This window comes from Nicotiana tomentosiformis, chromosome 10 (assembly GCF_000390325.3).
Source record: "Nicotiana tomentosiformis chromosome 10, ASM39032v3, whole genome shotgun sequence".
In the NCBI taxonomy this organism is placed as follows: domain Eukaryota; kingdom Viridiplantae; phylum Streptophyta; class Magnoliopsida; order Solanales; family Solanaceae; genus Nicotiana; species Nicotiana tomentosiformis.
The window spans coordinates 48,629,244-48,701,332 of record NC_090821.1 but is presented as its reverse complement, the minus strand read 5'-3'; positions in this window follow the sequence as shown (position 1 = coordinate 48,701,332).

Here is a 72,089-nt window from a genome sequence, read left to right as displayed (position 1 = left end):
AATAAGTTAATTGGGGATATAGAGTATGGCTAACATACCAAGAATTTATGTTATGATTGTGTCTAGTAGTGCAAATGATTTGAGAAGATGCGATAAAGAATATGAAATGAGCCTCGACTTAATTTTTTAAAAATGACTTCGAAGATAGAATTACCTAAAAGCTTTTGTACTCAATTCATGCCCATTAGTGGTTGCTTTAACTAATGCTTTACTTTATAAATATATCTAGTGTGATTCCAGTTCTATATACTCATGTGTTGAACTGGTACATTGTCATTGCTACGGAAGACCATTGTAAGAATAAATGGTGTATTGATTGTTTATGATTTTCATGTGTGTTTCTATTGTTGAATGGTTTGCCTCATTCTTTGGGAAGAAACCATTTGTGTTTGAAGTTTTCATTTCAAATGGATTTGAAGTATATGATTTCTAAAATATCCTATATGTTGATACTTGATGGTGATCTTTGAAATTGAAAGAGGTGAAAGTGTGAAATATGAAATACGACCATCATTCCAGGAATAAAGAATCTTGTGAATGGCCTAATGAGTCAAGGAAATATTGTCGTTGTGAATGACTGGGAATACTAATGAGAATTTATACAATGTGAAAGATGTCGAGGTGAGTACAATTGTATTTATGATATTTCTATTTACAAATCAAATCAAAAATATTTTTGGGAGCATCATTAGCGAAACCGAGGAAGGGTGGGTCATAAGGCCCACCGCTGAAACTACACGTGCCGGTGTAAGGGTGGATTGTGATTATTCCCTTTATTTGGGATAAAATTGGAACCTTTGGGAAATTTTGATATTATTCCCCATAATTGGGATGAAACTGGAACCTTTGTGGATTGGAAAAGTCCACCCGCACGGCATATGTGGGAAGGTGGCCTAGTTGATCGGGTGGAGATTAGATGCCATATTGCGCATATGGTGGCACTACTCTTGGTAACAACTTTCTTTCGCATCACATGTCAAACCACATTGTTCGTGGGGAGATGGCCTAGCCGATCAGGAGTGATCGGACTCCGTGCTAAAAAAGACGTTGGTATATTGGTGCCAATGATTTCCCAACCAAAATTGTATATGAAGTTCGTATTTTAAAAATTATTATGTTTTAACGGAATGTTTGGATATTGTTGATTATGACTTGCTCTTTCTATGTGTTACCTTTTCTTATATGTGCATTTTATTTTGAAAGAGGACTTTTAGCTATGCATACGATAGTACTAACGTCCCTTTTTCCGGGGGCGCTGCATCTTTAATGGATGCAGGTGGTTCTACAGCAGGCGACATTGATCAGTGATAGCAGCGCGCTCTTTTCAGCTGATTTGGTGAGCCCCACTTCATTTCGGGGTTATGTATCTTTTGTTTCTCATGTACTGTGTTTTGAGGTATAGCCGGGGCCTTGTTGCCGGCATCTCTATATTACTCTTCTATTATATTTAGAGGCTCCATAGACAGGTTGTAGGTTGTGGTTGAAGTTGGGAATTGAACTAGAAATGTTGGTATTTGGAAATCATGTTTTTTATTAATTCTATAAACTCGTAATGTTTTTTTTTTGGAAATTATGAATGAAGGTGCTAATGGGAATGAAAAGGAAGTTGTTAATAAAATATTTTCAGTGATTGATTACTGGAGTACGTCTCCTCTTTATTCATGGATGAGTTTGGGTAGAAGGAAATCTAACAGGCTTACTCGGCTAGGTTCCCTCAGTTGAACGCCGGTCGCTCTCCCCGATTTTGGGGCGTGACAATATGGTCGATGTGAAGGCGATGCATTATTTGCCTCTTATACCTAGGTTAAAGAGGTTATAGGTGTCGATGAGTTCTGCTCCTCATATGAGATGGCACTTTGGAAATAGAAGACCACTTGGTGTTACGTGTCATCCTTCAGATGGAGAAGCTTGGAAGCACTTTGATAGGACATAACCAGATTATGCTAGTAAACCAATGAACATTCAGTTAGGTTTGTGTGTGGATGGCTTCACTCTTTTTCTATATCTGCGACACCATATTCATGCTGGCCTATCTTTCTTACACCTTATAATCTACTACCTGAGTTGCATATGACTAGTCCATATATATTTTTAAATTGTATTATCCTCGGTCCGTAATTCGAAAAGTTTGATTGATATATATTTGCAACCTTTGATTGATGAGCTAAAACAGTTGTGGTATGATGGTGTTGAAACATATGACATATCAACCAAGCAGAATTTCAAATTGCGTGCTAATTTAATGTGGACTATTACCGATTTTCCTGCGTATGGAATGTTGTCTGGGTGGATGACTGTTGGGAAGCTAGCTTGTCCTTACTCCATGGAAAATGGTAAAGCGTTCACTTTGAAACATGGACGAAAATAATCATGGTTTAATTGTCACCGTCAGTTCTTGCCTGATGATCATGAGTTTAGAAGGATGAAACTTGCGGACCTGGGCTTCAGGTCACAACAATGTCTAAGTACGTAGTGAATGGTTATAAGTTTCATACATAGGATTGCTCTAAAAATAAAAATAGCAACAATAGCGGGGTGTGGGTTCAAGGTGGTGATGGCAACCAAGTTGGAGATATTGATTATTATGGTGTGGTCAAAGAAATATTACAACTAGAATATACAGGTTGGCCATATAGGAAATTGATACTCTTTAGATGCAAGTGGTTTGACCCAAATCCAACAAGAGGTACAAGAGTACACCACCAATACAACATAATTGAGGTTAATCATACGAGGGAGTATTATCATTATGATCTTTTCATAAGTGCACATAATGTTAGGCAAGTGTATTATGATCCTTATCCATTGCGGCGGAATAAGTCCGATTGGTGGGTTTTAATCAAAACTAAGCCTGTAGGTAGGATGGAAGTCGAGAGTGTGTTAGATGTTACATATCAAAACGATATCTCCTGTGTTCACCAAATAGTGGACGATCAGTTAGAAAATAATTTGGAACATCCTGAACGCATATTGGAAGAAGTTGATATAAATGAAGTAACAATTATAGAAAATGAGGATGAAGAATCAACTGATGAAATTCAAACAAGTGAGGATGAGGAATTCTCGGACGAGGAACAATACGTCGACGATGATTAAAAAATTGATTTTTTAAAGCACTCTCGTGTTATAACTAGTCTCTTATATGTTTCAATCTAAATATGTATTATATTATGCAGATGGCAGGAAAGTGTCAAGGTAACAATGACCCTAGTTCTCAGGGTCGAGAAAAGGCTAGGAAGCGAAAGAGGAGGGTAGATCCTGGGGATAATACTACTCCCTCATTTCCACCCTCTCCAGAGATGCCTATATCTTATCCTCCACCACACAGCTATACTAAGCTGCCACAACATCACGAGGCCTACACCTTCATCCAGACACCGGGTCTTCCATCACAGGGCCATAGGACTATATGTCCGACATATAGGACATATAGTCCAGCTGCCTCACAGCCGCGCGGATCGCAGCTGTCACGACCTAAAATCCTAACCTGTTGTGATGGCGCCTATCGTGGTACTAGGCAAACCAACATTTAAAAATATTTCCATCACTTTTAACAGAAACCGAATTAAAGTAGTTTAAACAATAAAAATTTTCATAACCGGGAGAGAAACCCAAAATACAATGTAGAAATTCCCAACATCGGGGTGTCATTGAGTACATGAGCATCTATACATCACAAGTCCAAAAAATACTGTCTATGATAATCTGAAACTAAATACAATAAGTGGAAAGATAGGGAAGGAGTAACAAGGTCTGGGAAACTCCAAGCAGTTACCTCGATAGTCTCCGAGAATCCGAACTCCACAACTCAGCAACCGCCGTGACCGGATGCACCTAGGTCTGCATACAAGGTGCAGGGTATAGCGTGAGTACAACCAACTCAATAAGTAACAATACTAAATAAAGAACTAAAAGTAGTGAAAAGCTTCACAGTTATAGTTCAATTACAGTGATTTCAACATAGGAAAGTAGGCATGCTCTCAAGCTCGATAAATTAGGTCAAACAGTTATTCCATTACAAGTTTAAGTGAAACAAAGTGTAATATCTTTCAAATATTTAAAGAAAGTGATTCATGGCAGTTATGTGCAACAATAATGAAATCAAATGCATCCTCTCAGGGCCATAGTCACTCAACCCTCCCATTCACTTAGCACTCGGCAATTGGCACTCGCACTCAGTAGGTATCTGCGCTCACTGGGTGTGTGTGCAGACTCCGGAGGGGCTCTTTCAGTCCAAGCGTTATAATCTGCACAAACAACTCATGTGCTGCACGGACAACTCACGTGCTATAGTATAATATTGGGATCCGCATGGATAACTCACGTGCTGCACGGACAACTCATGTGCTATAGTATAATATTTAGATCCGCACGGATAACTCACGTGCTATAGTATCAATATCTCACAATAAGGCCCTCGACCTCACTCAGTCATCAATCTCTCCAGTCTCTCGAGCTCTCAGTAATCATGAAAATGAGCCCAAATATAAATGATGCGATGTCTCAGCAAGGAACAATAGAGACTGAGATATAATAAATAAGTAAAACTGTGACTGAGTAAAAAATAATAATTTAGCAGATAATTTAACATGTACATGACCTCTATGGGTCCCTACAGTGCCAACACATAGTCTAAAAATGATTTCTAACATGATTTGTGATTCAATTTCTCTACTACATAGAGAATGTACAGATAACAACAAATTATTCAACTACACGGTTCCATGAAATTCGACCAAGTCACAATTCCTACGGTGCACGCCCACACGTCCGTCACCTAGCATGTGTGTTACCTCAAACCAAATACATGATACATAATACGGGGTTTCGTACCCTCATAACCAAATTTAGAACTGTTACTTACCTCAATCCGAGAAAATCTGTACTCCAACACGCTCTTGCCTCGCAAAACGGCCTCCGAATGCCTCGAATCTAACCATAAACAATGCGATATAATCAATACGGGCTAAAGGAATCAACTCCATAAGAAATTGCTAAGCTATTAATCAAAATAAAAAATCGGCTAAAAAGCCGGCCCCCGGGACCAAGTCTTGAAATTCGATAAAAGTCATAAAACCAGAAAGCCCACTCAACCACGAGTTTAACCATACCAAAATTTTCAAAATCCGACACCAAATCGTCACCCAAATCCCCAAATCAAACTCTCCAAATCCCTAGCCTCAAACTCCCTATTTACACCTTAAATACACACCAACTAGGTGGGAAAATCAATGGGGAAGCAATAGTATTGATAAAAAATGAGCACAATGGACTTACCTCAAGAATCCCCTCAAAAACCTTCTCACAAATCGCCTAAACCATGCTTGAAATGTTTGAAATGAAGCCAAAATCGCGAACCCTTGAATTTAACTTTTTGTCCAGCCTTTCTGCTTTTGCGGACACTTAACCGCATCTGCGGTGTAGCAGAAGCTACCAAAATTCTGCTTTTGCGGCGAACCACTGGATCTGGGCCTCCGCTTCTGCGGTCCTCGCCTCACATCTGCGCAATCGTAGGTGCGAAATTCCCCGTTGCACCTGCGAGAACGGGGAAATAACCTCGCACCCGCGACCTTTTCTCACTTCTTCCCTGGCTTCTTCTGCGTCTCCCTTCTCACTTCTACGAGAACGCACCTGCGATCCCCACTACGCAGTTGCGATTACACTAGAAGCTGGTGAGCTTCAACATTCCCTCTAACTTCAAATCGATCCGATAACCATCCGAAATTAATCCGAGGCCCCGAGACCTCAACCAAACATACTATCATGTCCCAAAACATCATACGAACTTAGTCGAGCCTTCAAATCACCTCGAACAATATCAAAAACACGAATCACACATAGATTCAAGCCTAATGAACTTTGAACTTCCAATTTCTATAAACGATGCCGAAACCTATCAAATCACATCTGATTGACCCCAAATATTTGCACACAAGTCACAAATGACACCACAGACCTACTCCAACTTCTGGAATTGGAATCTGACCCCGATATCAAAAAGTCCACTCCCGATCGAACTTTCCAAAAATTTTAACTTTCACCATCTCAAGCCTAATTCCACTACGGACCTCCAAATCACAATTCGAACACGCTTCTAAGTCCAAAATCACCTAACGGAGTTAAAAGAACCATCAAAACTCTGTTTCGGAGTCGTTTACTCAAAGATCAACATCCGATCAATCATTTCAACTTAAGCTTTCAACCTCGAGACTAAGTGTCTCATTTCATTCTGAAATCGTATCGGACCCAAACCGACTACCCTGTCAAGTCACACAACAACTATAAAGTACAAAATGAGCAGTAAATGGGGGAACGGGGCTGCAACTCTCAAAACGATCGGCCGGGTCGTTGCATCCTCCCTCTCTTAAGCAAACGTTCATCCTCGAACGGGTCTAGAAACGTACCTGGAGTCTCAAATAGGCGTGGATATCTGCTCCGCATCTCCCGCTCGGTCTCCCAAGTAGCCTCCTCAACTGGCAGACCTCTCTACTGCACCTTCACTGAAGCTATGTCCTTTGACCTCAACTTTCGAACCTGCCGATCTAAAATAGCGACCGGCTCCACATCATAAGTCAAATCACCGTCCAACTAAACCGTTCTTAAATCCAACACATGAGACGGATCACAAACATACCTCCTGAGCATAGAAATATGAAACACTAGATGCATACTCGACAAACTAGGTGGCAAGGTAAGTTTGTAAGCCACCTCCCCAATCCTTTGAAGTACCTCAAATGGCCTAATATACCGAGGGCTCAACTTGCCCTTATTTCCGAACCTTATAACACCCTTCATGGGTGAAACCTTAAGTAGTAACTTCTCCCCAACTATGTAAACAACATCACGGACCTTCCTGTCGGCATAACTCTTCTATTTAGACTGCGCCGTGCGAAGCCGCTCCTGAATCATCTTAACCTTTTCCAAAGCATCCTGGACCAAGTTAGTACCCAAAAGCCTAGCCTCACCAGGCTCAAACCAACCCACCAGAGATCTACACCGTCTCCCATACAAAGCCTCATACAGAGCCATCTGAATGCTCGACTGGTAGCTGTTATTGTAGGCAAACTCCGCGAGTGGCAGAAACGGATCCCAAGAACCCCCAAAATCAATGACACAAGCGCGTAGCATATCCTCTAATATTTGAATAGTGCGCTCAGACTGTCCGTCCGTCTGAGGGTGAAACGCTGTGCTCAACTCTCACTGCATGGCTCTCCAAAGCTGTGATGTGAGATGTGTGCCCCGATATGAAATAATGGACATTGGCACGCCGTGGAGGTGAACAATCTCTCGGATGTAAATCTCAGCCAACCGCTCCGAAGTATAAGTAGTCCCAACTGGAATAAAGTGCGCAGACTTGGTCAGTCAATCCACAATCACCTAAATAGCATCGAACTTCCTCGAAGTTTGTGGGAGCCGAACTACAAAATCCATGGTGATTCGCTCCCATTTCCACTCTGGAATCTCTAGTCTCTGAAGCAATCCACTCAGTCTCTGATGCTCATACTTCACCTGCTGACAGTTGAGGCACTGAGCTACAAACCCCACTATATCCTTCTTCATTCTTCTCCACCAATAATGCTGCCTCAAGTCCTGATACATCTTCGCGGCACCCAGATGAATGGAATACCGCGAACTGTGGGCCTCCTCAAGAATCAACTCACGTAGCCCATCTACATTAGGCAAACAAATTCGACCCTGCATCCTCAATACTCCATCATCCAAAATAGTAACATCTCTGGCATCACCGTGCTGAACCGTGTCCTTAAGGACAAGAAAATGAGGGTCATCACACTGGCACTCTCTGATGCGATCATATAAAGAATACCGAGAAACCACACAAGCTAAAACTCGACTAGGCTACGAGACATCTAATCTCACAAACTGGTTGGCCAAGGCATGGACATCAACTGCAAGCGGTCTCTCACCAACAGGAATGAATGCAAGGCTACCCATACTCACTACCTTTCTACTCAAGGCATCGGCCACCATATTGGCCTTCCCGGGATGATACAGAATAGTGATATCATAGTCCTTTAGCAGCTCCAACCTTCTCTGCTGCCTCAAATTCAGATACTTCTGTTTGAACAAATGCTGGAGACTCCAATGATCTATAAACACCTCACAAGACACACCGTAGAGATAATGCCTCCAAATCTTCAATGCATGAACGATGGCAGCTAACTCCAAATCATGGATAAGGTAATTCTTCTCATGAGTCTTCAACTGACGCGAAGCATAAGCAATCACCCTACCTTCCTGTATCAAGACATACCCAATACCGATCCGAGAAGCATCACAATATACTATATATGAACCAGAATCTGAAGGTAGAACTAGAACTGGAGCTGTGGTCAAGGCAGTCTTGAGCTTATGAAAGCTCTCCTCACACTCATCCGACCATCTGAAAATAGCACCCTTCTGGGTCAATTTGGTCAAAGGCGATGCAATAGACGAGAAACCCTCCACGAAGCGAAGATAGTAACCGGCCAAGCCGAGGAAGCTCCGAATCTAGGTAGTTGAGGACGGTCTGGGCCAACTCTGAACCGCCTCTATCTTCCTCAGATCCACCTGAATCCCATCACTGGACACCACGTGCCCTAAGAATTAAACTATACTAAGCCAAAAATCATATTTGGAGAACTTAGCATAAAGCTTCTCCTCCCTCAACCGCTGCAACACAATCCTCAAATGTTGGGCATGCTCCTCCTACGAGAGTACACCAGGATATCATCAACGAACACTATGACAAACGAGTCAAGATGAGGATGAAATACACTGTTCATCAGGTGCATGAATATTGCTGGGGCGTTGGTCAGCCCAAAAGACATCACAAGGAACTCATAATGACTATAACGGGCCCTGAATGCTGTCTTTAAAATATCTGAGTCCCGAATCTTCAGCTGGTGATACCCAAACCTCAAATCAATCTTAGAGAACACCTTCGCTCCCTGAAGCTGGTCGAATAGATCATCAATGCGCGACAAATGATACTTGTTCTTGATTGTAACTTTGTTCAACTACCTATAATCAATGCACATCCGCATGGTACCATCCTTTTTCTTCACAAACAGGACCGGTGCACCCCAAGGCAAAACACTAGGCCTAATAAACCCCTTATCAAGGAGCTCATGAAGTTGCTCCTTCAATTCCTTGAACTCAGCTGGTGCCATACGATACGGTGGAATAGAAATGGGCTGGGTGCCCGGCACCAAGTTAATACCAAAGTCAATATCCCTGTCGGGCGTCATGCCTGGCAGGTCTGTAGGAAATACATCTGAAAAATCTCATACCACCGAAACAAAATCAATAGTAGGAGAATCAACACCAACATCCCTTACAAAGGCCAAATAAGATAAACAACCTTTCCCAACCATCCACCGAGCCTTCAAATATGAAATCACTCTGCTGGGAACATAGTCTAGAGAACCTCTCCACTCGATCCTTGGCAAGCCCGACATCACCAACATCGCGGTCTTAGCGTGACAATCCAGAATAGCATGACATGGAGACAACCAATGCATATCCAAGATCACATCGAAGTCCACCATACTAAGAAATAAGAGATCAGCTCTAGTCTCCAATCCCCCAATAATCACTACACATGACCGATATACACGATCCACAACAATAGTATCGCCCACTGGCATAGATACACGAACATATAAAACTAAGGACTCACGGGGCATATCTAGATAATGAGCAAAATACGATGATACATACGAATAAGTGGAACCACGGTCAAATAACGCAGAGGCATCCCTGTGGCATACTGAGACAATACATGTTATCAATGCATCGGAGGCAACAATATCTGGTCTGGCAGGGATAGCATAGAATCGGGCATGACCACCATCGATCGGCCTCCCCCTCTAGGGTGACCTCTAGCTGCCTAGGCCCCACCCCGAGCTGGCTGAGTGGGTGGTGCAACTACTGGTGCCATCGGCCGAGAACTCTGCTGTGGAGCCCCACTCAACAACCTAGGGCAATCTCTCTTGATATGACCAAAGTCTCCGCACTCAAAACAACCCCTCTTCTGACGGAACTACTGCTCCTGATAACCCGAGGAACTACTTATAGAAACCTGAGTAGACTAGTCATGGTGAGAACTCTGCGCTGGTAGCGCACTAAATGAAGACTGGCCACAGTGAGCTCTGTAAGAACCATGGCTAGCTGATGCACCACGATGAGCTGGACGAGTCGTCTGAGCCGAGCTATAAGGACGACCCCTGCTATGGTAGGACTGCCCCCAGAAGGCACACCATCGAAACCGCCCGAACCTTGAGGCCTCTTGGCCTCCCTCTCACCATGCTCCTAGCTATGGACCATCTCTATATGCCGAGCAATGTCAACCACCTCGTCAAAAGTGGAACCAAATACCCTCTCCCTAGTCATAAGAAACCGCAACTGATACGTGAGGACATTAATGAACCTCATGATCCTCTCTCTATCAGTGGGAACCAACCAAACTCTGTGGAGAGCTAACTTAAAAAACCTTATCTCGTACTGGGTCACATATATGCCATCCTGCCGAAGCTGCTCAAACTGTCTGTGCAGCTCCTCCCTGCTAGACTGCGGCACAAATTTCTCCAAGAAGAGAACAGAGAACTCCTGCCATGTAAGTGGTGATGCACCGACCGGCCTGCGCCTCTCATAAGCCTCCCACTATCTGAAGGAAGCCCTAGAAAATTAAAAAGTAGTGAACGAGACCCCACTAGTCTCCAGAATACCTGCTGTACGAAGCATCCGCTGGCACTTGTCCAAGAAGACATGGGCATCCTACGACTCAGTACCGCTAAATGATGGAGACCGAAGCCTCCTAAATCTCTCAAGTCTCCTCTGCTCATCATCAGCCATAACTTGGACCACCAGGGCCTGAGTAGTTGCAACCGTCTGGGCGGGTAGTACCTTCGGTGTCTGAAGTCCCTACATCGCCTACTCTGGAGTACGGGCAGCAGGGGGTATGAGTACCTCCCCGGGCCTGAGAAGTGGCTGGTGCGGCCTGAGTCGAAACCACCTAAGCAAGACTAGTGCAAACTGTCAATATCTAGGCCAATTCCTCCTGAAGTCCTGGAATCACAATAGGCACAGCTGGTGCCTGAGCTGGCCCCACTGGCTCAACTACATCTGGAACCTGCTCCTGAGCTGGAGTAACTGGTGGATCTACAGGTGCTGATCTAGCTGCTATACGAGCTACACCTCTACCCCTACCGTAGCCCCTACCACGACCTCAGCCTCTCGTGGCCCTAGCTGGTGGTACTGGTGGCTGTCCATCCAGTCCGGTAGCACGTGTCCTCACCATCTGTGAGAGAATAGAATACATAAGTTTAGTTACCGGAAACAACAAATCCGCACGACAAGAATACAAGAATGTGAAATTTCCTAAGGGTTCGGCAACCTCTCGAAGATAAGTACAGACGTCTCCGTACTGATCTGCAAGACTCTACTAAACCTGCTTATGACTCGTGAGACCTATGTAACCTAGGTTCCGATACCAACTTGTCACGACCCAAAATCCCAACCTGTCGTGATGGCGTCTATCGTGGTACTAGTCAAACCTAGGTGACCGGATGCACCTGGGTCTGCACACAAGGTGCAAGGTGTAGCGTGAGTACAACTAACTCAGTAAGTAACAAGACTAAAAAAAGACATGAAAGTAATGATGAGCTTCACAGTTATAGTTCAATTACAGTGATTTTAACATAGGAAAGTAGGCATGCTCTCAAGTTCGATAAATTAAGTCAAACAGTTATACCATGACAAGTTTAAGTGAAACAGAGTGTAATATCTTTCAGAAATTTCAAGAAAGTGATTCATAGAAGTTAAGTTCAACAATAATGAAATCAAATGCATCCTCTCAGGGCAACAGTCACTAAGCCCTCCCATTCACTCAACACACGGCACTCGACGCTCGCACTCAGTAGGTATCTGCACTCACTGGGGTATGTGCAGACTCCGGAGGGGCTCCTTCAGCCCAAGCACTATAATCCGCACGGACAACTCATGTGCTGCACTGACAACTCACATGCTATAATATAATATCGGGATCCGCACTGACAACTCACATGCTGCACGGACAACTCACGTCCTATAGTATAATATCTGGATCCGCACGGACAACTCACGTGCTATAGTGTCAATATCTCACAATCAGGCCCTCGGCCTCACTCAGTCATCAAACTCTCTAGTCTCTCGGGCTCTCAATAATCATGAAAATTAACCCAAATAGAAATGATGCGATGTATCAGCAAGGAACAATAGAGACTGAGATATAATAAACAAGTAAAACCGTGACTGAGTCCAAAACAACAATTTAGTAGATAATGCAACATGTACACGAACTCTGTGGGTTCCTACAGTGCCAACACATAGTCTAAACATGATATCTAACATGATTTGTGGTTTAATTTCTCTACTACATGGAGAATGTACATATAACAACAGATTATTCAACTACACGATTTCACAAAATTTGACCAAATCATTTTTCCTACGGTGCACGCCCACACACCCGTCACCTAGCATGTACGTCACCTTAAACCAAATATATGACACGTAATACGGGGTTTTGTACCCTCAAAACCAAATTTAGAACTGTTACTTACCTTAATTCGAGCAAATCTCTACTCCAACATGCCCTTGCCTCGCGAAACGACCTCCAAATGCCTCGAATCTAGACATAAACAATGCGATATAATCAATACGGGCTAAAGGAATCAACTCCATAAGAAAATGCTAAGCTATTAATCAAAATAAAAAATCGGCTCAAAAGCCGGCCCTCGGGCCCAAGTCTTGAAATTTGATAAAAGTCACAAAACCAGAAAGCCCACTCAACCACGAGTCTAACAATACCAAATTTATCAAAATCCGACACTAAATCGTCACCCAAATCCCAAATCAAACTCTCCAAATCCCTAGCCTCAAACTCCCAATTTACACCTTAAATACACACCAACTAGGTAGAAAAATCAATGGGGAAGCAATATTATTGATAAAAAATGAGCACAAGGGACTTACCTTAAGAATCCCCTCGAAAACCTTCTCAAAAATTGCCTAAACTATGCTTGAAATGTTTGAAATAAAGCCAAAATTGCGAACCCTTGTATTTAACTTTCTGTCTAGCCTTTCCGCTTCTGCGGACACTTAACCGCATCCGCGGTGTCACAGAAGTGACCAAAATTCCGCTTTTATGGTGAACCACTGGAGCTGGGCCTCTGCTTTTGCAGTCCTCGCCTCGCATATGCACAACCGCAGGTGCGGAATTACCCGTCGCACCTGCGAGCCCTCCGCTTCTGCGCCCTTAACGCCGCATCTGCGACCACGCAGGTGCGGAAATAACCTCGCACCTGCGACCTCTGTGACCTCTCCTCACATCCACCCTAGTCACTTCTGCGGCTCCCTTCTTGCTTCTGCGAGAATGCACCTGCGATCCCCACTCCGGAAGTGTGATTACACCAGAATCTGGTGAGCTTCAACATTCCCTCTAACTTCAAATCGATCCGATAACTATCCGAAATCAACTCGAGGTCCCCGGGACCTCAACCAAACATACCATCAAGGCCCAAAACATCATACGAACTTAGTCGAGCCTTCAAATCACCTCGAACAACATCAAAAACACGAATCGCACACAGATTTAAGCCTAATGAACTTGAACTTCCAATTTCTATAAACAATGCCGAAACCTATCAAATCACATCCGATTGACCCCAAATATTTGTACATGACTCACAAATGACACCACGTACCTACTCCAACTTCTGTAATCAGAATCCGAGCCCGATATCAAAAAGTTCACTCCGGTCGAACTTTTCAAAAATTCTAACTTTCGCCATTTCAAGCCTAATTCCACTACGGACCTCCAAATCACAATCCGGACACGCTCCTAAGTCCAAAATCACCTAATGGAACCATCAAGACTCCTTTCCAGAGTCGTTTACTCAAAGATCAACATCTGGTCAATCATTTCAACTTAAGCTTTCAACCTTGAGACTAAGTGTCTCATTTTATTCTGAAATCTTATCGGATCTGAACCGACTACCCCGGCAAGTCACACAATAGCTATAAGGTACAAAATGAGCAGTAAATGGGGGAACGAGGCTACAACTCTCAAAATGACCGGCCGTGTCGTTACATAAGCCATCTGCATCACAACCACATGGATCGCATCCCTATATATCACAACCACATGGATCACAGCCATCCATATCACAGCCTTTCGGGTCACAGCCATCATTATCACAATCACATGTTTCGCATCTAGCTATATCGCAGTCATAGGGATCACAGCAATCTTCATTATCGACTCCATCCATTTCAGGACTTCGCCTGTGAGGCCGTAGCTCTGAGCCCCCATCTACACCGACTATACATGCCTATGATACACATGCTGAGGATAATGATATAGAGGTAGTGCATTATGATCGCTATGGCAGGATCATCATAGTCCCTGAGGGTAACAAGTAAGAGTTATTTGTTCTTTTTGCATTTATTATTTTATAATATTTTTACTAAGATTTTCATATGTTTTATTGTTAAATTGCACGTTTAGACTGGGTAAGTAGACTACGAATATAATCACCAATGCGATCAAAAAGTTTATGATGGCCCTTATGCGACTTGGAGTGATTTCCCATACTCGCTGAAGGAGCAAATTTTCAATCAGTTTAAGGTTTTAATGTTCTTTTAAGCAGTTTAATAATTTATATTTATGATGTTTCCATCTAATATTTAACTTTTGAAATGTAGAGCAAGTGTGTATGGGAAGACCTCTATAGCGAGGAAGTGGCTGCAAAATTTCATCATAAAGCCCGCAAAACTTTGACAGATCATTTCTCGGATGGTAGAAAGAAGAACAAGAGGCCTGACTGGTGTCTGCAACATTTATGGGATGATTTGTTAAGGCAATGGTAGACCGGAGATTTCTTAAACAGGAGCGAACAAGGAAAGAAAGCTCGCTCATCCGAGAAGGGGGACTCCTTGCACACTAGGGGTGCTATCAGCATCAGGACAATAAGAATAAGATTGGTAATTGCTTAAATTATTTTACTTTTCTAAGTATATCAATTATATTTATTAACTAAATTAATTTATTTTTAGGAAAAGAAGTATGGGCGTCCAATGAGCCATGATGAGCTATTCAAGGAGACACATATTTTAAAGAACAAGAAAGAGGGGGATGCAGATAGGTGGGTCGAGGACCGGGCAGAGACTGCATATGTAAGCTTTTAATTTTCTTTAAGTGTTATAATTTATTTTTATAAGAATTTTTAAATACTAATTTAATTTAAAATAATGTAGGGTCGCTACCAAAGTAACGTGGAGGAATTCATTCGTAGTCAGCCAGCTGGTGCATCGGGCGAGCCAACCCAACTTTCGGACGAGGATGCTGAAAGAATATGGTTGGAGGCTGTTGGTGGTCCAAAAAGGGGGAAGGTATATGGGCTTCCTGAGAAAATATTCTGTCGGTATAGGTGTGGAATGTAAGGAATATAGACTTCCTCACAGGGTGAGACACTTAATAGGGAGGGCCTCTCGGCTATGCAGGAGACAATGACAAGGCTTACATCCGAGCTAGAAGTGGCCAAGGAAAGAGAAAGGCTTAGAGATGCTCAATTCCTTGGTATGCAAGCTCATATCAAAACTCTCCTTCTATTGGAGCTTTTCCGTTGACCCGATCTTGTGAGTCATCGCCATGGGCTCGACCTCCACGTGATTGTTCCTCCCGTCCTCCTCGTGATCGTTCCTCCCGTCCTCCCCGTGATCGTTCTTCCCGTCCTCCATAAGACCGTCTCTATACCGTCTTGTAGATGAAAGTTCATCAAATGGTGATAATGTCGTAGAAAACACCCCTTGACCAATACTTTGATATACTTTGAACTAGACTAATAAAACTAGTTTTTAATTAGATTGAACAATTTTGAACTTGTTGTAATTACTTAGTTTTTGCTTGGTTTTGGATTGTGATGTTTAATTGAACTTTGTTAGTTTTAAAGTATTAATTGGATGTTTGGTTAGATTTGTGGTGAATTAGGGGTTGTATGTGGTGAATTGGCGGTATTGGTATACTGTTTTTATTTAGCAGGTGGTGTAGCTCCCAAAACAGGCATTTTCTACCAAAATTAATCGAGAAAACCGACCAACCTTGGTCGGCAAATAATAATAAAAAATTTTTAATTACAAAATACCAACCAATGTTGGTCGGTTAATGCACATTAAATTCCTAGAAATTCAACATTACCGACCAACTTTGGTCGGTAAGTTGGCTGCCCTGTCCAGATTACCGACCAAGGTTGGTCAGTATTTATAAATTTTAATTATTTATTAAAAATATAAATTTTCCAATACCGACCAAAGTTGATCGGTAAGTAAAATTAATAAATTTAATATACCGACCAACGTTGGTCGGTAATATTAAATTATTAAAATAACATTCCGACCATTATTGGTCGGTAAGTCAATTAAATTGCCAAATGGTCGTGTAGAGCATATCGACAAAATTGGTCGGTAATTTTCGACCAACTTTGGTTTGTATGCTTTTCCGAACTTCAAAATACCGACCACATGTAAATGGTCGTATTTTGGACAGTTATTGGTCATTACCCACCGATTTTGTTCGTTTTTTTGGACGATTGTTCCCGAATTTCTAGTAGTGTAACATTATCTGATCAGACTTGAAACTCAAAATCTTAAAATTAAGGTTACGTTTATCTTTATTAAGATTAAGACGCGTGAATTTGGATACACATTTGAATATCAAAATATTGTGTTTAGATCAAAACACTGAACAAGTCCTTACTCCTACTTTGTGAAGTAGAGAGGCTATTTACGAAGGACTCTCGGCTCAATACAACAAAATCACAGCAGTTATGACAGAGAAATACGACAAACAAAATAGTAACAATATCCATAAAAAATAAAATGAAGCAAAGAGAACCTCAGGTAAAACAATATTGATCTAAAAATAAGGAACACAAGGTTAACGCTAGTACTACATCTAGGAAAGGAAGTATTTGTGTGAAAAGTAAATATGCTCGACTGCTAACTAACCTACAACCCTAATCTTTGAAGTCCACACCCTCCTATCAAGGGTCATGTCCTCAGTAAACTGAAGATGTGCCATGTCACTGTCTGATCACCTCTCCCCAATATTTCTTTGCCCTACCACGCCCCCTCCTTGAACCCGCCATAGCCAACCTCTCACACCTCCTCACAGGGAAATCTATGCTTCTCCTCTTCACGTGACCGAACCATCTTAGCCTAGCTTCCCACATCTTGTCCACCACACAGGTCACTCCCACCTTATACCGAATATCTTCATTCCTAATCCTATCCCTCCTAGTACAACCATACATCCATCACAACATTATCATCTAGGAAACTTTTAACTTCTAAACATGAGAGGTATTGACTGGCCAACATTCCCTGACCAGCGCGAAACACAACACGAAATTAATGCTCGCTAGCCAAAGATAGTTTAGTAAAATATCATCTCCACAGGGATTGGATTTAAACAATGTTCAAATAATTTCTGGCTATTTGCTATTCAAGATGATTATCTCTTTGATTTGGAGTGATTAACAACTATGATTAAACTAAACTAAGGTTATGACTAAGTGGACTTGAACACAAAGAATGAGAGAGTTGAGGGTTACTATCAATATGAGAAATAAGGGCCATGACAATATAGGTGCAAGATAATTATTCAGATTTAACTCTGTTTAAATTCACTTCTAATGTTCTAATGATTCTCACGAATTACTCGATGATTAGTTTAAATGTAAGGTAAAGATTCCTCTCTCGATTAAATTTGAACTATACGAGATAAACTAATACGAAGCACTATGAAGATATGCAAGAATACATTAATGGACTAGTCTTTAGGAAAATGTCTCTCGAATATTCTCCTAACTTGGCTTAATCAATAATTCAAATATCTCTCTCGATTACTTAGAAGAATCACATTAAACCAAACCAAATAATACAGAATTAATCACTAAAATATTTCTCTTTCGATTAAATAAACTGGTGAATACATTCGCAATCAATTCAAATCTCCATAAACGAATTTATGCAAAATAACTAGAGTTAAAATCCACATATATCAATCAAAATACCATATCCGTCAAATCCTAAAGTAAACTACTCCATAATCATGGAGAAAGTAATCACAAATAGAGTTAAAAAGTAAGAAAATGTGAATTCAATCCAAACTCGGGTGTTGAGTTGAGGAAAGAATGATGAATCCTTGTGTCTTTTCTTCAATGCCCTCCCAATATTCCGTAGGTCAAAAGTTCTCCCAAAAACATGTTTATAGTATATTTATACCAAGTCGGAACATGCCTGGACCAAACTACCCTCTTTGAGCTGAAGCGAGAATACTAGAAAAACTTTTTACACTTCTCGTGTCGCACTGCACTATGCATGGTACGTCACATCAGTGTATTTTGCTCGATTGTAAACTCTCTGAACTTAGCTTGTCTGGCAAACTTTTGTACTAATGCATCGCGCCTTGCTACGCACTCGGCGTCGCATTAGTGTATTTTCCTGTTAGACTCTAAGACTCTAAGTCTCTAAACTTTTCAAACTTCTGACAAACTTATGTGCTATTGCGACGCTCGATGCCACGCCTTATGCGACACACTCATACATTTTTCTCTGTCCCGTGCGCTTTCTTCCAACTTTTGTATGCAGCGTCGATCCACGAACTCCGGATATGGTCCAAATGATCAATTGAAGCTTTTACTCAGACTTCGAAGCTCCATGTTTCATTATGGCTCTGCTTTAAGTCCTGAACACACAAACCACGTCATAAGTACAAGTTTCTCATAATTAAGCTCAAAACACAATTGAAATACAATCAACAATATGTGAAATTGAGACTAAAATCCATTCTTTTAGCCTACCATCAATACCCTACACTTAAACCATTGCTCTTCCTTGAGTAATCAAACTACACTTCATATAGAGATGACATTTTCATCAAACAACTTCCCTAACTCACCATGCCAAGAATATTTAAAGCAGATTAAGCAACATACCGTAACATCCTAGCTTCAATGCTCAACTCAGAAGCACCACATATTTTTCAAAACATGTTCACTTACTCTAACACAGAGGCCAACGATATTACCTTTCCTTTGCAAATCATATGCCTCACACCAAAGATAGAGAGTAGTTCCACACTCAATAAAATTCAGGAACAATAAAAAACTCAAGATATAAAGAATCCACTCACTCTTAAAAATAACATTCATGTGCCACAGAAGACGTACCATAGGCTTGCCCGTAGTGCAATACTCTAGTAGTCTGAGCTCATTCAGTCAAGAATTAAGTATGACTTTATTTGGTTATAATGTAGGCTGCGAAACGAGTATGATACATATAGATAATAGTGACTACACTTTCCTAAGCACTTTAATCCATACAATTTCATCAATTCAAACCAAACATTTATATGTTAAACAAAACTTTCCCAACCTTCACAGTATACTAGCACCAAGCTCCCAATTCTTTAACCACCAATAAAGCAAGATTTACCACTAGCAAGGAATAGTTTTTTTTATAATATATAAAAATAACAAATTTGTTTTTTCTACTAAGTTCTATTTTCTTCTTCTTTTCCAATCAAATTTTCTTTTATTTTTCAATTCCCTATAAGCGGCTCTCACAATTTTATTAAACAGTGCACCTCTCTCCTTTTTCAATAGTTCCACTCAAGCCCAACCATACCTCCACTTAGCTTTTATTTAGCTCATAACTATTTCAAGTGCTCATAAGAGGTAAAAAGTTCAAACAAATGATCCGTTTTAACATAGGGTTCAGGCTCGTAATGTGGTTGCCAAAGATATAGGATTACATGCTCAAAGAGGTTAACTAAGATAAAAGGCACATATATGGCTCAACAAAGAAATGCCTCTATCACTTCCTAAATCAACAAGACTGCTATTTCCCTTTGCAAACACATGGGACAAGTTCTAGATATCAAATGACATGCACAGAATATCAACAATAACCTTATTCACAGCATGGCATATAACTCATTTAGGACCGGGTCTATCCCGACTCTCTCTAGTCAAAGTAGTTAAGCAAAGTCAACTCAAACAATTTAAGGCACTTATACATGAGTCAAGAAATGAGCCTAAGCATCAAAACTAAGGCACTCACCATTCTCAATACACAACAAAGTCAAGAAAGATTGCTTATAACTAGCACAACGACTCAAGATTCTTTATTCCTACAAAAAGAAAACTAACTACACCAGATTCAAGTAAAACCCTTGAAAAAGAATCGCGGCACAAAGAAATATCAAGGAAATATTATTATACTACCTAAGAAAATAAAATAAAATAGTAGACTTTTTTTAATAAATATTTTTATCTTATTTTTTTCCGACTTTAATCCCTCAAGAAGACAGTCGAGAAAATCCATCGTCGGGAAAAGTCAATTTTTGTCAATTTTTTTAAATACTAACAAAAATATACAAAGATAAGGAGAAGCAAATCAAACACACATATACATATTTACATATCCCACCCCACACTTTAAATTGTGGCATGTCCACATGACATGCAAGTAAAAAGTAAGAGATAAAGAAAACTCCCCTGAGTCGTCTAGTCTGGGTTTGAATCAATGTCGGGGTGCACTTTGCACGCCCGACCCAGTGCACACATCCATGCTGAAATTTTCTTCTTTTACTTATTTGGACGCACCTCACACTTATCATGCTTGTCCTCTCAGCTAGATCCTTTAGGACATCCATCTTAAAATCAAAGTGTGCCGTCGACTCCTCACTAGGTGTAACGACTTGATAGGTCATTTTGAGTACTAGCCTTTATTTTCATTTTTGAGACCAATATTAGCTTCATTTGATATTTCTTGATTTACATGCATGGTTCATGTCATTTTCAGAAAAGGTTTTATGTGAAAATTTGAAATAAACATGATTTTTGGTTTTAAAAACAATTCTAGTTGACCACGATCAACATTCTTGGTAAATGAACTCGGATCAGTATTTTGATGATTCCGGTAGGTTCGTATGATATTTTTTGACTTGTATGTACGTTTGGTTGGGGCCCGGGGTGACCCGAGCGAGTTTCGGCACATTTTGTAAACGATTGTGAAAAGTGAGTTTTCAAGTTGAAATCTTGAGTTTTCAAGTTGAAATCTTGAGTTTTGATGATCGATTCTCGTTATTTGATATTATTCTGATAATTTGAGGCAGCGCGAAAGTTTATACGATGTTATTATACTTGTGTGCATGTTCGGTTTGGAGTCCGAGGGGCTCGGGTGAGTTTCAGATTGGTTTAAGACCATTTTAGAACTTGTTGGAACTACTGGTTTTTCCTTCTGGTGTCTAGTGCTTCACGATCGCGAAGCCTCTCTCGCAATTGCGAGGAGGAAATTGTGGGATGGGGACGGAAACTCTTCGCAAACGCGAGGGGCAGGTCGCGAACGCAAAGTGCTAGGGGGATTAGCCTTCGCGAATGCGGCTGACCACTCGTGAACGAGAAGCTTTGGGAATGACCTGGGGGATGGATGTGGTCTTCATTGCGAAGAACACCTGACGCCCAGTTATTTAAAGTGCTGAAAGTCGGGAATTGGCCATTTTTCACCATTTTTGAAAGCTTGAGCTCGGCCTAGAGAGGAGTTTGAGGAGATTTTCATACCAACTTCATTACTTAATGGATTTTAATTAGTTTTGATGTATTTCCATAATCATCCATTAATTTTTAATCATAGTCTATAAATTTTATGGTAGAAATTAGGGGATTTTGGATAGAAATTAAGGATTTGGTAAATTTGAGATTTTTACCTCAAACTGAGGTCAAATTTCGCAACAAATCACATAACCATGCTCGAAGGAGAATGTGTAATTGTGTTTTGATCTGAATCTCGGGCTTTGACCAAGCAGGCTTGGAGTTGACATTTGTTGACTTTCTTCAATTTTATTAAAGACTAAATCCTTTTCACTCGTGGGTAGTTTCTAAAGCTTATTTTGAATTATTTAAACTATATTTGGCTAGATTTGATTGCTTTGGAGTCTAATTCTAAAGGAAAAGACGTGGTTGAGCATTGATTTGGTTGCGGGAAGAGGTAAGTGCTGTGATTAACCTTGACTTGAGGGAATTATGACTTGATTGAATTAATTTCTATTTGAATTATGTTTGGGGACAACGTATATGAATTGTGACGAGTGTATATACATAGTCACGGGTTAAGCATGCAGGTTGGGATATATATTCGGTGTGTTTCAAGCATTTCATGCCTTCATTTAATCCATGTTATTACTTGTTAAATGCTTTAATTGTTATTTGCCTTTACTTGCTAAATTCATGCCTTTACCCGTTACATGCCTTAATTTGCTAATTATTTTCATGTATCCGTGTCTTTATTTATCGTCTGTCTTTACTTGCTTTTTGACCTTGTGTGTTATTAGATAACTACTTTTATTCCATTTTATGTCTTTAAATATGTAATTCTTTTATTGCCTTTTATTTGAATCACACCATAGTTGGTTATAGAATGTTCATTTATATTATTATTATTATGTGAAATCAGATTGCACGCCGCAATGGTTGTTGATATTATTGTGTGGGATCGGGTTGCACGCTGCAACAAATATTGATATTACTGTTTGGGATCGGGTTGCACACCACAATAATGTTTATATGTATTTTTGTGTATCGGGTTGCACGCCAGAATAGAGAAGAATTGTTATTTATATATTTGTGGGTCGGGTTGCACACCACAACAGAGAAGACTTATTTATTGTGTTTGACTGCTGTTACTGTATCCATGTTGATTTGAGAAGTTGAGCATAAGTGTTATTCTAAGGCCCTCTGTTATGTGTTTTCAATTTTGGTTTCATGTTGAATTCTTATTTTCTATATTCGTGCTATTATTTCGTCATATTCGTACATGTTTATATTGAGTGACTTGTTATAGCCTTGTCACTACGTCGTCGAGGTTAGGCTTAGCACTTACAGAGTATATTTGGTCAGCTGTACTCATGCTATACTTCTACACTTCTTGTGCCGATTCTGGTGTTGGTCCCAACAACAGTTAGTGGAGGCTTCGCCAGATTAACTTTTCACGGAAACTTGAGATATAGCTGCACGGCGATCGCAACCTTGAAGTCCCCTTTCTTATCTAGTTTTACTCTTTATTTAATTTGAAATAGTTGTATTTTATTCAGACATTTGGTTGTAGCATTTCTAGTGTGCTCATGGATTTTGGGATTTGATTAGTCAGCGTTTGGAGTCGTTATATCTATTTCAAATTTCTACAACTTTATTTCTTATTAAATTGCTTTCAAATTGGTTCTAAAATTATTAATTGTGTACTAATATTGGTTTGCCTAGCAAGTGGACGTTAGGTGCCATCATGAACCCACGATAGGGATTGCAGGTCGTGACAAGTTGGTATCAGAGCATTAGGTTACCTAGGGCTCACGAGTCATGAGAAAGCTTAGTAGAGTTTGGATGATCAGTACAGAGACGTCTGTACTTATCTTCTTGAGGCTATAAGGTTTTAGGAAGAATTTTGCTTTCTTTCTTACTCTGTCATGTGACTTTATTCTATTACTGAAATATGAGTCTTTATATTCTTATTCTCTCACAGATGGTGAGGACACATACAGAATCCACAGCGGGTCAGGAGCCGGAGCCCTAGGTTGCTTCCACTACTAGGGTTAGAGGCCGAGGCCAAGGATGAGCCAAAGGAAGAGGCAAAGCTTAGCCTAGAACATATGCAACAACACCTATTGCAGAGCCTCAGATTGAGCAGGAGGGGGAGTTTATTGCCACCCCAGTACTTCAGGATGCTCTAGTCTGCTTAGGGGGTCTTATGGAGAGCGTGTCCCAGACCGGTGTATTCCTGTGGCACCAGCTATCTCTCAGGCTGTGGAAGGAGCCTAGATTCACGAAACTCACACACTAGAGTAGATGGCTCATGAATATCAGACTCCGACAGTTCTGCTAGTTGGAGTAGTTCAGCCTATGGACAAGTTCACAAAGTTATTTCCTATTCACTTTGGTGGAACACCTTCTGAGGACCCACAGGATTTCATATATCGTTGCCACGAGGTGTTGCGTAATATGGGTATAATGGAGTCCAATGGAGTTGACTTTACGGTATTCTAAATGTTCAGTTCCGCCAAGAGATAGTGGCAGGACTATGTTCGAGGCAGACAAGCAGGATCACCTCTGCTCACTTGGGATCAATTCTCATAGCTGTTTTGGAGAAATTCATTCCGTTTACTCTGAGAGAGGAGTACCACATCCAGTTTGAGCACCTCCAGCAGGGTAGCATAACTGGAGACTAGTTTCGTGGATTTATCTCGCCATAAAGTTATCTTGATTCCTACTAAGAGGGAGAGGGTGAAAAGATTTATTGATGGCCTTACTTTTGGTATTAGGCTAAAGATGGCCAGATAGATAGGGGATGATATTTCTTTCCACCGGGTTGTAGAGATTGCTAGACAGATCAAGAGGGTTCGTGGTCAGGGCAGAGAGGCGACCTTTGAGAAGAGGCCTCATCATTCGGTGGTTTCAGTGGTGCCTCATCTGGAGGTTGGGGTTCCTTTTGTTGGCCATAACAGGCCAGTTCAGACAACACTTCAGGCATCACACAGTGCTTCGGGCAGTCCTGGTTCTTATGGGTATCTTCCTAAGCAGCTAGACTATAGTGCACCTCCAACTCCCATCACTGCACCGCCGATTCAGAGCTATCACAGTGGTTATCCAGGTTGTTAGGGTCAATCCCAGATTCAGCAGCCATAGCAGCCGAGAGAGTGCTTTGAGGGTGGAGGTACGGGTTATATTAGGAGGTACTATCCTAGGCTTCAGAGTAGTGTTCCTCAGCAGGGTTCTCAGCCATGGTTCCGGCATCGATTGCTCTACCGCCCGCTCAGCCAGCTAGAGATGGGGGTCAAGCAACTAGAGGTGGTGGTCAGGCCATTAGAGATGGAGGCCAGCCAGTTAGAGGCCATCCAAAAGTTAGAGGTCAGAGTGGTGGGGCTCAGCCTTGTTTTTATGCATTCCAGCTAGACATGAGGCAGAGTCGTTGGATGCGGTCATCACAAGTATTATTCCAGTTTGCCATAGAGATGCACCAGTTCTATTTGGTTCGGATTCCACGTATTAATATGTGTCATCCTATTTTGCTTCATATTTGGATATGTCTCATGATTCTTTGAGTGCTCCTATTTATGTGTCCACACATGTCGGAGATTCTATTGTGGTAGACCGGGTATATAGTGCTTGTTTAGTCACTATCGGGAGCTATGAGACTAGGGTAGACCTTCTAATTCTTGATATAGTGAATTTTGACGTGATCTTAGTCATTGATTGGTTGTCACATTATCATGGTATTTTGGATTGTCATGCCAAGACTGTGACATTAGCCATGCCAGAGTTTCCTCGATTGGAGTGGAAAAGGGACTTTTGGCCATTCTACTAGAAAGTTCATTTCTTATGTGAAGGCTCGGCATATGGTCGAGAAGGGATTCCTGCATATTTGGCCTATATCTGTGATCCTACTGCAGAGGTTCCTTCCATGTATTCAGTACCAATTGTGCGTGAGTTCCTAGAGGTATTTCTTACAGATTTGCCGAGGATGCCACCCGACAAAGATATTAAATTCTGCATTGACTTTGTTTTGGGAGCTCATCCCATTTCTATCGCACTATACCGTATGGCTCCATTTAAGTCGAAAGAATTGAAGGAGAAGTTGAATTATTTGCGTGATAAAGGATTCATTAGACCTAGTGCCTCGCATTGGGGTGCAAAGGTGTTGTTTGTGAAGAAGAAAGATGGAACGATGGGATGTGTATAGATTATCCGTAGTTGAACAAAGTCACTATCAAGAACAAGTATTCTTTGCCGAGGATTGATAACCTATTTGAACAGCTTCAGGGTGCCAAGGTGTTTCCAAGATTAACTTGAGATCTAGCTACCATCAGTTGAAGATTAGGGCGTGAGATGTCTCTAAGATAGCTTTATGGACTCGGTATGGTCACTACAAGTTCTTAGTGATGTCATTTGGCTTGACTAATGCCCAATAGCCTTTATGGATTTGATGAACCGAGTGTTCAAGCCCTATTTGGATTCTTTATGATTATCTTCATAGATGATATTTTGTTTTACTCCTACAGTAGAGAGGAGCATGAGCAGCATTTGCGGATCGTGCTTCAGACTCTAAGGGATTGTCAGTTATATGCTAAGCTTTGAAAGCATGAATTCTGGTTGGACTCGGTTGCCTTTTTGGGCCATGTCGTATCTTTCGATGGCATTAAGGTAGATCCTAAGAAGATTGAGGCAGTTCAGAACTAGCCTAAACCTACTTCAACTATATAGATTCAAAACTTCTTAGGTTTGGCGGGTTATTATCGCTGGTTCGTGGAGAGGTTTTCATCTATCTCAACCCCATTAATCAAGTTGACCCAAAATGGTGCTCTTTTTAGGTGGTCCGACAAGTGTGAGTTGAGCTTTCAGAAGCTCAAGACTGCATTGACTACAACCCCAGTATTGGTGTTGCCTATATATTTAGGATCTTACACTGTGTATTGTGATGTATTATGTATTGGACTTGATGTGGTATTGATGTAGGACGTTAGGGTGATTGCCTACGCGTCTCGGCAATTGAAGGTTCATGAGAAGAATTACCCTATTCATGACTTAGAGTTGGCAGCCATTGTTCACGCACTTAAGATTTGGAGACACTATCTATACGACATTCCATGTGAGGTCTATACCGACCAACGGAGTCTCCAACACATGTTCAAGCAAAAAGACCTTAATTTGAGACATCGAATATGGTTAGAGTTATGATATCACCATATTATATCATCTAGGAAGGCCAATCTAATGGCCGATGCATTGAATAAGAAGGCTAAGAACATGGGCAGTTTAACATATTAACAGGTAGCGGAGAGGCCACTAGCCATGGATGTTCAGGCTTTGGCCATTCGGTTTGTGAGATTGGATATTTTAGAACCTAGTTGGGGTCTTGCTTGTGTTGTGGCACAGTCTTTGTTGTTGGAGCATATCAAGGCTCGCCAGTTTGATGATTCTCACTTATTGGCATTGAAATACACAATGCAATGGGATGGTGCTAAGGAGGTTTTGATTGGCGATGGTGGTGTTATGCGACTTCAGGGCCGGATTTGTGTTCTAAATATTGATGGGTTGAGAGAGTTAATCCTTAAGAAGGCTCACAGTTCGCGTTATTCCATTCATCCATGTATCACAAAGATGTATCGTGACTTGAAACAACACTATTGGTGGCGAAGAATGAAGAAAGACATAATTGCTTATGTGTGTCATTGTTTGAATTGTCAACATGTGAAGTATTAACATCAAAAACTGGTGGATTGACTTAGAGATTAGAGATTAGAGATACTGGAGCGAAAGTGGGGCTGCATCACTATGGATTTTGTGGTAGGCTTATCATTGACCTCGAGGAAAGATGATGCAGTCTGGGTTATAGTGGACCGGTTAATTAAGTCCGCAAACTTTATTTCGGTGGCAACTTCTAATTATTCAGAGCGGTTGGATTAGATTTACATCCGGGAGATTATCTACCTGCCCGGTGTGCCCGTTTCTATCATTTCTGACTGAGGCACGCAGTTTACATCGCATTTTTGGAGAGCCTTGCAGCACGAGTTGGGCACGTGGGTGGAGATGAGTACAACATTTCATTCTCAGACAAACGGACTGCCCATGCATACTATTCAAATATTGGAGGACATGTTACGTGCTTATGTTATGGATCTCGGAGGTTCGCGGGACCAGGTTTTACAACTAGCGGAGTTCGCCTACAATAACAGTTTCCAGTCGAGCATTCAGATGGCTCCGAATGAGGCATATATGGGAGGCGATGTCATTCACTGATTGATTGGTTTGAGCCCGGAGAGGCATTGATTTGATCTATGATGCTATGGAGAAGTTTAAGATGATTCAGCAGCGACTTCATACAATTCAGTTCAAACAAAAGAGTTAAGTGGATCAGAAGGTTCGAGATATAGCTTACATGGTGGGTGAGAAGAATCTTCTCCGAGTGTCGCCTATGAAAGGCGTGATGCGGTTTGGGAAGAAGGGCAAGTTGAGCCCAAGGTTTATTAGCCCGTTTGAGATCTTGAAGAGAGTTGGGGAGGCTTCTTATAGGCTTACATTGCCTCCTAGCTAGCAAGGGTACATCCGGTATTTCACATTCTTATGTTTCGGAAGCACCATGAGGACATGACTTTAGCACGGTGCAGCTTGATGAAAATTTGACCTATGAGGAAGAGCCGGTGGCTATTCTAGACCGGTAGGTTTGCAAGTTGAGATCCAAGAGTTTTCCTTCTATGAAAGTTTAATGAATAGGTCAGTCGATTAAGGAGGCTACATAGGAGTCTGATCCAAATATGCGGAGTAATTACCCCCACCTTTTTACCAGTCCAGGTACTTTTCTATGTTCGTTCGAGGACGAACGTTTCTTTTAGAGGTGGAGAATGTAACGACCCGATAGTTCATTTTGAGTACTAGAATTTATTTCTAGGTTTTGAGACCTCTATTAGTTTCAGTTGACATTTCTTGATTAGTGTGCACGGTCCATATCATTTTTCGGAAAGTTTTTACTTGAATATTTGAAAAAACGTGATTTTTGGCTTTTAAAAGAAATTTGAGTTGACCATAGTCAACATTCTTGGTAAACGAACTCGGATCGGTATTTTGATGATCCCGGTAGGTTCGTATGATGTTTTTGGACTTTTACGCATGTTTGGTTGGGGTCCGGGGTGACCCAAGCGAGTTTCGGTGTATTTTGTGAAAGATTATGAAAATTTAGTCTTCAAATTGAAATCTGGAGTATTGATAACCAGTTCTCATTATTTGATGCTATTTTGATGATTTGAGGTAGCGAGCAAGTTTATATGAGTTATTATACTTGTGTTCATGTTCGGTTTATAGCTCGAGGGGCTCGAGTAAGTTTTAGATTGGTTTCGGACCATTTTAGAACTTGTTGGAACTACTAGTTTTTACTTCTAGTGTCCAGTGCTTCTCGATCGCGAAGCATCTCTCGCGATCACAAAGCTTCTCTCGCGATCACGAAGGGGAAATTATGGGCTGGGATGGTTACTCTTTACGAACGTGATTGGCAGGTCGCGAACTCGAAGTGTTGGGGGGATTACCCTTTGTGAACGCGAAGCTTTGGGAATGAATTGGAGGGATGATTGTTTTCTTCATCGCAAACGTGGACATGGGGATGCGAACGCAAACGCGAAGGTTGGCTGAGGAGTAAGCCTTCACGAATGCGGTGCAGACCTCGTGAACTCGAATGCCAATTGGCTAGTGCTCATCGCGAATGCATCAAGTTCTCCACGAACGCGAAGAACACCTGATGCCCAGTTATTTAAAGTGCTGAAAGTCGGGAATTAGTCATTTTTCACCATTTCTGAAAGCTTGAGCTTCGCCTAAAGAGGATTTTGAGGAGATTTTCATCCCAACTTTATTTGTTAGTGAATTCTAATTAGTTTTGATGTATTTCCATAATCGCCCATTAATTTTTAACCATAATCGATGAATTTCATAACAGAAATTAGGGGTTTTGGGTAGAAATTAGGGATTAGGTAAAATTAAGATTTGTACCTCAAATTGAAGACGAATTTTGAAACAAAACACATAAGCGGGCTCGGGGGTGAACGTGTAATCGAGTTTTGGTCTAAATCTCGAGTTTTGACCAAGCAAGCTCGGGGTTGACTTTTGTTGACTTTTTTCAATTTCATTAAAGATTGAATATATTTTACACGTGGGTAGTTCTAAATCTTATTTTAAATTATTTGAACAATATTTAGATAAATTTGATTGGTTTGGAGGCTAATTCTCAAGGAACAACCATGGTTGAGCATTGATTTGGTTGCGGGAAGAGGTAAGTGTCGTGTTTAAGCTTGACTTGAGGGAATTAGGACTTGATTGGATTATTTTCTATTTGAATTATGTGTGAGGATGGCATATATTCAATGTGACAAGTATATATACGTAGTCACAGGTTAAGCATGCAAGTTGGGATAATTATTCATTGTTTTCAAGCATTTCATGCCTTCATTTATTCCATGTTATTACTTGTTAAATGCTTTAATTGTTATTTGTCTTTACTTGCTAAATTCATGCCTTTACCCGTTACATGCCTTAATTTGCTAATTGTTTCCATGTATCTGTGTCTTTATTTATCGACTGTCTTTACTTGCTTTTTGACCTTGTGTGTTATTAGATAGTTACTTTTATTCCGCCTTATGTCTTTAAATATGTAATTCTTTTATTTCCTTTTATTTGAATCACACCGTAGTTGGTTGTAGAATGTTTATTTATATTATAATTGTGTGGAATCGGGTTACATGCCTCAACGGTTATTGGTATTATTTTGTGGGATCGGGTTGTATGCCGCAACGGATATTGGTATTACTATTTGGAATCGGGTTGCACACCGCAACAATGTTTATATGTATATTTGTATATCGGGTTGCGTGCCGCAACGGACAAGAATTGTTATTTACATATTTGTGGGTCGCGTTGAGCACTGCAACTGAGAAGACTTGTTATTTATACCTATATTTTTGGATCGGTTTGCACTTTGCAATGAAGAAGGCTTATTTTACTGTGTTTGACTAGTGTTACTGCATCTGTGTTGATTTGAGAAGCTGAGCATAAGTGTTATTTTGGGGCTCTCTGTTATGTGTTTTCAGTTCTGGCTTCGTGTTGAATTCTTGTTTTCTCCATTCCTGCTATTATTTCTTTATATCCATACAAGTTTATAGTGAGTACCTTGTTATAGCCTCGTCACTTCTTTCGTCGAGGTTAGGCTCAGGACGTACATAGTACATGAGGTCGGTTGTACTTATGCTATACTTTTGCACTTCTTGTGCAGATTCTGGTATTGGTCCCAACTGCAGTTAGTGGAGGCTTGTCCCGATTAGCTTTTTATGGAGACTTCAGTTATAGCTGCTAGGCGATCGCAGCCACGATGTCCCCTTCCTTATCTAGTTTTACTATTTATTTCATGTCAAACAGTTGTATTTTATTCAGACATTTGGTTGTAGAACTTTTAGTATGCTCATGTACTTGTGACACCAGATTTGTCAACGTTTGGAATTATTATATCTATTTCGAATATCTACAGCTTTATTTCTTATTAAATTGCTTCTAAATTGGTTCTAAAATGATTAATTGTGTACTAATGTTGACTTGCCTAGCAAGTGGACATTAAGCGCCATCACGACCCCAAAGTGGGGATTTTGGGTCGTGACACTAGGTGCCCCTATTTTTTCCTTCATCTTGAACATATCTCTCCCCCCTACTCTTAGCATGAACTGCCTTTCCTTAATATCCAGTATAGCTCTGCTAGTAGACAAGGAGGGTCTTTCTTAAAATCAAAGGGACCTCCTTATTCTCTTCCATGTTCACCACAATGAAGTCTACATGGAATAAAAATTTGTCCACCCGAACTAGCACATCTTCTACAATTTCTTTGGCTATGATTGCAGTATGATCCGCTAACTGCAAAGACACATGTACATATATGATTGCTCTAATTTCTTTCTCAATTTTCCTAAAAATAGACAAGGGCATAATATTAATAGAAGCACCTAGATCACACAATGATTTTTCAAAGTTAGTACTTCCTAGAGAGCAAGGTATTGTGAAACTCCCTAAATCTCCACACTTTCGAGGGAGCTTATTTTGCACAATCGCACTACAATGCTCCGTGAGCTTGAAATTCAAAGTCTCTTCCACTTTCTGCTTGTTGGAAAATATTTCCTTCATGAACTTAGCATATGCTGGCATATGTGAGAGTACCTCTATGAAAGGTAGATTAACATACACCTGCTTGAGCACTTCTAGAAAACACCCAAATTGTTTGTCCAGCTTCTCTCTACGTTGCCTCTGGGGAAAAGGTAGAGACTACATATATTTTCTTTCTTCAGTCTCCTCAATTATTGAATTTCCATTTTTCTTCTTTTTCTAAGCTCCCGTCTTCTTCTTCTTCTTTAGAACACCTCTGGGCCTACCCTCACTTCACCTTCTTGATTTTTGTTATTTTTCTGCTTCTCCACAGTCTCTACTTGTCTTTCAATCAATTCACCCTTTTGTTTTGCAATAGGTTCCTTCAATACTTGGCCACTCTTCACAGACACCACATTTATTATTTCTTTTGGATTCCTTTCAGTATCAGCATGAAGAGTTCGTGGAGCCCTCTTAGACAATAGATTAGCAATTTATCCCACCTGTCTTTCTAAGTCTCGGATGGCTATGCCCTACTCCCGGATGGTTGTGCCATTATTTTCAAGTCTCTTATCTGTCTTAATAATGAAGGCCTTCATTAGATCTTCTATGATAGACTAATTAGAGTATTGAGGTTGGTATTGCTGCCTTTGCTTATTTTGAAAGCCTGGAGCTCCTTGTCCTTGGGGTCTGATATTATTTTGTTTTCATGCATTCAAACTACCACCAAGTGAACTCTATAAAAATTCGGGGTGCCTCTTCCCTATCGAGTTGAAATTATTACTACTTCGGCAGTTGCCTCTATCAAAGCTTCCCACAATATTTACCACTTCCTCTGTAGCTGAGACCTGAAACTCATGTGTTGGATGACCCATTCCAAAAATATCACAAACTAATGATAGATAGCTCTGAATCCTAGCTAAGGTCAATATTTTAATCTCTTTTGCCATGCCGTCTAGCTAGGCTTGGACATTAGTATTAGAATCCATTTGATGTACCCCAACTCTTTTCCATCTCTCATTATCATTTATAAACCACTGATTTGAATATTCAGATAATTTATTTAGAATTGCAACAATCTCCTCAGGAATTTTCTTCATAAGAGGACCTTCAACTGCGTTGTTTACAGTCTTCCTACCGGAGGGTTTCAGCCCATCCCAAAAATCTTGGTGTTGCATATACAAGTCGACTCCATTGTGTTGTCTTAAATCTTTATCATTCTTTAAACACTATTTATGTATCTTTCTTCTCGAAGTTGTGAATCTCTCTTCAAAATTTTCCTCTTTTTGCAGCCAAAAAATATTTGTCAAGGAACTTCTTCGTCATGTCTTCCCAAGTTTGCATTGACCCAATCGACATACTCCAAAACCAATGCTTAGCATTATCCCTCAGTGAAAAAGGAAATGTCCTTAGGTAGATAGCATATTTCGATACCCCGTTATACTAGATGGTATTCATAATCTCATCACAATCCACCAAGTGAGTATTTGGATCTTCGTTGGTTTCGCCTCAGAAGACACAATTATTCTTAATGGTCTGAAGTAGCCCTTGCTTAATCTCAAAATTATTGAATATGATCGAATGAGGTCGCATACTAGATATTCCTTGGCTATAGACTGGCCTGACGTAGTCACCTAATGATCTGCATACCCTAGGACCTACATTTTTGAATGTATCTTCCGCAAGAGGTCGATTCAGATTGATATGGACCCTTTGATTCTTGACTTAGAAGTTTAAATTAGAAATGTTGACCAAATTTTGAATTTTGTGAAAGTGACCCTTGAACTGTGTTTTGATGACTCCGATAGCTTTGTATTGTGATTTCGAACTAGAGCATATTCCCGGAATTAATTTTGGAAGTCTGTAGGTTGATTTATATTAATTTGCCGAAATTGGCAATTTGAAGTTGAAAAGTTTGACCGTAGATTTACTTTTAGCTATCGAGCTCGGAATTTGATTTTGGAAATTGGAATAGGCCCGTTATGGTATTTAGAACTTGTCTGCAAAATTTGGTATCATTTGGAGTTGATTTGATAAGATTCGGACGTTTAGTTGCGATTCTACAAATTTTGAACTTTACTTTGAAATTCATGCGTTTTAGTGTTTGATTCATAGTTTAAAATGTTATTTTATTATTTTGATCACGCGAGCGAGTTCATATGATGATTTTAGACTTGTGTCAATATTTATTTGGAGCCTCGAGGGCTCGGATGAGTTCCGGACATGTTTCAGAATGGTTTTGAACTGAAATTGGACTGCTGGTGTGCTGGTGCTCTGTTATCGCAATTGCGAGCACCAGCCTCGCGATTGCGAAGGTGACAATAGGGGTTCAGATGTCGCAAATGCGACTTCCCCTTCGCATTTGCGAAGGTAACATGATTCTAGCTTTGTTCGCATTTGCGAACAAAAGTTCGCTTTTGCGATAGTGGCCAGTTCACAATTGCGACGCCTTTTCTCGCAATTGCGATTGGTGAGGCTGTCAGGGTTCGCAAATGCGAGCCCTGGTACGCAATTTCTAGGGTTCACAAATGCGAACCATGTGTCGCAAATGCGACATCTGCAACTAGTTAAAGGGCTGGGAGACGAGTTTTTTAGTCTCATTTTCATATTTTTGAACCCTAGACTCTGTAGGAGGCGATTTGGAGAGGGGAGTTTCACATACAAACTTTGGGTAAATGATTCTAATATATTTCTAATCATATTCCATCAACATATCTTAGATTTTTACATCAAAATCATGTGAATCAAAGTGAAAGTTTGTGAAACTTTGTCATATTTTTGAAAATTAAGAAATTGATTTTTGAGAGTCGATTTGGACTCGGATTCTGAAACTAATAACATATATGAACTCATAGAGTCATGGGTAGTCGGAATCTACCATTGGACCCGGGTTTGACCGGTCGCGTTTCGGGTTGACTTTTGTTGACGTTTTTTGAAAAGTGTAAAGATCTTAGCTTTATGTATTGTAATTGATTTCTCTAGCATTGTTAGATGATATTAAGTCAATTTTGGTTAGATTTGAGCCGTGTGGAGGCGAATTTTAAGGGAAAAGCTATTTTCGAGTGTTGAATTAGCCTAGCTGAGGTAAGTAGCTTGCCTAACTTTGCGTGGGGGAACTGCCTCTTAGGATTGGTATTGATTGACTCATTTGTGTTATGTGAAAGCCAAGTACGCAAGGCGACGAGTGGGTACACGGGTTGTACGTGGTATTGACCGGTTTAGACTACTTAGACATTTTCCCATGCTTTAATTGAATTGTAGTACCGTGTTCTAAATTCTCACAGTCAATTCATTCTTACTTGAATTAGTCTATCCTTACATGCCTTAAATGATTTCGTTAACACTTGTTCTACATCCTAATTGATGAATTGACCTCATGCTTTAGTTGAACTTGTTGCCTCTATTATTGTTACATGTTATCTCTTTCATTGTTGATTATCAATATTTGAAGTTATTGTTCATGTTATCTCTTCTATTATTGATTGCCATTATTTGAAGTTATTATTGATTTCCATTACTTGAAGTTATTTTTCATGTTATCTCCTTCCTTGTTGATTTCCATTATTTGAAGTTATTGTTACTAGTTATCTCTTTCGTTGCTATTATTCTCATATGAAGTCATGTTATTCCTTCCATTGTGAGTTATTTATATTTGGTTCATAGTTACACGCTATTTTTCTTATTGTTAAGTTATTGATGTTGAAGTTGTGGAAGCCGTATCATTCTAAAGCAAAGTTGATAATTGTTAAGATACCTTTATTGTTAAGAATTTTACATTCATTGTTATTGTTGATATTATTGTACACGTTGTGGTGGAGCCATGGGCTATTATTATGGAAACATTGATATTGTTGATTGTTGGCAAGTTGTGATATATGGGCAATTGTGGTGTGAGTTATTATTGTGATATGATATTGACGCGCATGTGGCGGTATAAGGCTTGGGGTTAATGTGCATGCAGCGGTATAAGGTGGGACTTATGTGCGTGTTGCTTGTAAGGGAACTACGTGAAGCCACGCGGCATCATACGGTGGACTAAAGTGCGTGTAGCTATTTTAGGAAAACTGTTTTCAAAACCTATTTCAAATATAAGGCTCACATGGCGGTATAAGGAAAGATTGTGATTGGGATTGTGAATTGTGAATGCGAGACAATACCTCACTTGTAATTCTTGTAGTATATACGCGAGGTGGTACCTCGGTGGTGATTCTTATTGTACACGAGGCGGTACCTCGTTGTGATTCTTGTTGTTTATCTCATCTTGGAAAGTAGTTTTGGTGGGAACGTTTTTTGTTGGCTGTTCTTCCTTGTTTAGCAGTTGTTGTCCGTATATGATCATTATGGTTTTCTTTAGCTACCTCTTTTATGCTATTTCGAAGTTTAATTTTCGGTATTAGTTCATGCTATTATCTTGTTTCGTATCAGTCCTTTTTCTCTGCTTTCCATTATTATTCGTTCTTATTGTTTTATTCTGTTTATTTATATCCTAGTAGGTGTATTGACCTGACCTCGTCACTATTCTACTGAGGTTAGGCTTGATACTTACTGGGTACGATTGTGGTGTACTCATCTTATGCTTCTGTACAATATTTTGTGCAGATCCAGGTACATCTGCTCGTGCTAGACGCTAGAGCTGATTTGAGTTACTGCTTTGGAGACTTCAAGGTGTACTTGCTCCTCGTCCGCAGGCCTTGGAGTCACTTTTCCGTACTCTTATTTACTATTGTATTTTCTTCCAGACAGTGATGTACTGGACACTTTAACTTACTCTCTAGAGCTTATGACTCTGTTCCACCTTTCTTTGGGGGGTGTATTATGGGGATTCTGTCTTTCGAACATTTATATGAGTTATTCAAACTGGTTCTTAGTATTTTGTTCATTAGATCTGTTCAGTTGTTATCAAAGTGTTAGGCTTACCTAGTCGTAGAGACTAGGTACTATTACAATATCATACAGAGGGAAATTGGGGTCGTGACAAGTTAGCATCAGTGCTCTAGGTTCATAGGTGTTACGAGTCATAAGCAGGTTTAGTAGAGTCTTGTGGTTCGGTACGGAGACATCTGTACTTATCTTCAAGAGGCTACGAAACTGTTAGGAAAACTTCCACTTCTTTGATTCCTTATCATGCAAATTTGTTGACTTCGAATTCTAAATCTTGTCTTTCTTTTCTCTCATAAAAGGCGAGGACACGCACTGCTGGAGCCAACGATCAGACACTCGTACCCCCTGCTAGAGCCACGAGTGGCCAGGGTCGGGGCAGAGGCCAAGGAGGGGCACCTGGTGCAGCAAGAGCTCCTGCCCGAGCTGCGTTAGAGGAGCCACCAATAGCTTCAATTGGGGGACAGGCACCGGAGGCACCTGTTGCCACCCTAGCACTTTAGGAGACCCCAACACAGTTCTTGAGCATGTTCGGTACCTTAGCTCAGGCGGGGTTGATTCTACTTGCACCAACCACATTAAGGTTGGGTGAGGAGCTCAGACTCCCGTGGCCCGCACCCCAGAGTAGCGGGTCTAGGTCGATCAATTCCTATAGGTTATACCGGTTAGGGCAAAAGCATTTGAGGAGGAGTAGCTTAGGCTCGAGAGGTTCAAGAAGTATCACCCTACTACTTTCAGTGGTTTGGCTTCGGAGGATACACATAGTTTTCTTGAGGAGTGTCACCGTACTCTCCGCACCATGGGTATTGTGGAGACGAGCGGGGTTGCTTTCAATACTTTCCAGCTATTCGGAGTGGCATATCAGTGGTAACTAGTGTACGAGGAGGGTAGCCCAGCCGATGCAACTTCACTTACATGGACTCGGTTTTCGGAGTTGTTCTTAAGATAGTTTTTCCCTTAGACCCTTCGGGATTCATGGCGCGCAGAGTTTGAGCAGCTGTGCCAGGGTACTATGACAATGTTGGAGTATGCTTTCTGATTCAGTGATTTTTCTAGACATGCACCTGCCTTGGTTTCTATAGTCAGAGAGCGAGTCTGTCGATTTATCGAGGGGCTCAACTATGGTATTAAGTTCAGCATGGCTCGAGAGTTGGAGACTGATACCCCATATCAGTAGGTGGTATAGATTGCACGAAGGTTGGAGGGTACGCAGGGCCGTGAGAGGGAGGACAGAGAGGCTAAGAAGCCTCGTGGTACGGGAAGCATTAGTGGTGGCACGCTGCAGCTACAGCCCGTCATGATAGAGGCTATGCGAGCCGTCTAGTTCATTCTGCACTTCCAGCTTCTAGCGGTGCTTCAGGTATTCCGAGATCTCAGGTTGCACAATTTGCTCAGCCACTTTCTAAAATCCACATATATCAATCAAAACACCATATCCGTCAAACTCTAAAGTAAACTACTCCATAAGAATAAGAAAACATGAATTCAATCCAAACTCGGGTGTTGAGTTGTGGAATGAATGATGAATACTTGTGCCTTAGAGTCTCCAATTCTCTCCCAATCTTCTGTAGGTCAAACGTTCTCCCAAAAACGTATTTCTAGTATTTTTTTACCAAGTCGGAACGTGCTTGTACCAAACTACCCTCTTTGAGATGAAATGGGAAATCCTGAAAATCTTTTTACACTTATCGCATTGCCTGTGCTATGCATGGCACATCACATTAGTGTATTTTACTCGATTGTAAACTTTTTAGACTTAGCTTGTCTGACAAACGTTTGTACTAATGTGTCACGTCCCGCTACGCACTCTGCGTCACATTAGTGTATTTTCCTGTCAAATCCAAATACTCTAAGTCTCTGAACTTCTCAAACTTATGACAAACTTATGTACTATTGTGACGCTCGATGCCACGCCTTATATGACACACTAGTACATTTTGCTCTATCCCATATGCTTTCTTCTAACTTTCGTATGCAACGCCGGTCCACGAACACCAGATATGGTCCCAAATGATCAATTGAAACTTTTACTCAGATTTCGAAGCTTCATGTTTCTTTATGGCTCTGATTTATATCTTGAACACACAAACCATCTCATAAGTATGAATTTCTCATAATTAAGCTCAAAATATGATTGAAATGCAATCAACAATAGGTGAAATTGAGACTAAGATCCATGTTTCTAGCCTACCATCATTCCCTCCCACACAACATGGACGATCTAACCATTACACTGTAAAACTTACCTTTAAGTCTTGTCGACACATTCTTGTCACACAAGACGCCGATGCGAGCCTCCACTTCATCCACCCCCTCCAATATGATGTGTGACATCCTCATCGATCTCCCCATTTTCTTGGATTATAGACCCTAGATACGGAAAACTTCCTCTCTTGGGTATGACTTGTGTACACAGCCTCACTTCAATATCAACCTCTCATGTCACGTCACAAATTTGGAAACTTATTTTTATCAAAAAACTAATAAATATAAAATTCAAAGAGGCTTACTAATAAATATTAGAGAAACTTTTAACTTGGCATTATATAAATTATTTTTGAATTGAATCACACTCTAAAAGATTGGAGTTGGTAGTGATCGACGATGATATATATACATATATATACACAGGTTGGTCTTAGACTATTCTTAGGAGGTTTTGGAAGGGAGTGGTTATTGCCGCGTTTTGAGTCTGGCATGTACAATTATTATTGATAGAAATAAATAAATTTTTTCTGTTTGACCAAAAAAGAGTTGTAAGTTGTGGTTGATAGTGTTGGCCGTTGTTGTATAAAGGAAGTTGACAATGATAATTGTGTATTGGTGCCAAGTAGTGATTATGCTTTGGTGGCTAGAGGTGATGTAGGTTCGATGGTGGCTGGTGGTGGGGCTTGTAGTAGAGGTGGTGGTTGTACGACAAAGTTGGCAGGATAGTTCACTTACTAGAGTTTCTCGGATTTTTGATGGCCTTTCTCCAATAGATTAAGTTCCGTCAAAATTTTTGACAGTTAATTTCGATGGATGAAAGATCTTTTAGAAGGCTGACAAATATTTCTAACAACCAATAGTTCGTAATAGCAAATACTATGTTATTACGGGTTGTAGTAGTATGAATCCATCAGATGCATAATTGTTTACCCACAAAATGGTACAGTTGAATTTGTAACATTGTTCATAGACAAGCGAATCGATTTGATCTCAAAATGATAAATAAATTAAATAAAATGCAAGGCTTAGCATTGAAATCGAGATAGACTAGCAGATAGCTTTGGTTCCTAGAGCAATGCTTTCGAAGGCAGCAATACAAGTATTAGTAGGAGAGAAATAAAGTATTATTGAGATTTTGAATAGCATATAGCATAAGTTTGTCAGAAAATTCCCCCTCTTACAATGGCTGTTGAAATTACTATTTATAGTTGCACCTAGGGAGCAAGGTCCTAGGATCAAGCCCCTCTTAAATGAAAATTATGGGGGCCATTGAAGAATGTGTAATGGCAGGATATGAATACCATAGTTCTCTATAACGCACTGTGTATTTAATATTGCAGAATATTGTTCATTGAATGCTATTGGGCGGAAGACATTCTTTTGTATTCATTAGCAATATTCCCTTCGGGTGCTCTCCGCTGCTAATCGAAGCCATTGCTCCCGGTCTTGGTTTCCACCCGTCTCGCTTTTCATATCTCTCCGATTCTACGTGTAGCTATATTATGTGAGTATTTAATATAAACCGATTTTACCCTATGCAGATAGTCTCCCCGCTTTCCGGTGGCACATCCTTGTGTCATCGGTAAGTTGATGAAGATACCTTTCTTGGCGGGAAGTTTTCTGACCCCACTCTGAAACATTTCTGACGCTTGATTAGACATACGTCTCTCCGCATTTAATTCCCCGAGCATGCGTCATTCCATGATTTAGCACTACTTTCGCCTGTTCTCGAGGTAATCATGGCCACGATTTTAGCCGCCTATTCCTTTACTTATATGCCTCATCCTTCTTCTTTTATACTTCACAGTTTTTCAAAGTTCTCTCAACTTCTTTGCATCCTAATTTTCCTAGCATTCACTTCTCTTTAATATTCTTCTTCAAAGAACTCTTATTTCCATCTGCTAACCATGGCCTCTTTTTCCAAGAACTCAAGCTCTTAAAAATACAAAGAAAGCACCGATGATGCTGCCTCTCCTATGGTGAGTACCATTATTCCCAGAAGGCTGAATACAACCAAGGACTTTGAAGAAAAGTTTCCTTTTTCTAACTCCCGTAAATGGGTTGTTGGTGTATACCCTTCTTCCATCCGTCCTTCTAGCATTCCTGCCGTGAAAGAAGACTATGGTTGCCATGATTTGAACATCATCGCTCCCGATCTGGAGGAGTAGGTAACCTTCCCTAAGAAGGGTTTTACATACGTTTATATGCACCCTTTTACTTTGGTCCCGTTCTAATTGACCGGGGGACTTGACCCCATAATCTTGGAGTTTTGCTTCCGCTATCAAGTTTTCTTGTCATAGGTAAGCCCTTCTGTATGGCAAATGGTAGCCTGTCTTCGGAGGCTATGCCAGAAGACGGCGGAAGAGCTCTCCCTGGCTCGAATAATGTACCTTTATTCCCCCAAGATGTTCAGTGGCGGAATGATAAACTTTAGCAAACGTGGTCACTATGCTTTACTCACCAGCATGGATGACGACAACGACCATGGTTGGATGGAGCGGTTTGTTGTAGTTTCCACCAGGGATATCATCCCAGCCATAACTCCATCCTTTCATGTTTCATGGACTCATACACGTAAGTTCAACGTCTGTCTTTTCTCTTATTAAAGGTTGTTTCATGCTATTACTGATCCTTATCTTTTTATTATTTCACCAACTCGGTGGACACCATCAAGGCTTGAAGGCTTGGACCAGTGGTTCCCGAAGATTTTGGAGGTCACTACGCCTAAGACCCGCCGGTGGAAAGAACTGACCCTCAAATACGGGTGGAAGGACAAAAATCATGGTAAGTCGATTCTCAAACTAACCTTGTTTTTACCTTTTGTATAAGAAAATTGGCTAACTTCTCTTTCTGTTAAATTCAAGTCTTACACAGGGCTCTGTTACTGTCCCCGAGGTGGACATTTTGGTGGATCCCATAGAGGCGGCAAAGTGCAGGAGGCTTTCACCCGAACGGGTGCCATCGGACATGCTTCTGGTGCAGGTGCTTCCTCTCAGAGTCCCCGGTCGGAGAATAAGAAACCAAAAAAATGACATTCCTCTTTGACCGAGGTTAAAATAAAAGAGTAAAGAGCGCCACACCTGAGCCAGTCACAGTCTCTGTGGTGATTGATGATGACGGGGAAGCTAGTGATGAAGGGGCTTCCCTTTGGAAGAGACAACGACCTTCTTCAGCTCAACAGACTGCTCAATCTGAAGAGCTTATAACCCCAATCGAGGACGATCCCCAAGTGGTCTGGGTAGAGTATGACCAAGTGGAGAATGCCAATTCTTCCTTTCCAGTCCCAGCTGATGCTCCCGGTACTATGAGTGTGAGTGTCGGGTCTCTTCTGTCTTCAGTTAACGAGCAATTTACAACCAGCACTGCCTTTGCCACAGTTGCTTCTCACCCTGCAATACCATCAACCTCATCTCCTTCCACGCTGATCATGCCTATATCATCGGCACCTGCTACATCATCCCCACCGGCTACAGACAGCCGATAGGAGGATGTCCTTCTTCCTAGTTCCCAGACCATGGGAATTTGGGGCGCAACTATTTGTCCCCTTATTCGGATCCTCAGAGGAGGATGAGTGTCTCCCTCTCGGTCTCTACTAAGTGCCATCTGCTGTCTCGGCCAGTGGAACTCGCAAATTCCCTGAAGCCGCTGGCTTCAGAGAAATATATAAAGAAAATACACTCTCTTTTGGGGGAGTGTATGATAAACAATGGCATGCACAACACGAGATCGGTACAACATTTGTTCCCTTTACTGTCTCCTCTAGCTTTGCTATGATAGGATTTTTTATTTGAACTTTTTCTGTGCAGGCTAACTTCCCTTCTTCCGAGGGCCTTCAAAAGTTGATCCTTGACAAAGAGAAACTCACATCTGAGCGGGATCAACTATTGGCCGAGCGGGAGCAAATTGCTGCGCGCCTCCCAGTACTGGCCGAGCGGGAGCAAATTGCCAAAGCCATTGAGTTGGAGGCTCGGCTGCAGCAGAGTGAGCAAGAGGTAGTGACCCTCAGCCAAGAGCCCACCCTATTAAGGGTACAATTTCAAGAGGCCAAGGAAAAGTGGTCTGAGGTCCAAAATGTTGTTCTTGCTGCTGTCGAGCACAAGGCTGCCTCTACTACAAGACTAAATAATTTGGATGCAACCTTGAATTCCAAAGGTGAAGAGGTTTTTGCTGCCGAGGAGAAGCATACCCGGATGGAATAGAAGTATAAGAAGGTCATGGAGCACAATAAAGTTTATAACTCCACTATCCGTGACCTTGATGTCAGCCTTCAGGTCACAAGATCCGAGCGGAATAGCCTTTTGACCGAGGTTAATCTGCTTAAGACAGAGCTTCAGCGCCGAGCGGATTCCCTCACTATTTAAAAAATATATTCGATGTATAGCTTGAGGAGAAAAATCTTGGAAGAGGCCAAAGCGGCTGTCACTAAATTTGATGCCGAGATCGCCAAGGCCTGTGAGATGGAGTCAACTGCATGAAGGTGCCTCTCGGTTCAACCTGATGCAACCGACTCTTCTGATTCTGGTTCTGAGTTCTCGGGAAATTAGGAGGAACTTGAAGGGGATGATGACGAAGGCTAAGATCCCGAGCCGATAGCAAATCCGCCTACTTCTCCTGGGGGCGTAGATGCTTCTCTTCCCCCAAGTTCTGGGATGCAGTAATTTAGCCTTTTGTTTTCTTTTCCATTTGTTGTTTTCTCTTCATACTTTTGTACTTATGTTGCTTGGTACATTTGTTATATAAAAGTTCTTTTTATTTAAGCATTGCGCAAAGTTTTTTTTTTGCATCTAATTATACAAGACTTCGGGTGTATTTTTCTCCGTTTGGGTTTCAGGCACAAATGCTTCCGGAACCAACCCTTTATTGTGAGGGTTTCTTAAGAGAGGGACCTCTTATGTTAACGATGCTCTTGAAGATGGTGTTTCCTGTTCATTATGACACTATCATTTGAAGTACTTGATTAACTTTCAAATGATTAAATTAATTCATCGTTTGGACAAGAAACAAGATAAAAATAAAAGGACTTTATGTGCTAAAAAGAAATATCCTTTACTTGTGGCTAATTTCTATAACTTGTTTGTACGGGGCTGGCCGCGCAGTCCCTCATCCCGATGATATAATTTTGTTTGGATTTCGTAGTCCCGGTTTAAGTGGCAGTCATGTTGCCGTATTCTCATATCATTCCCCCTAGTTTTCGAATACAAAGAATGCGAATTGGAACACTGGAAGTCTTTCTTCTTTTGAAGATCCCACTAGTGAATGGTTGGATAATTTTAGGTCTGATAGCAAGCTTCATTTCTCGTTAGGAACGTTTCTATAGAGCCAAAGATTATCTAACCACCCCAGTGGCTTGCACTTGTGAGCGGTTGGGTAACCTTCGGCCCGATAGCAAACTTTATTTCCCGGTAGGAACTTTGCTTCCGAGCAAAGGATTATCTAATCATCCCGTAGTGGTTCATTTCTTCCATGCCTTATCATTTAAAGGTCTTATTTTTGCTGACTGTGCTTTCTCCGTAGTATGCTTTCCGTGATGCCTCGTTAAAAACCTTGCCAGAAAAACCTAATTAGGACAAAAACTAGACGAAGGGAAAAAGCGTGTAGCACATACTTTCAGTATAGGCGGTGCTCATTAACAATAGTTTCTTTTGAGGTGTGCCACGTTCCAGTTGCTCGGCAATTTTACTCCGTCTTGATTTTCCAACTCGTATGACCCTTTTCTGGCGATAGTTGAAACCCGGTAGGGGCCTTCCCACGTTGTACCTAGCTTTCCTGCGTTAAGCTTTCGGGTATTTCGAGTTACTTTCCTTAAAACTAAGTCTCATACTTTCGGGTATAATGGAGATTGGCTCTTCGATTGTAGTATCTTTCCATCTTTGTTTCTGGGCCACCATCCTTATTTGTGCTAAGTCCTTCAGTTCGTCGAGTAGGTCCAATCTGACCAACAATGCTTCGTTGTTTGCTTCTTCGTCCGATCGGAAGTACCTTATGGTAGGTTCTTCCACTTCCATCGGGATCAGTGCCTCTACTCCGTATTGAGAGAGAAAGGTGTCTCTCCCATGCTTTACTTGGCTGTCCTTCGGTATGCCCATAACACTCCCAGTAACTCTCCGGGTCATTTCCCTTTGGCTGCTTCCAATCTCTTTTTGAGATTTTGAATAATCACTTTGTTTGTTGATTCCACTTGACCATTTGCGCTCGGGTTGTATGGCGATGGTGTGATTCTTTTGATTTTCATGTCTTCAAGGAATTTTGTGACCTTTGTGCCTATAAATTGCTGCCTGTTGTCGTAGGCTATCTCTTTTGGTATCCCGAACCTGCAAATTATGTTCTCCCACAAGAAATCGACCACTTCGCGCTCGCTGATTTTTTGGTAAGGACCTGCTTCAACCGACTTAGAAAGGTAATCAGTTAAAATCAAAACAAATCTTACCTTACTGGGAGCCGGTGGCAGCGGACCGACTATGACCATCCCCCATTTCATGAATGGCTAGTGCGACAAAACCAAGTGCAATAGTTCCGCTGGTTGATGCACCAATGGTGCATAGCGTTGACACTTAACGCATTTTTGAACATATGTCTTAGCGTCTTGTTCTATCCGCGGCCAGTAGTATCCTGCCCTAATTAGCTTTAATACCAAGGAGTCCAAACCCAAACGATTTCCACAGATTCCTCTATGAACTTCTCTTATGACGTAATTAGCCTCAGAGGCTCCTAAACATCAGGCCAACGGGCCTTGGAAAGACTTTCTATACAATTGGCCTCCCTGAAGCAGTAACCAACTGCTTTAGTGCGCAGTGCCCGGGATGCCTTTGGATATTCGGGTAGTTTTCCGTGCTCGAGATAGTTAATGATCTCATTTCTCCAGTCCCAGACCAAATTGGTCGCATTTACGTCATAATAACCATCCACATCCAATACCGAATGCATAATCCGCACGACCTTATCAGAGTCTGATCCCTTTATTTTCGTGAATGAGACCAGATAATGTAACAACCCGACCGGTCGTTTTGGCAAGTAGCACCCCGTTCGGTGGATTAAGGTCTCGAGAATCTTTGTAATGTTTATTATGACATGCGTGTGTGGTTGAGAATGGTTTTCAGATGATTCAGAGTTTAATTGAAAGAACAATTCTTATTTTTGAATCTTAAAAGAAAAGAGTTGACTGAAATTTGACTTTTTATGTAAACGACTCCGAAATAGAATTTTTATGGTGTCAATAGCTTTGTATGATGATTTTGGACTTAGGCGTACGTCCAGATTTGGATTTGGAGGTCTGTAGGGTAATTTGAAGCATTTCGGCAAAAGTTGGAAAATTGAAGTTTTGGAAGGTTGAGAGGTTTGACCGAGAGTTGGCTTTGGTGATATCGGGGTCGGATTTCAAATTCAGAGTTGGATTAATTCCGTTATGTCATTTGGAAATTGCATGCAAAATTTGGCATCATTCCGGGTTGATTTGTTATGTTTTGGCGCGAGTTTTAGAAGTTAGAAGATTTGAAAATTTATAAGTTCGATTCGTGGGGAGATTTGTAGTTTCGATGTTGTTTAATATGATTTGAGACCTCGAGTGGGTCCGTATTATGTTATAGGACTGGTTGGTATATTCAGATGGGGTCCCGAAGGGCCCGGGTGTGTTTCAGACAAGCTTCAGATCATTTTCATGTTTTGGGACAAGTCTAGTTCCGGTGCTTCGCACCTGCGACATTTTGGAGCGCAGGTGCGGCTCCACTTCTGCGTGAGCCTGGTCGCTTTTGCGATCATAGTTTCCTTGGAGGGAACTCGCTTCTGCGGAGATTGGCACGCAGGTGCGATGACCGCTTTTGCGGCCCAGCAAACGCATATGCGAAGTTGTTCGCACCTGCGGTTCCTCTGGTGCTTCTGCGATATCGCTGGTGTGACTGTATTTGCCACAGATGTGGACCCTGGCCTTGTAATCTGATTTCGCAAATGCGAGAGCGCAAATGCGCATCCTTGTCCGCAAATGCAGAAGTTCTGGGCAGAATCATATAAGTCGAAGGTTTGGCCATTTTCTTCATATTATGAGTTGTAGACCTCGGTTTTGGGAGATGTTTCGTGGATTTTTCAAGCAACTCATTGGGGTAAGTGTTCTCTACCTGAATCTTATTATATTTCTTGAATCCATTGCTATTTTTATCATTTAATTAGTGAATTAAGTTGGAAATTTGGGAAAGATTTGTAGAAATCTTTCAAAATGTAAAATGATGATTTGAAGGACGAATTGATGTCAGAAATTGATGATTTTGGTACGGTTGAACTCGTTATCGAATGGGTGTTCATATTTTATAATTTTGGTCAGGTTCTGAGGTGCGGGCCCAGTGTTTGAATTTTGGGTTGACTTTTAGTTCTTGTTAAAGTTTGAAGCTTTATTATCCGAAATTATTTTCTATGAGTTTTATTTATGAATTGAAGTTATTTTGGTTAGATTTGAGCCGTCCAGAGGTTTTTTCACGCGAGAAGGTCATTTTAGAGTAACATTCTTGCTTCTCTAAGGTAAGTATCTTGCCTAACTTTGTGTGGTGAAACTACCACTTAGAATTCGACTCGTTTGTGCTAATTGTGTCATGTGAAGGCCGAGTACATCCCCGGATTTATTTGTGGATATTTGACTGTCTAGTGCTCTTAGGTGCTTATGTCCATTAAATATTAAGTTGTTTTGTCATGTTAAATTCCTCGTCTACTAAATTCACCCTTACGTGTCTTAATTGGAATTAATTGCTTCATGTTCTACCCTTACTGCCGATTAAACTCGTATGTGCCCTAACTGAAGTTGTTGCCTCTTTTATCGTCATGCTATCTTTCCGTATATGCTTGACCTTAGTTGAAATCATTGTTATCTTTCTGTAATTGCTTAAACCCTAATTGAAATCATTATTATCTCTTCCGTAATTGCTTAGCCTTAATGGAAGTTTGTTACTCCTTTCATTGTTAACATATTCATATTTGGGGTCATTGATTCATGCTATCTCCCTTGTTATCTAATTCCACTTTCGTGGAATCACTGCTACACATTACTTCTCACTTGTTGAACTATTCTTGTTGGGACTATTATTTCCCTGATGTGTCTTTCTCTGTGAGTTCGTTCTTCTATTTTTTTGTGTTCTGAAATTCTTGTGTTGATTTACTTGTTGTATTCTTATGTTATTGTTGTTGTTGTTGTTGTTGTTGTTGTTGTTGTTGTTGTTGTTGTTGTTGTTGTTGTTGTTGTTGTATTTAGTGTTGTTGAGCCAAGGGTTATACGTGATTGTGATATTGAAATTGTTTTGAGGAATGTTGTGAAAGTCAATTACTTGAGTTGTTATGTTTCTGGCATAGTGTTTTGTTGAGAAAATTGTTATGTATTTGCACGAGGTTTCTGCCGTGCGGTTGTTATTGTGTTGCACAAGGTTTTTACCGTGCGGTTGTTATTGTATTGCACGAGATTTTTGCCGTACAATTGTTATTGTTTTGCACGAGGTTTCTGTCGTGCTGTTGTTATTGATACGCATGCGGTGGTATAAGGTATGGGTGTTGAAACGCATGCGGTGAGATAAGGTGGGCTTGAAACACGTGGCTAGTAGGGGAACTACTAGAAGCCATATGGTATGATAAGATGGGCTAAAACACGGGATGCCATTTCGGAAAAATAATTTTCAAAAAACTAAATATAAAGGCTCATGCGGTTGTATAAGGAAAGTTGTGATTCATTTACTATTTGAGACTATGAGGCGGTACCTCGGGAGTTCTCTTGTTGTCATTTCCCCTTTTTTGTGCACTTGTCTTTGATTGTTTCTTTCCTTAGCATACTATTAACCGTTTTCCTCCGTGTTATACTATTTTCTCAGCTTTGTGTAACTAATCTTGTTGTGCTGGTCGCTGCTACAAACTTCATTGTTGTTTCTGTTGCACCGTACATTTCGTGGTGATCATTGCTTATGTGTCATTCATTGACTCTACTCTTGTTTGTTGACTGGAAGTATGGTAGAACACTTGCATAAGCATACATGTAGTTAAATCACCCATATCGGTTTTAAAAGGTGAATCCTGACGACATTAACCATTATGCGTACCCTTGTCTTATTGTCTTCTGTGTGAGGATTATTCTATTGGCACGTGAGTCATCCGTGCGGTTATGAGTTGTAATGTGGGCACAAGATGCCAAGTGATTAGGGTTCATGAATTGGGACCTGTGAGCTGTGATTATCAGGTTCGGTACCTCAAGGAAATGCTTGAACATATCTATTGTGAAAGCGGTTGTCCTTATGGAGTTGTTATTGGTTTTCTCTTTATTTGTTTTCCCCGGACATAGACTGTGATTAGTTACTCTACAACATTAATACCTGACTGCTTCCTGTTGAATATTATTGTTACTAGTGTATCATTGCAAGTATGGTCTTGTATTCCTTATCCTGCTTAGCTTTATATCAATATTGTTTTCTCAGTTAGTTCATCAACACAGTTCAAGTTGTTTAGTTCGGTAGGTGTCTTGACTGTCCCTCGTCACTACTCCACCGAGGTAAGTCTTAATACTTACTAGGTACCACTGTGATGTACTCATACTACACTTCTGTACATTTTTGTGCAGATCTAGGTGCCTCGGTTGGCTGGTCGAGCTATGGAGACTCAAGATAAACCTACCGTCGCGTTTGCATGCCTCGGAACCACCTTCTGATATTTTCAGTGTACTGTTTAAGTCCATTCGAAGAGTTGTATTTAGGGATTTCCTAGCGAACTCAGTAGAGCTTATGGCTTGTACTACCAGTTTTTGGAATTATAATTTGCATAAGATTTTTATCTCGTATTTTTCATTTGATGGTTGAATTCTTCTAACTAGGTGCCCTCATTTGATAACTAGGTGCCATCACGACATCCTACGGATGGAAATTGGGGTCGTGACATGGCCAGTGCGTCTGCTTCTGCGTTTTCCTCCCTGGGGATGTGGGTGATTGACCATTCCCTAAACCGTGCGAGCAGAGTTTGGACTTTCACTACATATTGTTTCTTGTATTCCTCTTTCACGTCGAAGATCCCGTAGACCTGATTTACTACCAGTTGGGAATCAGATTTGATTTCTATGACCTCGGAGGCCAGTCCTCAAGACAGCTCGTGTCCTGCAATCAAGGCCTCACACTCCGTTTCATTATTAGTCAAGGGAACAGTTGTTATGGCTTGCCTCAGGGTTTCTCCCGAAGGCGTGAGTAGTAATACTCTGAGCCCGGACCCTTTCACATTGGAAGCTCCATCCGTGAACAAGGTCCAGTCTCCCGATGTTGATTCTGACACCATCACCGCTTCTTTGGTGGAGAAAGGAAGCATCCTCCACTTAAATCGGCCGCAAAGTCGGCCAAAACTTATGATTTGATCACAGTCCTGGGTTTATACTCTATGTCAAATTTACTCATTTCGACTGCCCATTTTGCCAGTCGACCTGACAGTTCAGGTTTGTGAAGGATATTCCACAGGGAAAATGTTGTCACCACGGCTATTGAATGACATTAGAAATAAGGCCTATGTTTTCGAGCGGCGACTACAAGGGCTAAGGCCAAGTTTTTCAGATATGGGTAGCGAGTTTTCGCTCCCGTTAAAATTTTACTAACATAATAGATAGGAGATTGCGTACCTTCATCTTCACGACTAAAACGGCACTTACCGCTACCTCCGAGACCGCTAAGTAAATCAGTAATTGCTCGCTTTCCTCCGGTTTCGATAGTAATGGAGGACTCAATAAATATCTTTACAAATCTTTCAGAGCGTGCTGACATTCCGGAGTCCATTCAAAGTTATTTTTCTCTTTCAAAAGTGAGAAGAAGTGATGATATTTTTCTGAAGACTGGTAAATGAATCTACTTAAAGTAGTTAGTCTTCCTATTAACCTTTGAATCTCTTTCACGTTTGATAGTTGGTCGGGGATGTCCTCAATGGCTTTAATTTTATCGGGATTGGCTTCGATTCCCCTTTGTGACACCAGGAACCTTAAGAACTTACCGGAGCTGACTCCGAATGCACATTTTTTAGAGTTAAGCTTCATGTTGTCCTTTCTTAAGATGTCAAAGGTCTCTTGTAGGTGTTTAAGATGATCACCTACATTCAAAGACTTAACCAGTATATCATCTACGTAAACTTCCATGGTTTTCCTATTTGTTTTTCAAACATTTTATTCACACGCCTATGATAAGTGGCTCTAGCATTCTTAAGCCCGAAAGGCATCACATTGTAACAATATGTGCTAAAGTTCGTTATGAACAAAGTTTTTTCCTGATCCTCCGGGTATATTTGAATTTAGTTGTACCCGGAATAAGCATCGAGGAAACTCATCAACTTTTGCCTGTCCATCGCATCAATCATTTGATCAATGTTTAGCAATGTGAACGAGTCATTTGGGCATGTCTTATTCAGATCCTTATAATCTACGCACATGCGAAACTTATTATTCTTTTTTGGAACTACTACTACATTAGCTAGCCAATCAGGATACTTTATCTCCTAGATTGAACCAATATCAAGCAATCGAGTTACCTCTTCTTTGATAAATTTGTTTCGGACCTCGGCAATAGGGCGTTTCTTCTACCTTACAGAAGGGATGTTAGGATCTAGGCTTAACTTATGCACGACCACCTTTGGTAGAATACCTTTCATATCCGCAGGCGACCACGCAAAATAGCCAATGTTAAATTTAAGAAATTCTATAAATCCTGACCCGAGCTCGGGTTTAATCCTGTCCCCAAGTGGAACTTACTCTCTAAGAATTTGTCAAACAATGCAACTTGCTCAAATTCTTCCACTGTGGATTTGGTTGCGTCCATTTCTTCTGGTACCTGAAAATATATTAGTACATGTTAGGATTACAATGACTCACCTCCCCTGTTGACTTCGTTTGGCTTGGGACCAGGCGTCATTTCTTGTAATTACTATGCCGCATGCTCCTTCCCTTTGCTACTGGAAATAGAGATGGTGTTCATCTCCCTTGTCGCCAGTTGATCTCCTCTTATTTGTTTAATTTCCTCATGAGTCGGGAATTTCAGAAGTTGATGGTAAGTTGAGACCTATTAAATATGTGTAAAAGTGCATATCCAGGAAAAAAAGAAAGAAAATAGAAATAAGAAGCAACAAATTTAAGCCTTTTCTTGTATCTTATATTTTCATTATGCTAGTTACAAATTCATTATTTTCCTCAACAACATTTCAATTGTTAGCTCCAATGTTTTCATTAATACAAGTTTTAATATGCCTTAGCCGATCCTGAATAGCTTGTTTTGCCGAACTTCTAAAATTAGCTTATAAAAAAATATTTTTGGTGAGAAATAGTTTGTGTTTGGCTAATCAATTTGAAAAGTACTTTTGAGCAGCAATTAGTATTTGGGCAATTTTTACAAAGTGCTCGTAAGTGTATTTTCTCAAAAGTATTTTTTTGAAATGTACCTTTGAGAATTTTTTTTTCCAGCTTCTCAAAAACAACTTTTGCTTCTTTTTAGAGTGGAATTACTTGAAGAAGTAAATAGTAACTGTAGTTAGTGGCTTTGGTTAGTTAGCTAGTTGGTTATGTGAGATTTAAATAAGCTAGCATTAGGTAATTAGTTGAAGTAGTTAGTGTACATATATATATATATATATATATATATATATATATATATATATATACACACACACACACTACACACACACACATTAATACAATATTATAAAATATAACGACCCGATCGATCGTTTTGATCATTTGCTCTTCGCTTAGTTATTTGAGGGCATGAGTAGATCAGTGCGATGTATTACGACTTGTGTGTATCAGCGGTTTTGGATTTTCAGGTAATTCAGAATTGATTTGGAAGAATGAGTTTCATGATTGAAGCTTTAAAGTTTGAAGAGTTGACCAAGTTTGACTTCTTAGTGTATGGCCTCGGATTGGAGATTTTATGATTCCATTAGTTCGGATGGTGATTTTGGATTAAGGCGTATGCCCCGATTTGCATTTGGATATTTCTAGAAGGTTTCGGCACTAATTGACGAAAGTTGGAAATTTGAAGGTTTGAAAAGTTCATAAATTTGACCGAGAGTTGACTTTGAGGATATCGGATTCGGATTGTGGTTCCGGGAATTGGAATAGCTTCGTTATGTCATTTGGGACTTGTATGCAAAAATTTGAGTTCATTTCGAGTTGATTTGATATGTTTCGACGCGAGTTTTTGGAAGTCGAAAGTTCAAAAGTTCATTAAGTTTGATTTGAGATGCGATTCATCGTTTCGATGTTGTTATGTGTGATTTGATGCCTCGATTAGGTCCGTGTTATGTTATGGGACTTGTTGGTATATTCGGACGGGGTCTCTAGGGGCTCGGGTGAGTTTTGGATAGGTTTGGGTTGTATTGCGCTCGTTTATTTTTTATGTTTCGACGTCGTTTCTTCAAGCATAAATGGTACCACATTAAGAAAATGAGCTCCAATTTCTATTTTGATTGAAGTATTAGATCCGTATTGTAATTACGGAGCCATAAAAAAATAATTCCTCGAATTTAGATATCGTATGAGGAGTTTATGGTCATTTTACTAAGAATTGGGTTGCCAGATTTTTCAGATTAATTACGAAATTTCCAATGACTTCGTATTTAAAAATTTGCACAATTTTCAAATATTGGAACCAATATATCTTCTTCATTATAAGGTCAAATGGAGTGATTCAGAAGTCTAACGTGACTGAAATTTTACAAGAATGCCATTGAAGGCATCAAAAGCGAGTTTTAGGATCGTTTGGCACACAAAACGAGGCAGAATAGCCGGGCAAAAATATTTAATATCGAGGGTTTGTTCATTTGGTCATATTTTGAGTTGGGGAGCTCAGATTTGGGCAATATTTGAGGCGATTTTCAGCATATGGATTTGGGTAAGTGTTCTCTAGTTGGTTTTGGTTATATTTTGGGAATCTATCTTCGTTTTTGATAATTGATTTGTGAATTTTAAAGAGAAAATTGGGGGGTTTTGTACAAAGTTTCATAGAGTGAATTTTTGAGTTTTGAACATCGATTCAGAGTCGGATTTAGGTGAAACTAGTATGGTTGGACTCGTAATTGAATGTGCGGTCGGATTTTGTGAGTTTTGTCGGGTTTCGAAGTACAGACCCAGGTTTGAATTTTTGGTTGACTTTGGGGTTTTGATTAAAGATTCAACCTTTATCATTTGGAATTATTTCCTTAGGCATTATTTGATATTCTTGAGTTGCTTTTGGCTAGTTTCTAACCGTTCGAAGGTCGGTACGCGTGGAATGGCATTTTTGGAGCATCGTTTGGCTTGCTCAGTATTGGATTTGACTTGTTCGAGGTAAGTAACACTTCTAAACTTGGTTCTGAGGGTATGAAACCCCGAATTACGTGTTATGTGATTGATGTTGAGGTGACGCGCATGCTAGGTGACGTGCTTGCTAGTTGACGTGCATGTGGGCGTGCATTGTAGAAATGGTGATTTAATCGATTCCATGGAACTTTGTAGCCATCTTATCTGAACACTTTTACTATACATTATGTGTTAGAGCACTTGAGCTGTAATTTATGCTAGAAATCATGTTTAGGCTATATGCTAGCACTATTGGGAGCCATAGTGGTTGTTCTTTGCTGTTGAGTATTTGCGTAATTGTAGTTATGTACTCAGTGGCATTCATCATTTCATATCATATCTCAATCTCTGATATTGTATACTGTCACATCTCGCATCATTGATTAAGGCTGCTTAGTATGAGCGTTGTGAGCCCGAGAGATTGGTGATTAAGTTGGGGCCTGAGTGCCGTATTGTGAGATATATATTTATATATGTATGAGGATCAGGATCAGGTTGCACACCGCAATGAGCCTTATGGCTATATATATGTGGATCGGGTTGCACTCCGCAATGAGCCTTATAGCTATATATATATATGTGGATCGGGTTGCACGCCGCAACATGCCTTATGGCTATATGTGGATCGGGCTGAACACCGCATCAGGTATTGTACAGTGTTGATGATTGAGTGTGTTGAGTATTGGGCATAGTGAAAGAGAATACGAGACAGTGAGATTGAGTACTCTGAGAGTGTGAGTACATGAGTTCATCACTGAGATACATTAAATTTGACATGCGTACTTGAGATACATGCATAAAGATGCATTTCCTTCTGTTGCTCGATTTTGGGGACATGTATGATTTCACTTGTATATTGACATGTAGGCATAGAGATGTATTTTCCTCATGCTATATGAAAATGAAACATCTTATTTATTGTTGAAAGGTTTTTGGAGAAATCACACTTTTCAAACTTACTCATATGCTTTTGGGGTTTTCGGTGAAAAATTTGGGATTTACTGTAATACTTGAAAAGCATGTCTATTTTTTCGTAACTGTGAATGAGTTGAGCATTTTATCTCTGAGTTATTTTCTTGTAACATTTTTTATTATGTTGTTATGAACTGTGGCCGGTTATTGGAGTTGGACCCTGACCCATGTCCCAGCTCGTCACTACTTTCAACCTAACGTTAGGTTTGTTACTTATTGAGTACATGGGGTAGGTTGTATTCATAGTATACTTCTGCACCTTGCATGCAGATGTTGGATGTTGATGTTGCTGCGTACGGTGAGAGCTGGACCTGAAGATGTACCTGCGTTCTAGTTATGGCTATCACTTGTCCTTGGTAGCATTAGATTTGAATTCTGTTCATTTACATTCAAATAGTTGTTGTACCTATTTCAGTTCAGTCTTGTAAAAATCTAAATCTTAGAAGCTCATGATTTGTACTATTAGTCCTTGAGAAATTCTTTGTATAAAAGTAGTTGTATTATCATTTCTTCTCTTAATAAATCTTATTAAATTGGGTAGTTGTTAAATGGCTTACCTAGTGGGTTGGGTTAGGTGCCATCACGGCTAGTTGGATTTTGGATTGTGATATAAAATTTCTCCACTAAACTTGTTGATCGCATTTAGGTTATTGTGAAATCTACATCTTAGATTCACATTTTTGACATGGTATCAAAACTTCTTATTTTACACTAGAGCAATATAATCAAATTTTGCAGTTACTTACCAAGGATAATCATGCAAAAAGCTCGGCTTTCATGCCAGGTACTATCAAAGCATTGATAGTTGATTCTAATTCCATAATTGGATTATCGATATAAGAACAACAAACACATGATCTCTAATTTAAGTTTGTTTATTTACAAGATAAAATTAATAACTCGGCTCCAAAAAGAGTTCATTTACCAAATGGTAGTGTCACTAATGTGTCACATGTTGGATTTTGTCGTATAGCAGGAGGACTGGTGAATAATGTATTGTATATTCCAGATTTTAGGTACAATCTGTTATCTGTTTCTAAGATCACTAAGGACTTTTTGCCTAAATTCTGTATGTTCCAGGACCTTTGCAGTTGGAGGGTGAAGGGGATTGGTAGAGAGGTTGATGGCCTTTCCCTACTTCCCCGGTTTCCTACTTAAAGTACCACAATATCTGCTAAAATTTTGCATACAAGAACAGAAAGTCTGGTTGTTGAATTATGGCACAAAATAATGAAAAAAAAATCAACACATAACACAGATAAATGGCAAGCAAACAAATTAAGGCCTTATAGACATGTTTTCTACCCTTTCATGTGAAGAATAGAATATCTCAACCCCCAATTTTCACTAATCCCCAGCTGTTTGAGATTACAAGTTATTACAGGCCCAAATGAAAGAATACATGCTCAATTATGCCTAAGTTACAAACTGAAATAGATATAGGCCTAATAAACAATTAAGGCCCACATAAAATAAACCAGTGAAACTTCTGGGCCTTCAGCAGACTTATTCTTCACATAAACAGTAGACCCAGGTCCCAGGCTAAACCAAGGCATTAGAGTATGTGAGTTACAAGGTTCAACTCATACATGGACCAACACTATGCCCAAATGGAAGACTTACCCAGTAATTGCAGATGGATAAACTTAACCACACTACATATAGGAATTAATTAAACAGATTTGAAGCCTACTATCAACAATTCTCACTAAGACATAGAGACAAAATCATATGACTTATTGGCAGGGCACATATAAGACATATTTATGCTTGTATTTTAGAAGCTAAGGTGACAGAATTGACCATGATGGGATTGCAAACTATTTCGAATGAGGTTTCAAACAAAACATAGCGAGAATTAGCCTAAAGAACCTTTAAACAAGGGGTTTGATCATGAAACCTAGGAGAATCAGTATAGCAAAGTCTTAAAATGGTAAGATTAACAGGGAAGCTATAACATTATAGGTTCATGATCAAGCAAATACTTAACAGGGAAAGCTTTAGCATGCTAAATATTAGTCACAATTCAATTTCAGAAGTAAGACAAACAAACATCAAATCCAGCAATAGTTGAGCACATATAGGGAAAAGGCTAGTTGTAAAGTTTACTCTAAAGGTTTAACTAGTATTTAAGAATACAGAGTTGATCAAACAAACACACAATAGATACATAAATTGCATGAGAACATGTCGTAATGAACAGTAGAACCCTAGAAAGGCAACATGTTAGGCATAAGTGACTTAGTAGAATACTTCTAGGCTATCATAACAATCCATTATAAGGGAGAGATGCAAACTCAGGATTAACCTCAAGTATCAACATAACACTGTAGACTAAACAAGTTTTGGAGAATCATAAATTATTTATGCTAGAACATGTGATAAATACATCTCATAATTAGAATCCAGGCAAGTTCTCTATCGAGACACAAGTAGACCTTAAAGAAAGCAAAGTTACAAGAAGGTGGCATAGTAGAGCAGTGTTGCATAGAGGTTTCAGGGACATGAATACATAGAACACATGATACAATGAAAGAGAATAACATTGTTGTGGTCAAATGGACTTACCAATCGCGAATAATCAAACAAGAAAATGAGAGGAATAGTACCAGTAGTGCTTCAATGGAAAAGACAGCAATAGAAACCCAAAGCTTAGTGCGTCAGAGTTTTCAAAGGGTTTTAGATGAACTCCGGGTAGTGCTCACACTGAGAAGGTTACTTTGAACGAATTTTGGTGGCCTTGGCTTTCAGCTGGCCAGGAGCCAATAGCTTCAGAACAATATCGAGTGATTAGAGTGAGAGAGTAATGCTTCAGGTCCTTTTTAGGGGAATTGGGAAAGGGGGTTATATAGTAGTTGACTTGAACAGACAAACATGGAAAAATAATCAATCAAACACAAGAAAAGAAAGAAAATATCACATTCATCAGTGACGGAGTCGGTAAAGGAAATACAAGAAATTCAAGCCCTAGGTTTGGTCCAACGACTGTAAATCGAACCAAGAATCAAGAATCATTCATTGTAGGATGTATATAGACGAAGCATTATCAGAATATTCACAGAATCAGAGTCAATCAAGCCGATTCTTGGAAGATAGTTCTTTCCAAAAATAGGGCAAGAACTAAGTAACACCACATGCGCGTATACAATAGTGAGGTAGCATGAAATAGGTAAGTGAATCATGGATTGATTCCATGTTTAGGTCGGAATCAGAGAGAAAATATGAGGCGGCTACTAGGGCTTCTCAGAAGAGGCAAGGGGAGATTTGAGAGTGTTCAGGGGCGGCCGATGAGTTAGAATGGGTTAGGATTTTAGGGGTTTGGGTAATTAAAAATGAGGGGGAGACTGTGGGTTGTTGATCTTTGAGATCAACGGCCAGAATTTTAACAAGAGGCGGGTCAGGTTAGAGAACGGGTATAGGTAATGGGTTGCTGGTATTGGGCTTGGGTGATTGGGCCAAGGGTGTTGGGGGTGTTTGGACCATTAATTTGGTCCGAAAATTGGCCTAATTTGGGTTAGATTTTAAAATAAAAGAATTTAAGGAAAACTAAATTAATAAAATAGCTAAATAAGTATAAAAAATATTATTTAAGAAAATAAATATTTTGAAATAATATATGAAGATTGTAAAAATATAAAAAGTTATTTTGACCCTAAACAAAATAATAAATACAATTAATTATAAAATATAGGCTATTATTGCAAAAATATGTAAATAGCATAAAAATGCAAATATAATTATATGAAATAAAGTAAAATATTATAAAATATACTTGTGAGTATAAATAATTAATTTAAATCACTCAAAAATAATTTGGGGACTAATTAGTAAAGATCGAATATTTAAAAATTCAAGAAATCAATTTAAAAATTTGTAAAACTTATTGGAATTACTTAAATGACCCCTATAAATTGGGTAATAGGGAAAAAAAAATATTTTAAAAGTATATAAAGCACTTTATAAAATATAAGGGGAAAATTTGGTATCAATAGCTGCCCCTCTTTACCCGGGAATGATGAAAGAATTGTGGGGTAAAGAAAATGATGACTAATTTTGTCCGAATGAACGATGATGAGGTATTTTTAAAAAATGGGGGCCAAACCCTGGTTCCTGAGTTGCCTACATATCCCTGATATTACATTAATCAGACTGTGTGCAGTTCTGGACGCAACGATGGACGAGACCGATGTAGTTGTTATAAAAGGGTCATTCGTTTCGAGGAAGGATCCTCTCTGGGTTGGGTGGTGTCATAAGTAGCGGGTAATTTCAAGTGGAGCTATCAATGCAAAATTGAACGTTATAGATGTATAAGACAAATGTTTGAGCGGTTATATGATAAAAATTATCAATTGTTGGTTATCGGTTACATTTAAGGTTATCAAAGGATATGAACGTTGGGAATGGAAACCAGAGCGAGAATCGCTCTTGTTTGTAAGATGGTTACCTCGTGAATTATCTGCAAAACTTAAAACACGAAGAACACAAATATGTATAGTTATTGCGGAAATTTAAACATGATGCAAATTCCCTTCGGACCATGAGAGTTATCTTTTGGACGATGAGGATGATGTCCTTAGACCATGATGTTCTGGGCCATGGAGCGTATGATAAGGGATTCATAGGCCATGAAATGGTGTCCTAGGGCCATGAAGATGCTGCCTCTGGACTATGATGCCTTTGAATAATAGTATTTAGTTTTGAGAGATCCTCCGGCCATGGAATGACGTCTTCGGGCTATGAGAATGATGCCTTCAGACCATGGCGCCTTTGGACAATGTGGCAATGTTTCAGCCCATGAAATGCAAAGAAACCAGATAACCAGATGATCGAAGAACATGATGATCAGAAGGTCCCTCGATCCTTCATGATTCCCAATGACTCCGACGCCACCAGATCAACAATTGAGGAATTGGAGCAAGTCACACTAATCGAGCACTGGCCCGAACGAAAGGTATACCTGGGATCGGGGCTGAGCCCCGAACTCAGGAAGAAACTTGTTCAATTTCTTATCGATAACATTGATTGTTTTGCCTGGTCCCATTTAGATATAACAGGGATTCCACCAGACATAACGACGCATCGGCTAAGCTTGGACCCTAAGTTCAAACCGGTAAAGCAAAAGAGAAGACCCGAGTCCGAGGTAAAACACGCATTCATAAAAGATGAGGTAACCAAACTTTTCAAGATAGGGTCCATTCGGGAGGTGAAATATCCCGAATGGTTAGCCAATATAGTTGTAGTGCCTAAAAAAGGAAACAAACTTAGAATGTGCATGGACAATAAGGATTTAAACAAAGCATGCCCTGAAGATTCTTTTCCACTACCCAACATCGATCGCATGATCGATGCCACGGCTGGTCACGAGATCCTCACTTTTCTCGATGCCTATTCCGGGTATAATCAAATCCGGATGAACTCGGAGGACCAGGAAAAGACTTCATTTGTCACCAAATATGGAACATATTGTTATAATGTGATGCCCTTCGGGCTAAAAAATATGGGGGCTACCTACCAATGCCTATTAAATAAAATGTTCGAAGAACAAATAGGTAAATCAATGGAAGTTTATATTGATAACATGCTAGTTAAGTCTTTGCGCGCAGAGGACCATCTGACCCATTTGCAGGAAACGTTCGAGATTTTTAGGAAATACAACATGAAGCTCAACCCCAAAAAATGTGCTTTCGGGGTCGGTTCGGGCAAGTTCCTCGGCTTCATGGTGTCAAATTGGGGAATCGAGATTAACCCCAATAAAATCAAGGCCATCAAAGACATCACCATCGTGGACAATGTAAAAGCTGTACAAAGGCTAACGGGACGAATTGCGTCCCTAGGCCGATTCATTTCGAGATCATCAGATCGAAGTCACAAATTTTTCTCCCTACTCAAAAAGAAGAACGATTTCGCTTGGACCCCGGAATGCCAACAAGCACTTAAGGAACTGAATAGAAGGAACAAGTAATGCTTAGTCATATGCCAGAATAAGACAAGGCAATGCGTAGCCTTGTATAAGATGATGGTAGTGCTTAGCCCTATGTAGATGAAGGCAGTGCTTAGCCTTATGAAAGTGATGGAGACAATGCTTAGTCTCATGCAACATAATGAGGGTAGTTCTTATCCCTATGCAGGTGAAGGAAGTGTTTAGACTTATGCAATAATGGAGGCAGTGTTTAGACTCATGCGATGTAATGGAGACAATGTTTAGTCTCATGTAATATAATAAGGGCAGTGCTTAGGCTTATGCAGATGAAGGCAATGTTTATCCTTATGCAATAATGGAGGCAGTGCTTAGTCCTATGCAGGTGAAGGCAGTGTTTAGCCTTATGCAATAATGGAGGCGGTGCTTAGCCTCATAGGATGTTTAGTCTCATGTAATGTAATAAAGGAAGTGCTTAGCCCTATGCAGGTGAAGTCAGTGTTTAGATTTATGCAATAATGGAGGCAATGCTTAGCCTCATGCGATGTAATGGAGACAGCGTTTAGTCTCATGCAATGTAATGAGGGCAGTGCTTAGCCCTATGCGGAGAAAGCAATGATTAAATATGAGGAAGAAAAGTAATTCTTAGCTTGACACATTTGGGCTTTTCGACTTCCGTTGGTATGAAGATACTGGACTTGTTGTATATATTTGTGGACATGATCATCAATTTTTTGTCCCTTATGCCTGCATCCAAAGAAAAATTATAAGTTTGGGGGAAGCTCAGTTCATGCTTTTGATTCCTCATTTTGCCTTTACTCCTACCTCGATGCCTCATTCAAGTCACCCTGGATAATATCTGGCTATTACAGAAATGAGATTTTTGAAAATATGCATTTACGGTAAATCATTTATAACTAATGCAATTGGTTTAAAAGATAATGCATAAAAGTAAGTAATTTGGTTGAATTATAGGTCGTGACATGCTTTGAGGCATTGCGACCTTCTTAACTCGGAATTTTGAGGACTCCCTCAAAATTATGCCCCAGTTTGATGTATTCTTCCAGTGATACTCTTTGGAGATCCTTGACATAATGAGATTGATGAAACTCGAAATCTTGCCTCGGTTTCTGACCGTAAAGGGGAATGAAGATTTTATTATAATTTGACCGAACCCACCGGGCTGCCTACGTATCCCTTCTTAAACGAAAATCAGGTCAAGTGTAGTTCATTTTACATAAAAAAACAATCTCAAACATAATATCTTTTGACGGCGTCCGAATTGATAGGTTTCGACCATATCTCCCCATATATTTCTGTAAGTATGAGTGATCCTCCTGTTAATACGCGGTGAACTATGTAAGGACCTTTCTAGTTAGGTGAGAATTTTCCCTTTGATTTGTCCTCATGCGGAAAGATCCGCTTTAACACCAATTTCCTCGATATGAATTGCCTTAGTCTAACCTTCTTGTTGAAAGCCCTTTCCATTCTCTTATGGTAGAGTTGACCATGACACACCGCGTTTATCCTTTTACCATCGATGAGAGCCAATTGCTCATACCGGCTCTAAATCCATTATGCATCGCTGAGCCCGGCCTCCTATATGATTCTCAAGGAAGATATTTTCACCTCGGCGGGTATAACAACTTCAATACCATAGACCAGTAAGTAGGGAGTTTCCCTAGTTGATGTGCGGACCATGGTGCGGTATCCGAACAAAGCAAACAGTAGTTTCGCGTGACATTGCTTGTAATTGTCCACCATCTTCCTCAATATCTTCTTGAAATTTTCACAATGGCTTTCATCAGATCACTGTTGATATTGGCAGCATTGTCAGTAATGATTGATTCAGGCACGGTGAACTGACAGACAGTACGGTCCCGAAGAAAATCTGCTACGACCTTCTTAGTCACGGCTTTATAGGAAGTGTCCTCGACCCATTTTGTAAAGTAATATATGGCTACCAAAAGATGAATCTATGTCCGTTGGAAGCAACGGGTTTGATCGGTTCGATGACATCCATGCCCGAGGCAAAGAAAGGCCAGGGTGAGCTTGTCGCATTGATTTCATTGGGTCGTACTCGTATCATGTCAGCGTGTACCTGGTACTATTGGCACTTCTGTACATATTTGATGCAGTCAGTCTCCATAGTCATCCAGAAATATCCCTCCCTTAATATCTTCTTGGCTAGAATAAACCCATTCATGTGAGGCATGTAGGTTCCAGCATGTATCCCTTCGAGAAACCTAGATGCCTCATTGTCATCGACATATCATAGCAAATCCAAGTCGGAAGTCCTTCTATACATAATTCCTCTGCTCTGAAAGAAGTGGTTGGCTAATCTCCGAAGTGTGCGCTTCTGGGTGTGTGTAGCGTTTTTTGGGAATTCTCTTTTTTCCAAATACTCCTTGATATCGTGAAACCATGAATTCCCATCGAACTCTTATTTAACATGAGCACAATAATATAGCTGCTTACGGATTTCTATTGGGATAAGATCAATATAGTTCTTGTATGGATGTTGTATCATGGAAGACAAGGTAGCCCGCACATCCGTGAACTTGTTTTGAATTCTAGGAACATGTTTGAACTATATCTTTGTGAACCTCTTGATCAAATCTTGCACACAGTGTCGGAATAGCAATATCTTGGTGTTCTTAGCGGTCCATTCTCCAAGTACCTGATGTATTAGCAAATCTGAATCTCCGACTACCAGCGATTCCTGAATATTCATGTCGATGGCCAATCTGAGTCCCAAAATGCAAGCATCGTATTCTGCCATATTGTTGGTGCACGAGAACCTAAGCTTGGTGGATACCGAGTAATGTTGACCAGTTTTTGATATTAAGACAGCTCCATTGCCCACTCATTTTAAGTTTGAGGCTCCGTCGAAAAACATCCTACTACTATCGTATACTTCGGCAATATCCTCCCCTATGAAGGATACCTCATCGTCTTGAAAATATGTCATTAATAGTAGTATTTTCAATTTTGCTAGCTTTCCCACAGGCATAGGCTTCTGAAAGATGTATTTTAGCGGATCCATCATTGATATGAGGTATGTGGTGTATGCATAGAAGCAATGTCTCAATTTCTTGGCTATCCATGTTAGGGCGCAACAGGTACTTTCCAACAAAGAGTGCCGAGCTTCGTAAGTTATGAACTTCTTACTCAGATTGTATATCGTTTGTTATTTCCTCCTGGTTTCGTCATGTTGCCCCAAAATTCAACCACAGGTTCCATCCAACACGGACAAGTACATTAGCATAGGTCTCTCGGGTTCTGGTGGGACCAACATAGTGGTTTGGACAGATTCACCTTGATTTTATCGAAAGCCCTTTGAAACTCTTCAGTCCAACTCGTCGCAACATCCTTTCTCAGCATCTTGAAGATTGGATAACATTTACCATCGACTATGCTATAAATCGGCTAATATAATTGAGATATCATAGGAAACTCATTACATCCTTCTTGTTCTTCAATGGCGGCAGATCCTTAATAGGTTTGATCTTTGACGGGTCCAGCTCTTCTTAGACTTGATGATGATATCATCCACGTACACCTCTGTTTCCTTATGTATCATATCGTGAAAGAGAGTAGTCATGGCTCTCGTGTATGTTGCCCCGACATTCTTTAAACCAAACGACATCATCTTGTAACAGTATATTTCCCACGGTGTGATGAAGGATGTCTTTTTTGCATCCTCTTCGTCCATCCAAATCTGATGGTATCCTGCAAAGCTATCCACGAAGGATTGGAGTTCATGATTGGCACAATTATCGATCAATATATGTATGTTGGGTAGCGGAAAGCATCCTTAGACTTGCTCTATTTAGATCTCAATAATCAACGCACACCCTGAATTTCCCATCCTTATTCGGTACGACACAATGTTGGCTAGCCAGGTTGGGTACTCGACCACTCGAACGACCTTGGCTTTGATTTTCTTGGTAACTTTCTCTTTTATCTTCAAGCTCATGTCTGGCTTGAATTTTCCGAGTTTCTGCTTTATCGGTGGACACATAGGATTGGTAGGTAGCTTGTGGGCCACTATGGATATGCTCAACCCTGTCATGTAATCTTAGGACCTTGCAAAAATGTGATTAAATTCCTTTAGGAATTTGATATATTCTTCCTTCTCTGATGGTGACAGATGAATGCTAATGCGAGTTTCTTTGACTGTTTCAGAATCCCCTAAGTTAACTACCTCAGTTCTTCCAGATTATATACCTCAGTTCTTCCAGATTATACTTTGGTTTGTTCTCAAACTCCTCTACTTCTTAGATAATTTCCTCAGGTATTACATCATTTTCCCAATCTTTTGAATCACTCTCCTCATGTTGCGTTATCTCATTACATGTCATAGTCGTAGATTCAATAGGATAGATTATAGTTATGCTGAAATGAATATAGAAAGATAATAATATAAATAAATGAAAAGAAATGATGCATTAATTGTAACTTAAAACTGTCAAACAAATACGACTCGATGTCTTAAGTAATTATTTCAAAACCGAATACTGAAAATGTCTTAAATGCCAAAAAATAATCTTAAAGGAAATCATGCTAGTTCTGCCAAGGCTATCCTAGGTGCTCGGTGAGCCAGAGATAGTGTAGTAGTCCAGTTCCTAAGAATAACTCCATCTCCCACTGTCTAGATCGTAAGGTCTTCCTCCTCCTCCTCCAAGATTGCACTGCAGTCCATATCTTTCTCGTTCAGAAATAGATTCCTCATGCCGGCTAAGACCTCATCCTCTTTAGATCCCCAAATCAAATCGGTCTGGTAGAATGTCTGGTGTAAGCGGTGATATGGGTTGATCCAATGGATAGTAGAAGTCATGCCACGGTGGTGTCCAGTCATTATATTCCTGCATAGTGTATTCATATGTGAGACCAAAGGTCGTGCCATGATATTGCGGTCGTATCGGTTCTGTGATCCCTTAAAGCTTAGGACCAAGACCCTTGCCCGGTTCATACCCTAACAAAAATAGCATGTTAGTACCTTGTTGCTCCACTATCATCCTTTCTCGACTGTATTTACCCGATTAATGTTGTAGAATGTTTCTCCTCCCAACTTCCTTCGTTTCTCAATAAATAGCACAGTCTGGTTAGTATAGATAGGATTACTTCCATCCCCGTAGATAACTACCTCCTGATGATTCCACTCGAACTTCACGGCCTGATGCAGAGTAGAAGCAACGTCCCCATCCGCATGTATCCATGGGCATCCCAACAAGAAGTTATAGATAGTGGATATATCCAACACCTGGAATTCGATATCGAACCAAGTCGGACCCATCTTTAGGTCCAGGTTAATCTCTCTAATAGTAGCTCTTTGAGACCCATCAAATGCTTTCATGTTGATGCTTCCCATCTATATCCCCGATATACCTATGCCCAATCTATTCAGAGTAGTCAGAGGGCATATGTTCAGACTTGAACCCCCATCAATTGAAACCCAAGAAATGAACTTATCTTCATATTGCACAGTGAGGTGCAATGCTTTGTTATGACTCAATCCTTCTAGCGGCAATTTATCTTCATGGAAAGTGATCTTGTGACTCTCCAATACCTGCCCGACCATGTTTGCCATCTCTCCACTAGTGATACCAGTAGGTACGTAAACTTCACTCAACACCTTTATCAAGGTGTACTTGTGTGCATCTGAATTTTGTAATAGTGACAGGATCGATATTTGGGCGGGAGTCTTGTTTAGGTGATCAACAACAGAATACTCCCTTGCATGTACCTTCCTCCAAAGATCACCCGTACCTGCCTCCACAACAGGTGGTTTTGGTGCGGTTTCCTTACTCGTTCCTCCAAGATTTTCTAGCATATAGACCCTGCTGGTTCTGGTCATCCCCTGGGCAGCATCCATCTCTTCCATCTTGACTTTTCCTTTTCTCCTTGGTTCCGCTACATAATCCTATGGAACAACATCAGACTTGTAGGACGGTAATGGAACGACCATCACAATGAAGGGTGTAGCTACCTCGACTTCGAACGGTGCTTAGGGTGACATGAGATGTTTTGGGAGCGTCTTCTTCTCAGATAAGACTGATGGATCCTACTTGATCCTATTCTTCATCAGTCTCGATTACACTCGCTCCACACGTGTGATCAAGAAGGGGGTTATTGTGGACATTCAGTGCGGACTCCTTGGCATATATAACCTTGGTGTCAATCAATGTCTAGATTTTATCTTTCACAATGCTACATTCCTCAATAGTATGTCCCTTTATGCATGAGTGATAGGCACAAGTCTTGTTAGGGTCGACCTACTGAGAAGGGTTTTCAATAGCAGCTGCAGGAATGAGAGTGACATAACTGACGACCTTCAGTCTCTCATATAATTGGGCTATGGGCTCGACTATATGTGTGTATTGTCTAGGAGTTCTACGGTCGAAGTTTGGTCAGGGTTTTGGGTAGTCTTGACGGGCAGGGGGAGATGAATGGTAGTATGCTGGCTGGGTATTATAGGTGTGGTAGGTGGTGGTGAGGTTATGGTACTTTTGAGGTGAGGGTTGATATGTTGGTGGAGGTAGGTAAGGGGAGACTTAGGGCATTGGACTACTATCATGGCACCCACTTCCTTCTTCTTAGAAATGCCCCCAGACTGTAAGGCTTTGTTGATAGCTTACAACGCTTCAAAGTTAGTAACCATACCACTCTTGATGCCCTCCTCTATTATTTCTCCCAACTTGATGATGTCGGAGAACTTGTGATTCTCTATAACTATCAATCTCTCATAGTGATGTTGACCTTGAACTCTGACAATAAATTTGTTCATTTGTTCCTCTTCTAGCGGCAGCCATGCCTTGGCGGCCTCTAATCTCTAGCGGGTAGCATATTCATGAAAGGTCTCCATTGGCTTCTTCTTGAGGTTCTGGATATAGAAAATGCCTGGCGCTTTTTTTTATGTTGAACCTGAATCTGTCCATGAAATAGAATGCCATAATTACCCAGTTAAACCACTTCTTTGGATTCTGACTGATATACCAGGATAAAGCATCCCCAATGAGACTTCGCATGAATAGCTTCATGTAGATTTGCTCGTTTTTGCCTACTCCTACGAGTTTATCATAGTATGTCCTCAAATGCACCTTGGGGTCACAGATGCCATCGAACATCTCAAACTTAGGAGGTTTGTGACCCTCTGATAGCTCCACGCCTGGCTGGATACACAATTCTTCATAATTCAACCCTTCAACACCCTTTCCACCCTCAACGCTCTGGACTCTTCCAATTAACTTCTTTAACTCTTCAGCTATATTCCGGATGAGCAGGTCCTTCTTGATTGGTTCAGGTATGTATTGTGTTTGTTGTGGGATGTTAGGTAGGGTCTCCACGTATATTGGATTGACTTGTTGCGTTCCTTCGGCTTGAGTATATGGGTGATCATTGATTGAGGTCTGAGGTGGATCGGGGATAGGTCGTGGCATATTCTGATTGAGTTCGCCTTGTAACTCTATGATCTTCTACTCTAACCGCAGAACCAATCCATTTTGTCCTGGCGTACTTCTTTCATCTGAAGACTCGACATTCACAACTATAGTAGCATTGTTTTTTCGATTACCACTCAAATCATCCATCTTTCCTTTGCCTTTGCTTTTGATATCATTTGGTGGATGCGAAAGTGGAGGACCTCTGGATCTTGTGTGATATGAAAGTGCAAGAGGGGGGTAAATTGCAATTTTTCTTTTCTTTTTCGAGGTAGTCAACTAACTTGCGTTCTAGTCGATTGAGCTTTCGATATGAGATGTAAACTAAATACAGGAAAATAAATTGCAGAAACTAAATGACACAGAATATTTTTATACTGGTTCAGATTCAGAATGAATCCTACGTCCAGTCCTCTTGGGTTTTAAGGGTGTTCCCTTTGAAATATGAAGTAGCTTAGTACAGATGTGTTGATGTTGTTATACACCAACAACTTTGTCACTTTTTTGTTTTTTCTATGTTTGATACAATGCCTAACCAGTGTTCTTTTATCTCTTTTTTCTCTTCCTAGTTACACAATAAATCTATAGCAGACTATAGTGCTTGTTTGAAGTAGAACAAAGAGATTGATATTGCTTCGATAAAACACTACAAAAAAAAACTAAAATTAGCTACAAACGCCGTCGCTAATCTGTCACTAAAACGCTCGTAGATAGTAGAAATATTTGATAATCCGTTGCTAATCCATTGCTACTCTCGCCTTTTTCTGTTTAGCAACAGAATTTGTGTGTCGCTAAAACCTGATATTTTTAGTAGTGAAAGTATATCCTTCCTTTGCATATTCTGTAGAATATATAAAGAGTTGGTCTCCATTATTCAAGACGTGATAGTGTAATGGTTAAAAGGCAACCCAAGGGAGTTGATTCTCATAATCAATCAAGATGATTTTCTTCCAAGAATAGAATGGACCTTCTTTTCATTGCTTCCTTGATTTTCTTTTCCTTGCAAGTCGTTGAGATGAATTTTCTTTGTTATGCGTGATAGATTATTCTCTGTAGATATTTTATAGAGATTGATTGATCTTCTATACTAATTGATTGATCTTCTGGATTGATTGATTGATGCCTTCCATAAATAGCTGAATCGAGTATCCATTTTCCATAAAGCTCGCATTCACAACAAATATACTCCTTGATTCTTGCCTTTGGATCTTGACTCGCACATTTGACTCCTTGATTCTCGCTTTCAGATCTTCTGCTAGAATATTTCCACTTCTCGTACATCCTCCTTTGGGATTGGTTTCCTGCAATTAAAATTAAGTTATTGTTTATCAGTAAAACATATATCTAACAATCTCCCCCCTTTTGATGATAACAAAAAACTTAATTTATTTTACTTCCCTGTTTATAGACTTCTGCTCTAGTCGTCTCCCTCTCAGCTTGTTGTCCGGTACATTGAGTGCTTGGAGTCGAATCCCCCTCATTCAGTTGGTCCCCCTCATTTATATACCTAGTAGTTGACTTCAATCAGTCGACTGAACCACATCCTGCAAGTTAGTATTCTATTCGACTTTTGTTCAATTAGTCGATTGACCATATCCTGCATCCTGCAAGTTAGTATTCTATTTCTCCCCCTTTTCCATCAATCAAAAAAGGGACTAAGCAGGTTTAACTACTAGCAGATAAGATTAGAAGATAGAACGCTTAATTACAGTTATCCATAGAGAATCCAAAAACATGCAAAAGAAAATTATCCAAAGAGAACAAAAGAAATTGTCTAAACAGCCAGCATAGATTAACAATAGAGGAAATAGTTAAGGGTGTTGAAGATAGCTTCTTTGAGGCAATCAAAGCTAGCATTCATTGTGACTGAGATTCCATCCATATGATCACGAACTTCCTTGAACGCTTTGACTGCCTTTTCTGTAGTTTTCAACACCATGAATCTTAACTTGGACATGTCAGATCATGTTTCTCTTGTTTCTCTTGTAACTGCATAGACGTCTCTAACTGAGGTCTGGGTGGCCAGTAATAACTCTTTGATGGTAGTCAGCTTTTCATCAAGTACAACTATCTTTTCAAGTAACTCCGGATTGTTGAAAACAGTTTAAGAGGTATCAACCTTTACCTTAGAACTGAAGGGAATCAACTTCCTGCTTCTTTATCCAAGTACCATCCACATCAACATATCCCATACTGATAAAGCCCTATTGTTATAACACTTGGAAATAGATACGTAGGGATAGTTTGAGAGAGGGATATTGAAGGCTTCGAGCAGGTGAATGATGACCATCTCGTAGGGTAGACTTGAAGGAGTTTCAGCACATTCAATCATGAAATTTATTACTCGGGACGACAGTTTCACCTTGTGCTTAGTGAGAAGACAATAGACCAAAAAGGTGTCCCTTTGAGATAGAGTGGTGTAGGAACCTGTTATAGGAAGAATGGAGGTGGCAACAATGTGGGCAAGAATACGAGTTTCAACAATGTTGCATAGGATCGGGCAGGGAATCAATAAGACATTGTTTGGCTTGTTCAAACGATACTTCAAAATCATCAAGCCAGGAATTTTTAAACAGGGCAGAGTAACCAGAACCTTTACACATAAACAGGGAATCAAAAGTAGAACAGTCTAGAATAATACATTGACCCAGCACTAGTAACTTAATTTTATCAGATTTCTAGGAACAAAGATTTGCATAAAACATGCGAATCAAATCTTCATAGATCTTTAAAGGGGCTAGGGCAAAGAAATTTTCCCATCCTAGAAAAGTGAAGAAATCTTTTACCTTGCAATTTAGGGGTTCCATCTCTTCCAAATTGATGATTATTCCATGAGCAATTGATTTACCTTTGAAGGAGACAAACTTATCTCTGTTTGGAGAATCCGAATAGTTCAATTCTGGATCCAATGTACTATCCAGGTCTATCTTCACCTTCTTTAGAGTGAACGCTTCTTCTCCTTCTTCCATAGGTCACTTTCCTAGTGCCTTCTCTGTTCGAGCATCATCGAGGAGGTTTTTTTGAGAAGCCGAGAAACCCTCAGATAGGTCAGAGCCAATAGTTACTGGTTCTAAGTGTTGAGAAAGGGGTTTTGCTTTGGACAAGGTGCTTTTGCGAGTGGAAGCAGAAGAATTTTTTGAAGCTTTAGCCATTAGAGAAGTTGAATGAAGGTTGTACATAGAAGACTTCAAAGAAGAGGTGGACTTATAGATATAAAAGAGGAGTTAAAAGATGCTATTGAATCGACATGACTGACGGGGCAGAGAAAGGCAACAGACACGACTGGTTGATTTAGTTTCCATCTCGGTAAACCAAAAAGGTGGAAAGAACTGCTAAAAACGGAGGCGCATATAGGCAGTAATAATAAAGTAACACAGTACAAAATATTTTTACCAAAATTATTTAGACACACAATCTTTTAGAAGTACCAAAAATTCAATGCCTTATTTTGAAAAGGTAATAATGCCAAGTACATCCCTAAGAGTTTGAAACCTGTCCTCTAGAAGATGCTTAGTAAAAATATCAGCTAATTGGTTTTCCATGTTAATAAACGATAATTCAATGTCACCCTTAAGAACATGGTGTCAAATGAAATGATGTTTGATATC